The following is a 66,424-nucleotide window of genomic DNA, read 5'->3' as shown; positions in this document are numbered from 1 at the left end:
GATGGGTAAGAATGAGATGAGAAGGACCTAGATGAGGCAGAACTAAGATGAGAGAATTAAGATAGAACTTAGAGGGGACAGTACATAAATATAGAGAGAAATCAGGCAAGAAAGGAACTAGGCTTGGGTACAGAACTGAAGCTGTGTAGACAGGATTTTATCCCAGAGGAATAAAGTAGACAGACAAAGAGCTTGGTGTACTTAGATTCATTTCCTGAAAATTGTTCTCGCTGTTTGTAGTTTCTCTTCTGAGCCCCTGGGAAGTATATTATTAAGGCTGGTCCTTTAATAATATACAAGATCTGGCACCCAACGTGGGGCCCAGTCTCAGAAGAGTAATCAACCAAGCACACTCAAAAAGCAGGGCTGTTGCTTGGCAGAGGCTGTCCAGAAAAGAGGCAGTTTACCCGGGGAGTTGTGAAGGAGACTGCCCCTACTCCCACAAAGTGCCAGCTACCAATGGATCTCACCAAAGGTGCTGCAGACTGGGAGGAATCCCAGGCCCCTTAGTGGTGTGTAGTTCAATACCCCCTTTCCTACTAAGAATCTTTCTTGCACCATGGGTCAGAATGAGTCTAAAGAGAAACAGCTTTTGATAGAAGTAACAGGACACAGGCTTAAAATTTCAGTCAGCTCCAGTCTGTTTACAGGCTTAGAAAAATAAGCAACAGACTATCTTAATCCCATATGACCTCCGAAAAAACATAAGGAAAGATTTAGGGGACCCCTAAAAGCCGCTGACCTTATGGAATGGATTTACCAGCAGACTGTGATAAGTGGCAGAGATTCTAGCCCCTCCCTTCTAGGGAGAAGCCTGTTGTTATTTCATTTGGGGTCTTACAAAGACATAACACAGTATTATCACACTACAAGACCTCCTGAGAGTATAAACCAGAGCTAATGAAGTTCACTATGTTTTCCATAGCAGCAGTGTCCTGCTACAAACAGTTTGTTTTTGTTTTTGTTTTGCTAAGACTAACTGGAATCTAAAGACAAACTTGAGCCATAAGCTTCTAAACTGCCCTGCAGCTAGCTAGGAGTTCTGCTCAAGCAGCCTTCATTTAAATAACAGTGCAAGGCTCGTAGGCCCCCCAGAGACGGTTTAAAAATTAATGGCAACTCACAGCTCTCCTAAAAAAGTGTCTTTCTCTCTCTCTCTTCTTTTTGGGTTGATAATTAAGTTCTTGGAAATTTACAAAAATCTTGGAATTTACAAAAATCTAAGAACTTCAGTTAAACCATTGAAAAAACAGGTCCTGGTTGGGGATGCCCTACTATGACCCTGAAGATGTTTGGGGGTTAGAATCCTAAACATCTGCCTTCTTCTCTCTGAACCTGTCTGTTATCTGCATCTCAAATCACTTTGGCCGATGTCTACCCCTCCCTGAACCTTGCCATTCCCAGCGACTATCTGGCTTGATTACAGACTGGGCTATCTGGCTGCAGCTGCCATCAAAAAAAAAAAAAAAAAAAAAAAAAAAAAAATCCAGCTGGGCAGTGGTGGCGCATGCCTTTAAACCCAGCACTCGGGTGGCAGAGGCAGGCAGATCTTTGTGAGTTCGAGGCCAGCCTGGTCTACAGAGTGAGTTCCAGAACAGGCGCAAAGCTACACAGAGAAACCCTGTCTCGAAAAAAAAAAAAAAAAAAACACCAAAAAAATCTATTAAAGATAGTTAAGAAATATAATTTATTGATTGATTGGCCGACCTAAACTGTAAACTGTTAAGGATAAGTTGTACTTAAGTTATAAGCTATTAAAGATAATAATTGGTATACAAGTGAAAGCTTGATCATCTTAATAATGATCAAGTCCTCTAATATATACAAAATCATATTTACATACATGCCAAATATGCCAAATATAATAAATTCCTTACTTAGTCCCAGGCATTTTAAAAATGTTTAATCTTCCCACTTTAAACTATGCCATGCCTTTTATTGCCAGGGTTTTGTCCAAATTACACTTTGAGATCATTCAGATTATATCCCAATTTACCAGGTCTAAAGATAATTTGTCTTGCTATTCAATTTTGAATAAAAGATAGCTCACCAAACAGATTTCAAATGACCTTTTACTGTTCCTTTATTAAAAGAAATTCATTTTACATTGGCTGTTCTCAATAATCAATCACCTATATCTTCTGATGAATTAAATACAAAAATGCTTTTAGATGTATAGGATATGAAGGATATGAAGGATTAGATATAAAGAATGTGTAAGAATGTTAAGAAATAATTTATTATATGTGTAGTACAAGTCATTGGGATAGAGAAATATAACATATGAGCATCTAGATATGTTATAAATGATACCTGAGTCTCAGTAAATGACCCAGAGATACTGAGAATGTACAACTAAGTTAAATCTATGATAAAGTTTTTACTGAGGCCTAAGATATATAGGCTTTAGGAATGGACTTATGTATGCCTTAATACAGGAGTCTACGGACCTTGCCAGAAGGGACACGGGATAATTATAGGCCATAGCTCCTCTGCTGTACAAGGTATTAATGTTGCCCCAGTGATGTGAGATTCTGACTTTACTGGAGAGATTAAGACCATGGTACAATCCCCTACAAAACAATTCAGATTCATGCAGGGCAGAGCCTAAGGGAGCTGCCAATTTGGATTCTAGGGATATGACTTTCTGGGTTCAGAAATTAAATATTCCAGACCAACTAAATACTTAAAATACAGAGAAAAAAAATAATTGACTTGCTAGACATAAGCATGGATGACCAGGCCGCTGCAGGACAAAGGTAATCTAAAGCTGCCATTCTGATTACCGGCTGTTAATTACTCATAGATCCTTAAATATTGAGCTTTGAATTTGAATAAATTGATGCAATTCCAGATCCTTTTGATGAAATCTGTTCATCTATGGTATCAAAACTTATAGAAATGTCATCAGAAATAGTAATTCTGTTCTAAATGTATTTAATTAATTTTGATCAAAAGATACACGAGGTTTGAGATATATACAAATGAAACATTTCAGATTTCATTCTCTGGTTATCCTGATGTTTTATTGAGGCTCCAAGGATTCATAATTTGGCTCTAACAAAATTCACCACTGTTATATTGCTGATATGCCTAAAGATTTTGTCTTTTTAAGAAGATTCTTACAATTCAGGAGATCAAAATTGGCTAACACTCACAAGCTAAGAAGGACCAGGAGAAACATAAGCTGATTACAGTTTACTTCTCCCATTTACAAATTTTCTTTTTTTTCCCCTGAGGGGGGTGGCGAGTGGGGGGGGTTTCCCTCTCTCCCTGTCCTTATATCCCCTTTTCTCATCTGCCAAAACGATGCATTTGATATTCCAGTTATACCTAAGAGAAAAAGTTTCCTCTTTAAAACACCTCAACTTCATGTTCTACTAGTAATACATATATTTGTTCCCAGCAGAAATTCTAATCTAAAGAGTTACAGGTTGTCATCCTCTGGACTATGGACATGCTGTCTGGCTGCAGGTCTACACTCCACACTCCAGCCCACACGGATGTGCTGTCCAGCTCAGCCCTGCATCCTGCCATCCAGCCCACCAGACAGGAAATCCTGTTACACATGTCTCACAGAGCCTGAAACAACTCTTCCTGGGTTTCCACTGCATTCCAGCCTTCAAGACCCTCAGCTTCGCCCCCATCTCAGCAGGAAGTAATCATGGATGATTTCTACAGCCCCTTTGTCACTTACCTTCTTTCTGAGCCGAACTCTCAAGCCCAGGGGCTAAGCTGCCCTTAAAAAAGTTCTATTATTAATTGTATAATTTCTGCCCGTGATCCTGAAATGTATATACTACCAGATATTCCCCTCATCTACTTTTCACAACTGTTCTGTGTGTAAGTCTTGCTGTGTATACCCTGACACAGATTATTACTGTCCTCTCATAGCTTATGGTTTAATATTGCATTGATTACAAATTTAAATTAGGTAAGCTTCAGCAGCAGCCTTGCTCTCACAGATGCTCATGACTTATGACTTACTCAGGTAATTCTATAAAACAATAACTCTTTAAAATACAGTTGAGCCAAATTTATACCAGTATAGAATATAAGAGCTCCAGGAATGGGTGTTCTCTTTACTATACAGGGAAGAATCCATTCAGTTCTTTTTATAATTTGCAGTCATCTATTTTTTGGATAATTGTTGTTAATATCTCCTAAGAAATTACTATACACTCTCTGCCAATTATCATTAATCACCCATAACTGCACAATTTCAGCACTAATATAGGGTATTACAATCTCAACTAGATCCATTTCTGACAACTGACAAAGTCTTTTTGTCCTTTTATGACTAATTTAGAGACTTTTTTATATAGGTTTTTAACTCTTCATTCTGTTTATGAGCTAAAAATATCCATTCTAAAATATTATCTTTTCTTTGCATAGTAAGTCTAGTAGGGAAATGGGTAGAAGCTATAATTATCAAAATACACCTTTTTGTGAGATCTAATTGATCCACATAGGCATTTTGTACCTTTTGTTCTGCTTGAGCTAATTCCTTTTCAGTCTCAGCTGTTAACTGTCTTGTACTGTTTAAATCTGAGTCAACTTACAAGATTGGAAACAAATTATTTAATTCTTGAGTAGACAATCTGTAACATGAATTCTAAATGGTCTTTTAATAAAAAATCCTGGTGCCAGATATTGGGGTAAATGCTGAAAGATCAGAGAGACAAAGGAACGAGCCATGTCTTACCTCTAGGACTCCTCAGCCTGAAAAAGCCTCAGCTGAAAGATCTCTAGCCAAATGTGTAGATGTATCCAACCATCTTATAAAATAAGAAACACAGAAACAATGTAAAAGAGAAAGCCGAGAGGTCAGAGCTCAGAGCTAAAATCTCACCCTTCCTCCTGCTGTGTCCCAGCTTCTCAAAAGAGAGCTATTTCCTGTGTGTAAGTCGTTTTTCTAGTCATTCTGCCTTCTCATTGGTTGTAAACCCAAACACGTGACTGCCTCGTCACTGTCTGAATGTACAGCCCCCTAGGTCTTAAAGGCATATGTCTCCAATGCTGGCTGTATCCCTGAACACACAGAGATCTATGGGATTAAAGGCGTGTGCCACCACCGCCACACTCTGTCTATGGCTCTAATAGCTCTGACCCCCGGGCAACTTTATTTATTAACATACATTCAAAATCACATTTCAGTGCAATTAGAATACCACCACATTTCCCCTTTTCTATTTTAATAAAAAGAAAAAAAAGCAAAAGGTTATAACTAACAAAAGAAAAACTATATACAAAAGTACAATAACTATATACAATATATACAAGTAATAAATACCTAAACAGGTATTTGACAAGTCAGAGAAAATAATTCCATCATCTATCCTATTTTGGTAAATCCAAGATGTATCTAATGCACTTTCTATCCTAATTAATTTTCAACTATAACTAACTAATCTTCAACCATAACTAACTAATCTTCAACTCCCTCAGAGACCCAAGAAGGGAATAATATTAGCTAACAAAAATAAAAACAGGAAGTGCATGCAAGCAACTTCCAAAAAATTTGTGAGTTGACAGAAACAGCCAGCTGCCTGGACAGTCACCTGAGGTTTCTCCACAGTGTTGGGGCATCATCTTCAGCCTATAGGTTTAGTGTATCTGACAGACTCATTTGTGAAGTAGGATGTACACAAGGTCAACAGTTCAACCTCACATTGGGTGAGAGCAGTTCCTGTACCAGAAACACCTGAATTCTACTAGTGTCCTGTCATGATTCAGGATTTTAAATTCTGGAAATTGTTGACAGTTTTTTAATTCAGCTGTTCATTCTTCTTGGCTGTGTATATATGGCTTCATCTCAGCATCCCCTTCTTCTCCACATCCCTCTATTAAATGCCAGTCTACTATCGAGAGGTGTGAGCTTTCAGCTGCTGTTCCATTGCACAACAGAAGCCATCGGCCCTCTGCCTGTTAAGCTGCCTTCAAAGAAAAGGGCACTGTACCTTTTCCGGATTGCGAAAGCCACTTCAGGGATGGGGCCATATTGTCCTGGCCTCAGAAGATGCCTTTTGATAAAGCCATAACCACACTTGTTTAGGCAAGAATCAGTAGTCCCTTATTTCATGTTCTGTCTGTCCATTTTGTCCTGTTGATTCGAGGATACTTTGTTGTCCAGTGGCTAACTTTTGCCACAATGAAAGTTGACTCCGTATACAGTTTCTTCAATGCCCATATTTTCTCTAAAGTAGATTGGAGCCGACATGTCTCAAAAAAGAAAAATTTTCTAAGTTATTAAAACATTTTAAATGCCATATTCTGTGGATCTCTGAAGGGTTTGAAGATGACCTGTCTAAAACATCTCTGCTCAATTTTTAAAACATATCTAATATGACTACAAGTTCTATTGTAATGTCTGACTACTAACTTTCATTTCTTTATATCCTAATAGTTGGTAATAATAACATTCAAGGATCAGAAATTTGCATTATATTGTTAAATGAATGGTATGAATACAATTAGAAATATACATATAGCATTTTCTAACAATATCAGTTTCAAATTTGTATACAATATAAAATAATCCAATCCAATGTAAAGTATTTAAAACTAGTAATTGTCTTTTTCTTTTCTTTCTTTCTTTTCCTTCCTTTTTTTTAAAACAAGAACCTTAAATCTAATCTCCTTTGCTTAGCCTTTTTCCTAACCCTTGACAACAGCTTGTAACCAACCCCCCTAAATACTGAAAATTATCCCAGACCCAAAACCCATTAAAAAGACCAAAAAACCACCCGCCCCACACCACCTCTTTGGGAATGTGGGCGTTGTATTCTTAAAATTGCTTCCTGCTGGGTATGGGCGAAGTTTTCTTTACCTGAAAGAAAAATTTTAGGTTAATTGTCAAATTCTAGGAAAGGTAACTATATCCTTCATTATCCAGTCTGTGTATAATGCCAAAGTTCAGGGTTTATCTCAAGTCCTTATTCAAGTAGTCTTTGAGATTGGATCATCTCAGCTAGTCATCTCAAAATTGCTTTGAGCACCTTGTAGTTCAAAGCTGATCTGTGGATGATGTTTGTTAGCTTAATGATATTATTATTGTCCACGTGGAATTGTTGTTGTTGTGGGGCCCCATCTTCTTCCTGGAGACATCAGTTGATGTTAGGCCTGGCCGTGATTTCCTGCAGAAAACTGATAAGAGACTCGAACACAAAAACATATATATGCAGCTAGCCTTTTTTCTAGAATTAGTTAGTACTCTATATGACCATTCATATCTTAACAAAGTTTAAAATGTATATATATATATATATATGTTAATATTGTAAATTTTGATATAAAATTTATACTTTAAGAAAAGTTTAAAGAATCAGAATAGAATCAAAGAGTTGAGATTAGTAATAGAATAGTCCCTTAATTAATTTGGCTTTTGTCCTGTACCATAGCAGAAGATGGCTTTTTTATTCTGGCATGATACAGGGAGTTTGCATTTTCCTTTTAACAACATGCTTGAGTTTAAAGAAGGAGAGAGCCATTCTCCAACTCCAAAGTCAGCTTTAAATTTTAATTGAACTGGGACTATTAGAAGACCAATAGTGTTAAATCTTAAGAGAAAAGCAGAAACAAACATTTAGGAAGACATAAAATTTTTTAGATAATATATACCCATACACCGTTTCACTCTGTTTCTTGGGATAGATGATTTGTCCCTTTTCTTCAGTTGTCTCATTTTTCCAGTGTTCTTCAGATTTCTTAACCTTCATTCTCCTAAAAGACAAAAACAAAAACCTTTCCCCAAGACTAATTTTGGGGATGTTTCCTTTTGGCAAGTTATTATCTGATTAAATGAAAAGGCATGTGTTATTGATACAAGTTAGTTTAAATTGGATGTTCATGCTGGTTGATGAACTATCACCTCCTCTAATTAAGAGGTCTCTCTTGTTCAAATCGAACCTTTATCAATTTTGATGGTACCCACAGCTTATCTTCTCCTGTAGAAACAAAAGCAAAACCTCGTCCCCAATGTAATACATACCATGGTTTCCATTCTGAGGTCAGCACATCCTTAAAGTATATAGGCTGATTTAATTCTGTAGTTTTTTCTATTATCCAGTGTCTCTCTGCAGCTGTTGTTCCTTTCTCATTGGCATTCAGAAAATTCAAAGTGAGAAGAGCATTATGCAGTCTATTTCTGTGGGTTTTTGTTACCCATTTCTGTTTATTTAGCATATCCTTTAGAGTTCTGTTTGATCTTTCTATAACTGCTTGACCTGTAGGATTATGTGGTATGCCTGTAATATGCTTTATATTGTAATAAGCAAAAAACTGTTTCAATTTAACAGAGACATATGATGGAGCATTGTCAGTTTTGATTTGTGCAGGTATACCCATGATGGCCATAACTTCTAGCAAATGAGTGATTACAGAATCAGCTTTTTCAGAACTCAAAGCAGTTGCCCATTGAAATCCTGAATAAGTATCGATGGTGTGGTGTGCATATTTCAATTTTCCAAATTCTGCAAAGTGAAACATGTCCATCTGCCAGATTTCATTTCTCTGAGTACCCTTTGGGTTACATCCTGCTGGTAATGGCGTTTGATTGTAGAAGGAACAAGTAGGACATTTCTTTACTATTTCTTTGACTTGTTGCCAGGTTATGGAAAAATCCTTTTTTAAGCCTTTACTATTGACATGATGTTTTTTATGAAATTCTGAGGCCTCCAGCACATTTCCTTTCAATAATTTATCAATCTCATCATTGCCTTGTGCTAGAGGGCCTGGCAGACCAGTATGGGATCGAATGTGAGTTATATATAAAGGATGATTCCTTTTCCTGATTGTATCTTGTAATTCAATAAATAGTGAAGTTAATTCTGAAGCATCAGGGATAAATTCTGCAGTCTCAATATGTAACACCACTCTTTCAGCATACTGAGAGTCAGTTACTATGTTGAGAGGTTCTGAAAAATCCATTAATACCAACAGAATAGCATACAATTCTAATTTTTGAACTGAATTATATGGACTTTGAACCACTTTACTTAAATTTTCTGATTTGTAACCTGCCTTTCCTTCTTTGTTGGCATCTGTATAAAATGTACGAACTCCAGATATGGGTTTTTGCCATACAATTTGAGGCAAGATCCATTCAGCTCTCTTTATAAGATCCACGTGTCCTTCAAGCACTTTCTTTTCTACCAAGGCCAATTCTTTCTCAACTTCAGGTGATAATTCTCTTGGACTATTTAAGTCCTTGTCACCTTCTAAGGTTTTGAACAAATTAGTCAGTTCATCATTTTTTACCCCAACAATAGTTCGTAGATGAGAAATGTCTCCAAATAATCTTTGAAAGTCATTAAGAGTCTGTAGTCTATCTCTCCGAATTTGCACCTTTTGGGGTCTAATTTTTTGTAGCTCTATTTTATATCCTAAATAATGAATAGAATCTCCTCTTTGTATTTTTTCAGGAGCAATTTGTAATCCCCAACAAGGCAAAATTTTCTTTATTTCTTCAAACATTCTTTCTAAAGCATCTGCATTTGAGTCAGCTAGTAAAATATCATCCATATAATGATAAATTATAGATTTAGGAAATTTTTTTTTTTTTTTTTTTGGTTTTTTTCGAGACAGGGTTTCTCTGTGTAGCTTTGCGCCTTTCCTGGAGCTCACTTGGTAGCCCAGGCTGGCCTCGAACTCACAGAGATCCGCCTGCCTCTGCCTCCCGAGTGCTGGGATTAAAGGCAGATTTAGGAAATTTTTTACGTATCACTTCCAATGGCTGTTGTACAAAGTATTGGCACAGAGTTGGGCTATTCAACATTCCCTGTGGGAGGACCCTCCATTGAAATCTTTTAACCGGTTGAGAATTATTATAAGTAGGCACTGTAAAAGCAAATCTTTCTCTGTCTTTTTCTTGTAAGGGTATTGAAAAGAAACAGTCTTTTAAATCAATAACTATGAGAGGCCATCCTTTTGGTAACAGAGTAGGCAAAGGCATCCCAGATTGTAGAGAGCCCATTGGCTGAATTACTTTGTTAATTGCTCTAAGGTCTGTTACCATTCTCCATTTACCAGATTTCTTTTTAATAACAAATACAGGAGAATTCCAAGGGCTGGTTGATTCTTCAATATGCTGAGCATTTAACTGTTCTTCTACCAGCTCTTCTAAAGCCTGGAGTTTCTCTGTTGTTAAAGGCCATTGTTGGACCCATACAGGCTTGTCTATTAACCATTTTAAAGGTAGAGCTGTTGGTGTCTTTGGAAGATCATCAGTTATTGTGCCCTGTTCTTGTATGATATGGATGGCTGGTGACCACTCATTAGAACAATATCTTCTAATATTTCTCTCAGTAACATGTGTTAGTTTATGATTTGTTTCTGAGATTGGAGGGATGTTAATCTGAGTATTCCATTGTTGCAACAAGTCTCGACCCCACAGGTTCATAGTTATGTTAGCCACATATGGTTTTAATTTTCCTCTCTGTCCTTCTGGACCTATACATTCGAGCCATCTTGCACTCTGTTTCACCTGAGATAATGTCCCAATTCCTAACAGTTGAACATTTACCTCCTGAAGAGGCCAAGTTGGATGCCAAAATTCTGGTGCAATTATGGTAACGTCTGCACCTGTGTCTACCAGACCAGACAACAAAACACCATTTATTTTTATTGTTAATTTTGGTCTTTGTTCATTAATAGAAGTTTGCCAAAAAATTTTCTTTATGTTTTTCTCCTGAATTTTCTATTCTCTCTGTTTCATCATCCTGACCAGCATGATTTATTCCAATAGGCATTTGGTTATTTAATCGCTCTGAGCAGGGATTTCCTCTATGGCTGCAGGAAAGGTTTGAACTGGATTTGCAATGGGGGCCTGCACGAGGCCCCTCTGGGAGTTTCCCGAAGACTGAGGCAAAGGATTACCCTGTCTGTCCTTTGTTGATCTACATTCGTTGGTCCAGTGTTTTCCCTTACCACACCTTCTGCATACTCCAGAAGGAAGGGGCATTCTGTTGCCATTGTTCCTTGAAGAAACATTGTTTCTCGGAATGACCTGTCTACAGTCCCTTTTCAAATGTCCTTGCTTTCCACATCCAAAACATCTAACACTCCTCAAACCTTTTGAAATTACTTCTCCTACCCACGTATCATCATGCTCATCAACCTCAACATTAATTGTTTCTCTAATCCAATCTTCATAGGTGCAGATCTTGCCCTTAATGGCCTGATTATTCTTTTGCATGCTGCATTCAAATTCTCAAAGGCCAAAGATTCAATTATTGCCTTGCCAGCTTCTGAATCCGAGACCATTCTCTTTACTGCTGAAGCCAGTCTTTGTAAAAAATCTGTAAAAGACTCTTTTGGACCTTGCATCACCTTTGTAAATGACTCAGATTTTTTTCCTGGCTCCTCAATTCTGTCCCATGCATTCAAGGCTGCCGTTTGACATAAAATTAGGGTTTGGACATCATATAAACATTGTGTTTGTACTGAAGCATATTGGCCTTCTCCAATAAGCTGATCCTGGCAAACTTGTATTCCTTTATCCCTCCATTGTTTTTCTATGTTTCTAGCCTCCTCCTTAAACCAGGTCAGAAATTGAAGTCTCTGGCTGGGTTCCAGAACACCTTGTGCAAGGTCCCGCCAGTCCTGTGGTACAATCCTATTATATGTTGACCAAGAGTTTAACATTTGCTTTACATATGGGGAATGCATGCCATAAGATACTATTGCCTCCTTAAACCTTTTTAAATCCAACATTTCAATTGGAGCCCAAATATTTTGTGTAGCCATTTGATCAGGCATCTGCTGTACGGTTACAGGATAAATTAAGGGTGACTGTGTGAAAACAGGCTTTCTTTCTATAACCTTATGATCCAAACTTGAAACAACTTCATTGTTAATTTTTCTGTCTGAATTTTTACAGGTTTAACAAGGTTTTCTAAAGCTGTTATTCTGGCACTTAAATTGACTATCTTTTTAAATATTAAAATGAGGATTAGCATAGTGAAGAACTGCATAATTCCACCAATACTAATCTTCTCATATAGTTGTTCCATTGTCAGACTGCCTAAAATTTCTAACAAAAACCAATTTTCTTCTAATGTACACATAAAACCCATTTTTTTTAATGTGGAAAAAAATTCTCTTTTAGATAGTTTCCTTTAAAATATCTGATATGTTATGACTTACCAAATCTGCATAGAACAGTAGAAATCCGAGGGGATTTTCAAAACAGCCACTTAGTATCCGAGGTGTAAATCCAGAGAGAGAGAGAGAGAGAGGGAGGAAAGAGAGAGAGAGAGAACGCACAAGAAAGCGTAGCCGGCTAAAGCTTAAATCTAGCCACGTGTTCCCTCTTGTGCCAAGTCAAGTCTTGGTCTGGCTTCCTTAAGCTCCGACCACGTGCGTTGGCTTTACAGGCAGGGCCCTGTTCGGCAGGGCAGGTCTGAGGTGTTTGTAACACCCATAACACCGGCTTTAAGCAAGCAGCTCACAGTTAGTCCAGTCTGAGGTCAAGCAGACCTAGCCCCGGGCTAGGAGGAAGCCACCGCTCGGACTAGGAAGCCGACCGCCCGCCTGCTACCGCCTGCCGCCCTTGCGGGAAAGCGGACCTGTCACGTTGGGCGCCAGATGTTGATGTATCCAACCATCTTATTAAATAAGAAACACAGAAACAATGTAAAAGTGAAAGCCGAGAGGTCAGAGCTCAGAGCTAAAATCTCACCCTTCCTCCTGCTGTGTCCCAGCTTCTCAAAAGAGAGCTATTTCCTGTGTGTAAGTCGTTTTTCTAGTCATTCTGCCTTCTCATTGGTTGTAAACCCAAACACGTGACTGCCTCATCACTGTCTGAATGTACAGCCCCCTAGGTCTTAAAGGCATATGTCTCCAATGCTGGCTGTATTCCTGAACACACAGAGATCTATGGGATGAAAGGCGTGTGCCACCACCGCCACACTCTGTCTATGGCTCTAATAGCTCTGACCCCCGGGCAACTTTATTTATTAACATACATTCAAAATCACATTTCAGTACAATTAGAATACCACCACACAAATGAGCTTCCTTAGCCGAAAAAGTTTAGTTCTTATCTCCTCACACCTTACATACCTTTCTCCACTCAGCCATCAAAGGCGTGAGTGCTTCCCAAATACTGGGATTAAAGGTGTGTGCCACCAGTGTCTGGCTCTGTTTCTCTCCTAGACTGAGTCAATCTCATGTATTCCAGGGTAGCTTTGAACTCACAGAGACCCAGATAGATCTCTGCCTCCTGAGTGATAGGATTAAAGGTATGTGCCACCACTGCCTGACCTCTATGTTTAATCTAGTGGCTTGTTTTGTTCTCTGATCTTCAGGTAAATTTTATTAGGGTACACAATATATCACCACAACAACCCAATGATACGATGCAGTGAACTTATATCCAATAATTTTTTTAAAAATCTTTAAGTGTGTGCAACTGATCTCTCCTAATCTGTACCTTTTGTGGCTGAATTATCTGTTTACTGAATTTATAACCTAAATAACTAAGAGAATCTCCTCTTTGTATTTTTAAAGAAAAATTGTAATCCCCAACAGGGTAAGATTTTCTGTTTAAGCACCTGTAATTTTTCTTTAGGTAAGGGCCATTGCTCTACCCATACAGGCTTTTTAGTTAGCCATTTTAAAGACAGAGCAGCTGGCCTACGGGCAGTGGCCCCTATTCCAAATTTGGATAGCCAATTCCTGACCTATCTTGCTTTTGTACAACCTGCATGGCCTGTGACCTTCCTTTAAAATCCTTCCTGAAGCTCTTTCCAGGAATATATCCCATTTTAACATCAATTTATGAGCTGTTTCTGAAATTGTAGGAATATTGATTTGAGCTCCCCATAGTTGTAACAAATCTCTCTCCAATAAATTTATGGCTATATCAGCCACATAAGGCTTTAATATTCCTACCTATCCTTCAGGCCCTATACATTTAATCCACTCTACACTCTTTTTTACTTGAGATAAGGTTAGATTATTGAGTGGAGCCTTCTTGTAAAGGCTAGTTGTGATAGCAGAATTCTTGTGAAATTATAGATACATCAGCACCAGAATCCAATAATCCTTCAATCTCAATTCCATTTAGTTTTACTTGTAATTAAGGCCATTCATCATTGATAACTGTTTGCCAAAACACCTTTTTTCCAGTGTTTCCAAATTCTTCTGTCCTACACATTGGAGCTGCTTTGTTTTTAGGATATAGAAGCAATAGTAATTGAGCAATTCTATCACCAGCTTCTATTTGCATAGTCTTTTTCACATATGTCATAATTTTAATTTCTCACTGCTAATCTCCATCTATAATTCCTGGGTGTACAATAAACCTTGAGATATTAAACTACTCCTTCCCAAAATTATTCCTACCATCCCTGGGGGAAGAGGACCATACACTCTAGTGGCTGTCTTATAACAAGGAATTTGTGGAGATAACATAAGATTTTTTTTTTGCCTACTGCCAATTCTAAAACAGCTCTCCCTGAAGTAGTATGCATTAAATCTCCAATGCTGAGCCTATGTTTCCCTGATGGCTCTGTAAATGAGCCATTTCACTGCTGTTGTTATAACTCGTGTTGTTTGTTCTTGAGCCCCCAAGCTAGGCCCCTCATCCAGTTTCCCAATTACCTATATTTCTTTTATCTATATCCACTAGTCCAATGTTTACCTTCCCCATATCTCCTAAAAATTCCTGGGGGTTGAGGCTTTCTAGTGTGTTTATCCTCCAATGAGGTATCCTTTTTAGTAACAGAAGGATAACAATCTATCCTTAAATGTGCCAATTTCCCACAATTAAAGCATCTTGTACTCTGAGGTTTTAAGGCCTTTAGCTATAGCTTATTCAACTATATTAGCATTATATTCCGTGGATCCAACATCAGAGTAGCTTTAATCGATTACTCTAAAGGTGCTCCCTGAGCCTTCAAGGGCCTATGGTCTTTTGACATTTAGTATCAGCATTCTCAAAGGCCAATTACTCAATTAAAACTTTTCTTTTTTTTTTTTTTTTTTTGGGGGGGGGGTTTCGAGACAGGGTTTCTCTGTGTAGCTTTGCACCTTTCCTGGAACTCGTAGACCAGGCTGGCCTCGAACTCACAGAGATCCACCTGCCTCTGCCTCCCGAGTGCTGGGACTAAAGGCGTGTGCCACCACTGCCCGGCAACTAAAACTTTTCTAACATCTGGATCAGCTATTGCTTTATGTACTGCTGAAGTTAATCTTTGCAAAAGAATCAGTGTAGACTTCTGCACTTTATGTGATTTTTGTAAATGAGATAGATCTTTCCCCTGGCTCCTCGACCTTATCTCAGGCCCTTAAAGCCATTAGGTCACATTATGCTATAGTAACTTAATCAAATTGTATTTATCTTTGTAAATTAGCATATTGACACTCTCCTAACAATTGGTACCTTATTATATCTGCTCCTCTAGTCCGATTACACTGTTCCATGGCTGCTGCTTCCTCTCTCCACCAGTGAGGCATTGTAATTGAGGACTAGCTTCTAGAATGGCTGCCATGAGGTCCTTCCAGTCTTGTGGAATAATTCTGTTCTGAGTAACCTAATTATTTAAAACCTGTCTTGCATAGGACAAATGTATCCCATATGACACCACTTTTTATTTTAATCTTTTCAGATCTGTCATGTCTGTAGATCTCCAATTAATCTAAACATAACCTTGAGGATATTGATTATTTGCAGGCATTTGCTGCATAGTAACTGGGAACACCTGTGGGTTTTTTTTAAAGTACATTAATTCATTTATTAATCATTTATTTTTATGTGCATTGGTGTCTGTATGAGGGTGTCAGAATCTCTGGAACTGAAGTTACAGACAGTTGTGAGCTGCCATGTAGGTGCTGGGAATTGAACCTGGGTCCTCTGGAAGAGCAGCCAATGCTCTTAACCACTGAGCCATCTCTCCAGCCCTGTGGGGTGTTCTTATACCCTTAGGCAACCATCCTCAACTCCATCATAAGTTCGTACTATAGGTCCATTACTAAATATCCTTTTTCTCTATGGAGACAATTTATTTCTTTCCCCATTTTCTATAGAGAAAATTTTCCTTTTAATTCTTTCTTCTTCCCTTCTTACTACAGGGAAGATTTTCTTTTTTCCCTCCTTTCTTTCCCTTTTCTCTACTGAAAAGTTTTCTTTTTCCTTTTTTTGTTCTTTGTTTCTGGAGCTCTTCTATTTTTAAATGTGAAGTTAACCTTTTAGCCTTTCTTGTTTCTAAATGTTTCATCTGATAGAGAAGTAGAGTCATCTCCAGTGTCTTGGCTTTCCTTACTTTTACTGTCCTCTGAAACAGTATTCCTATTGATCTGCAAAGGAACATTCTCCTCTGCTGACTGACAATTTCTAGCCTGAGTGTCTTTCCTTTATTTTCCTGTTCTACTTCACATACAGCTTTAAGTGACTCCTCATTCTGCAACAGCTTCAGAGCATTTGATATTAAATTACATAAAGACCGAATTTTTTTTGTTTTGTTTTTGTTTTTGTTTTTCGAGACAGGGTTTCTCTGTGTAGCTTTGCGCCTTTCCTGGAGCTCACTTGGTAGCCCTGGCTGGCCTCGAACTCACAGAGATCCACCTGGCTCTGCCTCCCGAGTGCTGGGATTAAAGGCGTGCGCCGCCGCCGCCGCCGCCGCCGCCGCCGCCGCCGCCGCACGGCAAGACTGAATTTTTAATGGTATGGGATCTCCTCAAAGCTCTCATAACTTACTTCCATACTCTCAGTTTAAATTGAACCTGAGGAGTTGCCTGAAACCAATGGCAATGCCATTTAATTAACACAAGCTCTGTAAGCTGTTTTTTTTTCCACTTTCACTCCATTTCCTTTTAATAGGCATTTTAATAACTGCACATACCGTTGCTCCTGAGATAGAAATTTCCCCTGACCCTGCTGTTAGTTATTTAGCGACGCTCTTACCCTGCGAGGAAATGTCACGAAACATGACAAAATCTGCTAACAAGAGTTTTATTAAGATAAAAGGGGGGCTGGAGAGATGGCTCAGAGGTTAAGAGCACTGACTGTTCTTCCAGAGGTCCTGAGTTAAATTCCCAGCAACCACATGGTGGTTCATAACCATCTGCAATGAGATCTGGTGCCCTCTTCTGGCCTGCAGGCATACATGCAGACAGAACATTGTATATCTAATAAATAAATCTTTAAAAAAAAAAAAAGGTAAAAGGGACAGACGAGTGCTCAGGCCTGTGGGAGAGACACGTGTGTGGAGGAGGAGGAGGAGGAAGAGGAGGAGGAGGAAAAGAAGAAGAGAATAGAAGAGAAAGCCAGGAATATGGCATCAGTTTATAAAGGCTGGGCGGAGCATGCGCGTACACAGGTCGACATAACTACTCCACGCATGCGCAGATCACATGGCTGCATTGTGTGCTCTTATGCAACCATGCAAAATCATGGGATCCTGGTCATGTGAGACACCTTGACCCGGAAATGGCTATTTTGACCTGGAACTGGCTAGGCAGAAGTGTCCGGGTCCACTGGGCATGTGCAAACATGCCCAACCGTGGGGGTGTGTTGTGAACCCATCACCTGCCAATCCTGGAGTACTCTTACCCTGAGGGCGATTTCCTCCAGTCCTTGGAGATGTCTGGAAACCTCTGTCCTTCTTTAAGCCCCACATTGGGTGCCAGTCTGTTGTATTCTGGGTGTGGATGTAGGTTCACACAGATCTGTAGAAAGAAGTACAGAGGCACCTCAAGGATGAATTGTAGGGTGGATTTCCTCTACAGACCAAACCACTCAGGCTGAGCAAAGGGTCCTTTTATTGTTATACAATTCACACCTTTAGCAAGTTTATACCAAAGTCTTTGATCTAAGCTCTGCAGAGGGACAATACCAAATGCAAATTCTCAGTAAGAGTATGACAGTGTTTTGAGTTGTTCTTACTAAGTTTGCATAGGCTTTGTTCCCCAGGAAAACGCTCAGATAAGACTTCAAACAAAAGGTACAGAGACAGAGGAAAAAAATCACAAACTGTAGATCCAAGCCAGGTGCTAACACTCCAATGTTGAACTGGCTATAGCTTTGTGGGAATTCTCCCTTCAGGTACTGAAACTGAACCTAGATCTTCTGTAAAAGCAGCCTATGCTGTGAACCATCAAGCCTTCTCCCCAGCCTCTCTGCACCTTTTCTGTGAGGCCTTCTGTGGTCCCTGGATACGAGTCTCAGACGTGCTACTTGCTCCCGCATCTCCACTCACAATGTCAGAGGAGCTCAGAAAGTTGGCCCGCAATGGTGACTGTGTGTGGGGTCCCTGCCGTGAGCACCCGAGTGTGGATGAGCACCTGAGTGTGGTGGAGACCGCTGCTTCTCTCATTTATGGATGAGGCTGGCAGAGGATGTGACCAGATCAAAGTGAGGCTGTTTATGATAGATATGTGGTCTCATATAAGTCTGTAGAATTTGGCTTCAGAGACTAAAAGAAAAACAAAACAAAAACAGTCCTTTGAACAGAAGGAGTTTCTCTTCCTTCAATCCATGACAGTTTGCTCCACCCTTCCTTTATCTCTTCTGCTCTCTAGAGCAACTCAATATAAGGCTAAAGTACAGTATTCCTAGCAAGTTTATCTCAGTGAAGAGGTTGTTTGACTTCTATATCAAGCCCCAGGATATGTTTCTAGGAACCAGCCAACCACCATGAAGATCTGTCCTAGGAGAAAGCGTTGGACTCAAGGTGTCCTGCTTTTGACTATGTTGGCTCTGCTCTTCATCCTGCCCTCCTTCATGAAGGAGCCTAGCACAAAGCCTTCCAGGTAAGAAGGAGCCAATCCTGTGATTCCAGAAAGACTACCCAGTGGGGAGGCCTGGGGAACTCTGAGCTACCTGGGGTCCACATGGGGTGTTAAGGTCAGGAGTCCGATCCAGTACCCCTGGAAGGAAGGCCGGTATCAGAATTCAGAAGAGATGCAGATGGAGGTGGTGGTGACCCGGGTGCCTGGAATCCCAGGAGGCTTGTGCAGGAGTTGGGGACTCATGGACTGAGTCTCCAGAGGGCAGACACGACACAAGGCAAGTTGCCCCCAAGGGCTAGTGAGTAATAGGGCAGCTGAAGAAGGGCTTGCTCTTACATGCCACTCTCCTTGACCTGAAGCAAAGACTTAGCCTGTGTATTTCCTGTGTCTCAGAGACAGTCTCACCCTGAAGAGTGAGTCAGTAGAATTTAAGACCTCCCATTGGTGGGGGTGGGAATGAACGTCAAATCTGCGCCCCAAATGAATCCTCCACAGGAACTTCTAGAACATTTAGCAAGACTTCCACAGTGAGACCCTCTTTCCAGATTCAACGGAAAAGCTTTTTGGTGTTTACAGCTCAACATTTGAAAACAATACATTCATTCTCTCACAGAGACAGGGGAAAAGGTACCCAGAAGCTCAGTATGTGGCTTTGCTGGTGGATTGCTTGCCCAGCATGAGCAAAGCCCCAGGCTGATTCCCTGGATCAAACTAGGATGATGGCAAAACCTAGCACTGGGGAGGCAGAGGCTGGAGGATCAGAAGTTCAAGTTCAGCTACATAGAAAGTTAGTGGTCCAGCCTGAGCTACAGCAGACCCAGTTTTTTGTTTTGTTTTTGTTTCTGTTTTTAAATACAGAGAAATGAATCAGGAAGTGAGGGTCTCCCCGACTCTGTTACTCCCTAGTACTCGGGTGTGTGCCCAGTGCTCACATTATCGGAGCTGACCCTTCTGCAGTGTAGATCTGCGCCAGGCCCTCCTCTAAACGTTTCCAGTTTCTCACTCCTCATTGTGAGGAAGACAGACAGCTAAGGTGAGTCAGCATTACACTGCTCTGCCTGTCACAGAGCTGGCTCAAACCCAGGCATTTCCATCCTGTAACCTGAGTTTGATGCCTGCAGGTTATGTAGCTGGGGATGACTTTGAACTTCCCATCCTCCTGCCTCTACCTCCCAAGTGCTGAGACTGCAGGTGTGATCCACCCTGTTGGTTTAGGAACACATTTTACCTGGATAAGATTTATCCATCTTTCCTTTGTGGTCATTAGATTGTGATTTGGGGGAAGGTTGGTTCAGCACTCCTCCCAAAAATGCAAAACATCTTCTAAGTCTCCTGCAAATGCCTCCATACTTCTGTTCACTTCAAGAGTTCATTTAGAAGAAACTGATTTTTGTTTGCGCTATGAAGATGTGTTTGTATCTGTTTGTTTGAGACAAAGTCTCTCTATGTAGCCCTGACTGTCCTGGAACTTGCGTGTAGACCAGGCTACCCTCAGACTCAAATCTGCCTACCTCTGGCTCCCGAGTGCCGGGATTAGAGGCGTGTGCGGCTATGCCGAGCCCTTTGTGGAGGGGGTTGGAGGACTCCAAGGTTGCTAGAGAGAAGCTTCTAGTAGGAGTGGGCTGCAGGAGAGTCCCTCCAGGCCCCTGCACCCAGCCAAAGGCACAGGCTCCCGCATTAATGGGTATGGTAAACAGACTGGTGCCCATTTCTGGTCTAGAGACCTCTGAAGGCTGAATGTCAGTCAGCTGTCCATTGTGTAGTACACTGGGAAGAGAACAGAACTGCTCTATCCTGTCTAGGATCTCCATGGCCCAGGCAGCTGTGGAGCAAGAGCTTAGCACTTCCTGTGTTAGGGGTCAAGAAATGGAACCCTCACTCCCAAAAAAGTGTCTGTAGACAATGGTGTTGCTGGGAACTGTGGGAGGCAGGAGCCTGGGAAAGACCCTCTGAGGGGTCCTCACAGCTGAGGCACTTTCCCCAGAGAAACCTCAAATATTGACTGTTGAGGCCATGTCAGCAAGAGTTGGGTAGCCAACAAGCTGACTGAACCTCAGGGCAAGCAGGGACATCTCTGTTCCAAGCCAGATAGATAGATGGATGGATGGATAGACGGACAGATGGACGGATGGACAGACAGACAGATAGGTAGCTAGATAGAAAGCTCTAACACAGACATGGTGTCTCACGATATAACCCAAGCTGACCTCAAACTCGTTGATCCTCTTGCCTCAGCCTCCCAAGTGCTGTCATTATAGGCACGTACTACCACTCAAAACTAGAATGAATTTTAAAATCACTTGAGGTGACTCTAACATGAAGCATGTTCAATAAACTGTACATATAATTAAGCACCAAATGATTGACAGAGCGAACAGTTGTCAGGAAGAGAGGTGTCTGTTGAAGGTTTCAAAGACAGTATACAGTTTGCTTGAGAGTTCAAGAAACAGCCTGCAGGTAAGGAGGAGTCTCCAGAGAAAGGGGGTAACCTAGAACAATTTACAGCAAAAGGGGCTAACAATCCACCAGCCTTGCTGAATGGGGAAATAGCATCCTCACTATGGAGGGCTTGTCTGGGAAGCAGGGAGGCCCCAGAGAAGGGTGGGGCCGGAGGACAGTGGCAAAGGACTTTTAGGGCAGAAAGACTGCCTCAATAGTTGATTATGTCAGGAAGTGCAAGGAGGCTTTAGCCACTGAAGCCCAAGGAGTATCCTGGACAAGAAAAAAGTGAAATTCGGTCTGGAGAGATGGCTCAGAGGTTAAGAGCACTGGCTGCTCTTCCAGAGGTCTGGAGTTCAATTCCCAGCAACCAGATGGTAGCTCACAACCATCTGTAATGAGATCTGGTGTCCTCTTTTGGCATGCAGGCAGAACACTGGATATAATAAATAAATAAATCTTAAAAAAAAAAAAAAAAAAAGGAAAGGCCGGGTGGTGGTGGCGCACGCCTTTAATCCCAGCACTGGGGAGGCAGAGCCAGGCGGATCTCTGTGAGTTCGAGGCCAGCCTGGGCTACAGAGTGAGTTCCAGGAAAAGGCGCAAAGCTACACAGAGAAACCCTGTCTCGAAAAACAAAAAAAAAAAAAAAAAAAAACAAAAAAACAAACAAAAACAAAAACAAAAAAAGGAAAGAAGTGAATTTCAAGAGATATTTAAAAGAGTGGTGGGAGGAAGAGGGAGATGCAAAAGTGACCATAAGTCTTACAGCTTGGAGGGGCCATAGAGTTGCAGGGCAGCAGCAAAATTAGAAGGAAAAAAAAAAAACCAAGCCAAACAAAAATAACTAGCAATGGACAACTGGAGGGGAACATGCACTGGAGAGGTTGCACCTGGAGGATCTTAACTTTGAGGCCAGCCATCACCATACAGAACTCTGTCTCAAAAAAGAAAAAAGAAAAAAAAAGGACTGGGGAGATGGCTGGGTCAGTTAAGCACTTGGCACACAAGAGTGAGTGAGCATTTGAGTTTGGTTCCCAGCACTCATGTAAGATCTAGGTATGTGTGGACACTGGGAATCTTAGGGCTGGGGATGTGGAGACAGGTGGATTCCTGGGGATCAATGGCTAGCCAGCCAAGCCTTCATAGCAAGCTCTCAGCCAATGAGAGACTCTGTCTCAAATAGCAAGTAGAAGGTTTCTAAGGAAGAAACCAGAGGCTCACCTCATGTATCCACATACACTGCGCATACATGTGCGCATGCATCAACACACACAAAAGTAATTTACTAAAGTTCAAAATAAAGAGAGGGTCATTGTGAAGGTGGCAATACCCTCTTTTATGATACATCAATTCAGAACTGTAATCATTTATCAGTCAAGCCCCAGGGGCCTATGTGTGTGACTTTGGTCTTTGCAACTGTACAAGACTGACGTTTGTTTATGTTTTCAAAGATAGTAGATATGAGGTCCATAAAGTTCAAGGCTGGTCCTCCCAACCTAGAGGTTACAAAACAAATATTGCACATAGGGGATTTTGGCCCTGGATGCCATTCTTACTCCGCCTCTTTCTGATGAGCTCTCAAGAGATATAAAGTCTAACAGAAGAGAGCAAGGCATGAATCTGAAAGTGTTAAGTATTTATGTGGTGTTGTTATTAGTACTGAAGTCAAGACGGACAGTGGTTACAAAAGAAAGTGGGATAGTTCCAGCAAGTATGGAGAATACCAGAGCATCATGGAAACAAGAGGGTTTGTGTGATGCCCAGAGGCCACTTCAGCAAGTGGGGACATTGCAACCTAAGGATGCAACAAGTCAGTGGCCATTAAGGAACATAACACTAATGGAGACTGAATGAACCTGAACCCAAGATCTATGGGACTTTTTAGTTTTATTCTGTTTGAATAAAATATGTGCATGGCGCTGGAGAGATGGCTCAGTGGTTAAGAGCACTGGTTGCTCTTCCAAAGGACCTGGGTTCAATTCCCAGCACCTACATAGTGGCTCACAACCACCTGTAATTCCATGGGCTTCTAGAGAAGCCAGTATCCTCTTCTGGCTTTCCCAGATACCAGACACACACATGGTGCACATACATTCAGGAAAAACACCCCTACACATAAAATAAAATAATAAAATTAAAAAAAAAGAAACATGCCTAATTTCTTAAAGATTTATTTTTATTATTTCTAATTTTGTGTATGTTTGTGTGTCTGTGTATTCATATGAGTGAAGGTGCCAATGGAGGAGTGAGATCCCCTGGAGCTAAGGTAATAGGTGTTTGTGTTAATCCCACTGGTCGAGAATAAGACCACTACCACAATTTAAAGTCAAATTTGAAGCAAGTTTTAATTAAATACTGGCCAGGTGGATGGACTCTGGTCAGGTCCATCTCTGGGTTTTCAGAAAATGGTCCCAAGTCCTGATTTACAGTGGCTTAAGTATTTCCCATCAGGTCCAATCAGGAGCTAGCATACATCCTGACGTATTTCCTGCCTTGTTCCTCTAGCCTACGTGTGATCAGGAACATCTGACACAGATGGGTTGAAAACACTTGTTTAAGGGAGTGAAAAATTGTGACTTGTTGTCTCTCATAAACAATAGCCTCCAACATTTCAGGAACTATCTTGGACAAGAGGCTTGCAGATCAGAGACATTTTTGGTCATGGATCTCTTAGGCATAGTAATTAAAACTTAAAATATAACTTTGGCTCTCACAGTTGTGAGCCACCTACTGTGGGTTTGGGGAAAATCAAACTTGGGTCCTCTGGAAGAGCAGTACATACTCTTACCTGATGAGCAGTCTCTCCAGCCAAGAAATATGCTGGTTTTCTCTAACCCTCTGGTTTCAGAGCTTGGACCCCTGATCCAGCAAGCTACAGCATTTAATCCCAGAGGGCCTCACTTCTATACTCCTTCCCGGGATGCCATCAAGGGCTCCAGGACAGCTGATGTAATGCCATGGAAAGGGATGGACAGCTGATTTTTAAGCCACTGATTGAGCTGCTGTAGACTGCTATTATGCCTGTCGCATGGATTTTTCAGATCCACCTAGCTTAAGTAGGAGATCTAACACTGTCTGTGGGCCTGTCTTCCTCTGCTCAGCACATAGCCATTTCCTCCCAGCATCTTTTAGGCACACAGAGCATTGCAGTGCTGTATGGAATCACAGATCTCTCTCTTCTCTCTCCTCCAGGGAGAGGATATGGTAAGAGGAGGTAATGAAGTTCCCCTCTCTTTAACTGCTCTGTAAAAAATATTTATAGCTGAAGATGACCTTTAGCTTCTGATCTTCCTTCTTGTATCTCCTAAGTGCTGGAATCACAAATGTCTGCCACCACACCCCGTTTTATGTGGTCCTGGAATAGAACCCAGGAGTTCATGCAAAGAAGGAGGAGAAGGGTCAGGGAGGTGGCTTACTAGGTGAAGTACTTGCTGTGAAAGCCTGAGGATCTGTGTTTGAACCCCCAGCATCCTAATAAATTCTGGACATGTGTGGTGACCTACCTGTGATCTCAGCATATTAGAGGCTGGGGATCCCCAGAGCAAGCTAGCTAGACTTAAAATATAAGGTGGAGAGCAACTGAAGAAGATACCCTATGTTAACCTTGGCTTCCACATACATATACACATGTGCACATGTACACATGTTGTGGTGCTCAGATCCACTGAGAAAGACCAGAGACTTAGACTCAATTCAAATTTAGATTAAATGAATTTATTCTTACTGCTGGCAGAAGAGCGGCAGCCTTAGAGCCAAACAGCATACTAGACGGGGGCTAAAGGAAGGGTTTGGAAAGGTGGATATCAAAGGTGTACATTACAATTATCTAGGAAGTCCACAGCTGGGCAGGAAAATTGTTTTACTCCCCTGAGCTGTTTCTCTTTCCCTATCTACAGTTATAAAAAGATCCTTTCATCCCAATCCCATGGAGATAAATGAGTTTATAAAAGCAGAAAGCAGGAACATCATTACCTAGTTCTTATCTCACCTGAAGGCTACTAGGATCTCATAGACATGCCAGGGGAAAGGTTAATGGCCCTTAAGAGATGCCTGATACCATCTTAAGGTTCTTTACCCATCACAAAGGAGTTTGAGTTTGTGTGTTAATTATTACACAGGTCTGAACATTCTGAGGGAAGTGTCACAAACTGACTGGGATAGAGCCAGCAGTAACACAGTGCTATCAGGTTAGAGCTGGCTGTCACATCCACACACACATACATGCAGACAACACAAACAAAAGACAAATAAATTAATTAGCTGAATGCCTTCTATTCACTGCTTTGTAAAGTCCTTGTCACAGTGTTATAAGGCAATTTTCTTTTATATTAATTTATTTTGTGTGGGCTCAAGTGTGCTGTGGTGCACATGTGGAGGTCAGAGGTCAACTTGCAGGATTTGGATCTCACCTACCATATGGGTCCTAGGGATCAAAATTAGGTTATCAGGCTTATACCAGCTTGTCAGCCCAAATTAGTATCTTAAGGTGGAATGGAATCGATATTGTCTGTTTAAAATGGGATCTGAACATAGCCTAAGATGGCCTGAAACTCATTATGTAGACCAGGCTGGCTTTGAACTCTTGATCTTCCTGACTTATCTTCCTAAGTGCTGAGGTCTGGAATGGGAAAGATGAGCATTAACATGCTGAAGAAGCCAGATGGTGGTGTCACACACCTTTAATTCCAGCACTTGGGAGGCAGAGGCAGGCAGATCTCTGAGTTCAAGGCCAGCCTGGGCTACAGGGTGAGTTCAAGGACACCCAGGGCTGTTACACAGAGAAAACCTGTCTCAAAAAACATGCTGAAAAAAAATGGGGCTTCAAATGGTTGTGACTGGCACAACACCTGGTTAGAGGTAGGCCTTTCTCTTCTGACAGGACACCTGATGGCAGCTACAAAATGGAAGAATGTTGTCTTAGTTACTGCTCTATTGCTATGAAAAGACACCATGACCAAGGCAACTTATAGAAGAAAACATTTAATTGGGGCTTGCTTACAGCTTCAGAGGCTTAGTCCATCATCATCATCATGGCAGGGAGCATGGCGGCAGGCAGGCAGGTGTGGTGAGAGCTCTCGGCAGACAGAGAGAGACACTGGGCCTGGTTTGGCTCTTGAAACTTCTAATCCCACCCCCAGTGACACACCTGCTCCAACAAGGCCACACCTCCTAGTCCTTCCCAAACAGTTCCACTAACTGGGAACCCAGCATTCAAACATAAGAGCATATGGGGGCCATTCTCACTCACACCATCACAGGTGGCTTTCAACAGACTTACATAAAAGTAGAAAAACAGGGCGAGGCAGTGGTGGTGCATGCCTTTGATACCAGCCCTTGGGAGGCAGAGACAGGTGGATCTCTGTGAGTTTGAGGCTAGCCTGGTCTACAAAGGGAGTTCCAGGACAGCTGGGACTATGACACAGAGAAACCCTGTCTCAGGAAAACGAACAAACAGGTGCTGGGGAGATGTCTCCACTGGTAAAGTGGTTCCCACACAAGCGTGAGAAATCAGAAATTTTGAGGCCCAGCATCTTTAATTTCCTTCCCAGGGGCCCAGAAGAGATGCTACTAATGGCAGGAAATGAATCTAAATACACAGAGCTCTTTTATCCAACTGGTTTATTAATCTGCCACCATAATTCTGCCCAGTTCTCCTGGGAACCAGTCTATATCTCTCCAAAAACAGCAACAACTTTCACGATTACAATACAGTACAAGAATTGCAAGGTCCTCACCAGAAGCTTCATGCAACCCAAAGGGGGAGTGAGTAAAGGTGGAGTTAGATAAGATCTGGAATAAATCAGAAAAGGAATTTATGTGCTAGAAATATATCTTCATAAGTGGTTAGGTCAAAATATTACAAGTCTATTATAAATGTGCTCAAACTACAATCTTACAGGTGATAGGGTAAAGAAATCTATAAGTCACTAAAATAAAACTGCCTCTATTTTCCTATGCTGCAGTTTTTCTGACAGAGTGGGAGGGGGAATACTCACAGCCAGTCAATCTGCATCACAGCTTGAAGCACCTGGTGAGAAGAAAACCCTTTGTTCAAAAAATTGCTCTAGGGCTGTAAGAGGAGGGAGATTTGCACAAGAAGCAAAGCTATGCTGTGGTGGTATTGTGTTCCCCAAAATATCGTGTACCTTAATAAACTTATCTGGGGTCAGAGAACAGAAAAGCCACTAGTTAGGCAGTGATAGCACACACCTTTAATCCTAGCATTCCAGAAATAGAAATCCCTCTGGATCTCTGTGAGTTCAAGGCCACATTGGAAACAGCCAAGCATGGTGACTCACGCCTTTAATCCCAGAAATCGAACCTTTAATCCCAGAGAGTGGTGGTAGAAAGCAGAAAGATATATAAGGCGTGAGGATCAGAAACTAGGCGCGTTTGGCTGGTTCAGCATTTGGCTGGTTAAGCATGTGGCTGGTTAAGCTTCAGGCTTTCGAGCAGCACAGTTCAGCTGAGATTCATTCTGGATGAGGACACAGAAGCTTCCAGTCTGAGGAGACAAGACCAGCTGAGGATCCGGCGAGGTGAGATAGCTGTGGCTTGTTCTGTCTCTCTGACCTGCCAGTTCACCCCAATAACTGGCCTCGGGTTTGATTTTATTAATAAGAACTTTTAAGATTCCTGCTACACTATGCACCTAGGAGATGGTTCAGCAGTTAAGAGCACTGCGTAAGGGTGCTTACTGTGTGAACAAGAGTACCCGAGTTTGCATCCTCAGCACCCACATTAAAAAAAAAATTCAGCATGAATCTGATGCTCACTAATTCAACTAAATTGCATGGCTAACCCAACCCTAGCAGTCCTCTGGGGTTACAGGCTGGTGCCTATGGGTGCTGAGATCTGAACTCAGGTCCTTGCCCGCCCGTGATGGTTCACGCTCACACCGTAAGCACACCAGTGATGGCTCATGCTCACACCGTAAGCACCCTTACGCACTGAGCTGCCCCCTTACCTGCCAGTGATGGTTCTGGCCTGTTTATATAATATCCAACCTTCAACAAGAGTTATCTGTGCTCAGGTGTCAGTGTACCGAGAAGAATAAAGAAAATCCTCAGGAGATGCTACAAAAAGCCATACCCCACAGACCCATCATGGAGCTGCCACCGAGAGTTCAAGACAAGGAGAAGACCTCTGTCAGGACAGAATTGCTGGGCCTGCAGAATCAGGACAGTGAGGCAGCCAGAGCAGACAGAGAGGAGAAGACGTCTGTCAGGACAGAGGAGCTGGGCCTGCAGAATCAGGACAGTGAGGCAGCCAGAGCAGACAGGGAGGAGAAGATGTCTGTCAGGACAGAGGAGCTGAGCCTGCAGAATCAGGACAGTGAGGCAGCCAGAGCAGACAGGGAGGAGAAGATGTCTGTCAGGACAGAGGAGCTGAGCCTGCAGAATCAGGACAGTGAGGCAGCCAGAGCAGACAGGGAGGAGAAGAGGAAGGAAACAACCACACGGACAGCACTGGGGAAACGTCAGAGCGTGACAGAGCCTGCCACAAAGACACTTGTTCCAGAAAGTCGGGGTAAAATGTTGACAGCCACAGGAGCTGTTCCTGCCAAGGACAAGGAGGCCCCGGCCAACCCATCCCCTGCCTCTTCCCCCCACCGCACCACACAAAGAGGCCAAAGGCTGAAGGCCTCCAACTTCAAGTCTGAGCCTCGGTGGGATTTTGAGGAAGAATACAGCTTGGATGTGGGGGGCCTGCAGACGGTGAGTTGGGACCTCCCCACTTCCTCAACTTCCACCCCCACCCCCACCCTCACCCCCAGCAGCCCCTTCCTCCAGGCCTTGACACCACCACCACCACCACCACCACCACCACCACCACCCACCCCCCTATGCTCCGCCCAGTGCTGCTGTTGGCCCCTCCTTCCTTCCTATGACAGCCAAGATCAGGGAGCAGAAGGCAGGTCCAGAATCAAGGTCTGGACAGCTCAGGAAGGTGTGGGTGGGAAGGGGTTTGCCTGGACACCCTTGAAGAAATCCTGGGGCAGACCAGCAATCTGCGGGGGACAGAGTGTGGCCAGTTCTGGGGTGTGGAGCATAAATCCTTATTCTATGGTTGTGGGACTGATGGACAAGAGGATGTCCATGCCCAGCTGCTGCCCTCCCAGGATCACTGCCACCCCTGGAAAGCCTAGTCTAGAACCTTTGCTCTCTTCCGGGCTCAAGAAAAACTGCACGTGTTCAACCCCATGCCACCTCCCTGATCTTTCCCACCCCTGCCCAGGAGGCTAATATTGAACACCTGTTGGTGTGTATATACACAGAACAGGATCATAGTCCCAATGGTACCGTGGACGTACCATGTGTGGCCTTCGGACTTGCAAAGGTGTAACTAACTGCCTAGGAGCTGAGGGGGGCCTGTTCTCTGGGACTAAGGTGGGCCCAGACATGAAGAGTTGGGCAGCCAGACATGGGGTCCAGCGTGAAAGAGGGAGCAGGGACAGGAGCTTTCAAACTGCAACCCCCAGCCCAGCCCTGGCTAGTGGCCTTCCTGGACCACTCCCCTGCCTGACATGGCCTCCCGCACATAGACCTGCCCCGACTCTTTGAAGATCAGGGCCTCCAAGTCACCGAGGCTACAGAATATCTTTCTGCCCAACCTCACTCTCTTCCTGGACTCTGGACACTTCACCCAGAGCGAGTGGGACCGTCTAGAGCACTTTGCACCGCCCTTTGGCTTCATGGAGCTCAACCAGTCCTGTGAGTCCTTACTTCAGGGCGGAGGGCAGCCGGCTTCCTGTCTGGGGTCTGCCTCCTTCCAGGCCTCTGAACGGAGCCCTGCTGTGTTCCAGTGGTACAGAAGGTGGTGACCCGCTTCCCTCCGGTACCTCAGCAGCAGCTGCTCCTTGCCAGCCTCCCCTCAGGGAACTCTAGCTGCATCACCTGTGCTGTGGTGGGCAATGGGGGCATCCTGAATGACTCACACGTGGGCCGGGAGATAGACAGCCATGACTACGTTTTCCGGTATGTTCTCCATCTCCAGCCCCTTGTCTGCAGATAGGGACTATTATGGGGACCTGACAAGTGTCCCCAATGTCTTTACTAGAAAATGGAGTGTGTCGACAACTCCTGCCTTCCCTGTCGATCCTTGCTCTCCCACCTCCACAAATTTCTCTCCTCCATTCAGACCCTCTAGCTTGATCTTCCTCTATAGGTTGAGTGGAGCTGTTATTAAAGGATATGAACAGGATGTGGGGACACGGACATCCTTCTACGGCTTCACTGCCTTCTCCCTGGTCCAGTCAATCCTCATACTGGGTCGTCGAGGTTTCCAGCATGTGCCTCTGGGGAAGGTGAGAAGACAGGAATGGGCATGGGCACACAGCCTCAGGACAAGGGAGTCACAGAGGAGAGAGATGAGTCTGGGTCATCACAAGCTCCGTTCCTATGAGGGCAAGAGCAGTAAGAACAGCCACTCGGGCCATGGGAGAGCCAGTGTACAGTCTGGAATCAGAGTCGGGCACTCCCCCTCCCCCTGTCCTCCCTCCTTCCCCCCCCACCCCCCCGTCCTCAGGACAGTACTCCTGAACCACTTACTGTCCTTGGTCTTCAGGATATACGGTATCTACACTTTCTGGAAGGCACCCGGGATTATGAATGGCTAGAAGCGATGTTTTTGAATCAGACCCTGGCAAAAACCAAACTTTCCTGGTTCAGGTACCACTTCCCTTCCTGCCCCCAAAGTTCAGGCCAGACTGAGAAGTGAGTGGCTGATTTCAAAAGCATGAGAAGGGGGAAAGCCTCTGTGCCACCTGGAGATGGGATAGTGGTCACACCATGACCCTGGCTTGGCCTCCAACAGGCTGGGTAAGAGAACAGGTCCCGAGTGATCCATCCCTGACTACAGGCACAGGCCCCAGGACGCTTTCCAGGATGCCTTGGACATGGACAGATACTTGTTGCTCCATCCAGACTTTATCCGTTACATGAAGAACAGGTGAGGGCAGAAAGCCCAGGGAGGAGCTGTGGTCTCTCTCATCCTTGCTGTCTCCTGACAGCTGGGGATCTGGATATTCTCAACAGGTTTCTGAGGTCAAAGACCCTGGACACTGCCCGCTGGAGAATATACCGTCCCACCACGGGAGCCCTCCTGCTCCTTACAGCCCTTCATCTCTGTGACAAGGTAAGGTTGCAGAGCATGGCCCAGGGTTGGCTGCATACTTCTGATGGGAACAGGGAGTGGGCATAAGCATGCACGAGCACCCAAGGAACCTGCATCCAGACCCCTAGGGACAGAGCTAAGATAGAGGAATGAGGGAGGCCCCAGGAGACTGCCAGTGCAGTCTCAGCCCTCCCAACCTTTCTGCAGGTCAGCGCCTATGGCTTCATCACCCAGGGCCACGAGCGTTTTTCTGATCATTACTATGATAAATCGTGGAAACGGCTGGTCTTTTACATAAACCATGACTTCAAGTTAGAGAGAGCGGTCTGGAAGCTGCTGCATGATGAAGGCATCATCCGCCTCTACCAGCGTCCAGAAAATCCAAAAGAAAAGAACTGACCAGCTAGGCTTCAGGAATCTCCTGGATCACCAGCGGCACAGGGTGTAAGGATTCCACAGATGTTCCCACGCATCTCCCAGGACTCAAACCTGCTCCAAGCCCTTCGAGAGTCCCAAGGAACAGCCGTGCAGAGACCGAGGGTTTGGAGTCCTCTGGAAAGTCACTGCCGGCTCTGGTAGTTCCTTGCTCAAACCTCACACTTAGAATTTGAGCCAAACCCTGAACAATTCATTTGATGTTACGTTACTTTTCAAACTCTGTCTTCGGGATTTTGGACTCTTGAACCTAAAACAACTCTAATGAACAGATTGAGGCCCTGAGTAGTGGTTGGAAGACACAAAACAAAACAAAACAAAAAACACCAACAACAAAACCTTCATTTAGACTTACTGCCCAGTTGAGTACCAAAGGGCCTGGATTTGCTCAAATAGTGCAGTAGCGGCTCCAGCCGACAGGGGGCGGCAGCTGAGCGTCCGAGAGCGGATTGCCTCTCCTTGCAGTGGGAAGAGGAGTCACAAGACAAGTGTGAGTCTGGTGAAATTTGGGATGGACAGAGCCGATTGGCCCTGTTCTGGAGTGCTTTTCCGGGGCTGCGCTCTGCCCGGGCAGCGCTCCGGAAGAGTGGAGCCAGCCCAGCACTCCAAAGCACAATCAGGTGCAGGGCTGAGCAGGATGAAGTTGTGGAGGGCAATGCAAGCCCGAGGTGCAGCTGGGCAGGACGCGCAGGATTGCCCAGAGGTGGCCTCAGGAGAGGCGTGCTGAAGGGTGCGTCTGCGGGGTCGCCCCTTTCCCGGCGCCCTGTTCTGGACAGCTCTGGGACTAGCACGTGGTGCTGGGCGAGGGTGCTGCGGCCACCACCACAGCCACTTCTCTGGTCTGGAGAGTGACAGCTGTCCCTGCTGCCCTATCACCACAGCTGTGGCCACCACCTGCAGTCAGAGCAAACAACAGGGATGCAGGGAGGGCCTTTGCCCAAGTCCGTCCCCACCCAAGTTGGCCCCAAGTCAACTCAGCCTCGCTTAGCCTCTTTTTGTGGCTTCCCTCTGCCTACATCATACAATATACAGTTAACCCACTCTGGAGGGAGCAGGAAAGAGGATTGGAAAAGAGAGGCTTGGAGGTGCAAGCTCGCCTAGGAGGCACAACTCCTGTGTCCCAATCCAACACCAAAAGGAAACAAAGTTACATCTACATCCTCCTCCTCCTCCTCCTCCTCCTCCTCCTCCTCAGGGTTAAGAGCACACACTGCTCTTCCAGAAGACCTGAGTTTGGATCCCAGTACCCATGTTAGGCAGCCACACCTGCCTATCACTCCAGTCCCAGGGGATCCATTGCCTTCTTCTGCACTGGCTGCTCTTCCAAAAGTCCTGAGTTCAGTTCCCAGCAACTGCATAGTGGCTCACAACCATCTGTAATGAGATCTGGTGCCCTCTTCTGGTGTGCAGACATACATGCAGGCAGAACACCATATACATAATAAATAAATAAATCTTTAAAAAATGAAAATAAGCCTTATGTAATAAATGGACCTGTGAGCAGCATAAGAACCACAAGGCCTCGAAGCAGCATGCATAGGTGGTGTGGTGGAGCATGCTACTACACATTATAGGTCTAGTAAAGGTCATCAGAGAAGAGGGAACATCAACTGAGAAAACACTAAGATTGGGCTGCAAGCAAGCCTGTAGGGCACTTTCTTAACTAGTGACTGATGGGGGAGGGCCCAGTCCATGGTAGGTGGTGCTATCCCTGGGCTGGTGGTCCTGGTTTCTAAGAAAGCAGGCTGAACAAGCCATGGGGAGCAAGCCAGTAAACAGCACCCTCCATGGCCTCTGCATCAGCTCCTGCCTCCTGGCTCCTGTCCTGCTTGAGTCCTGTCCTGACTTCTTCAATGAACAGCGATGTGGAAGCATGAGCCAAATAAACCCTTTCCTCCCTAGGTTGCTTCTGGTCATGGTGTTTTATCACAGCAGTAATAACCCTAAGACTGGTGATATCCAGGGGCTGGAGAGATGGCCCAGTGGTTAAGCGCACTGGCTGCTCTTCTAGAAGACCTGGGTTTGACTCTCAGTACACACATGGCAGTTTACAGACATCTGTTTCTTTAGTTTGAGGGGATGTGATGCCTACTTCCAGCCTCCAATCAAGTAAAGGACTGTCTTTTGTTCTTGGAAAAGATGACTCAATACAGTAAACATGTCAGTTCTCCTCACACTAAGTTATACACAGAGTGCAATTCCGATACAAACGGCAAAATGATTTTTTCTAGATTAAAAATTTTCACTAAACTGACCATAGATGAATAAACAGGTCAGAACAGCAATGAATCTGAAACAGAAAATCATCAGATAGGTCTAATTCTACCCACTACCAAGACATACTGTGGTGGCTTTATGATTAAAACAGTGTGGTCCTGAGCCATGAGCTGAGAGAAGAGCAGAGGACTAGAAGGCCACAGAGACCCAGGGAGCTAGGGAAATCACCCTACTTACTTGGTACTGAGGCAGAAGCAGGCTGTAAATTTGAGGCCAGCCTGGTCTGTATAGCAAGTTATAGGTCAGCCAGAGCTACATAGTGAGACCCTGTCTCAAACAACTAAAGTTAAACATAGATGATGTGAACGTAAGGAATGAAGTTGCAAGTCTGTAATCCCAACAGTCGGGAGGCTGAGACAGGAGTCTGTGAGTTTGAGGCCAGCCTGAGCTACAGAGCAAAACTATTTATCAAGGTAAATCAATCAATCTGTAAATAAACAAACTCATGCAATGAAGCGCTGTACAGCTGGAATCTTCAAGACTTAATATACTACATACGCCCAAGCACTCAGGAGGCAGAGGCAGGAGGATTCCTGTGAGTTTGAGGCCAGCATGAATTACAGAGCGAGTTCCATGGCAGCCAGGGCTACACGGAGAAACCCTGTCTTGAGAAAACAAAACAAACACACTTAAGGTGTCAGAAAGATGGTTCATCAGTTAAGAGCACTTGCTGCTCTAGGTTTGGGTCCCAGCACCCATGTTGGGTGTCTCACAACTGCCTATAACTCCAGTTTCAGGGGATCCAATGCCCTCTTTTGCGTTTTGAGGGAACTGCACACACATGGTGCACATACAAACAGGCACATGCAAACATACACATAAATAAAAGTAAAAGTAAGCACTTTTTAATTTAAAAACTATCCATTTAAAAATAAATTTAAAATACTATATAAAAGGGAAAAGGTGGCAATAACAGGGATTAAATTCTAGCAAATGAAATGGTCCTCCAGTTTCCTTCTGAATCTGGTTTTAAATTCTCTTGTTTGTTTGCTTGAGACAGGGTCTCACTGTGTAGCCCTGGCTGTCTTGGAACTCAATTTGTAGACCAGGCTGTCCTGGAACTCCATAGACAAGGCTGGCCTTGAACTCAGAGATTCCCCCTACCTCTGCTTCCCGAGTGCTAGGATTAAAGGTGCGCGCCACCATGACCAGCTGTTTTTAAGTTCTTTTATCTATGAGACTAATCACCTGCAAAAAGGACCTTGTATTCCCTGGTAAACTAGGGAATTGAGTGGAGATATCAACTCCACTCTATTGTGAATTGTGGTTTCAGTAGAAGACAGAGAGCTATATGTGATTTTTTAAGACAGGGTTTCTCTGTTTTACCCTCACTGTCCTGGAACCCTGTCTCAAAAAACAACAACAAAAAGAATTATATATGTGTCTATATTCATATGTGTATGTATATTCATGCAAATATATGTTGATGTGCATGTATATTCATGTGTGTATATTCATGCATGTGTGTATTCTTGTGTGTATATATTCATGTGTGTATGTATTAATATGTATTCTACATATTCATTTGTGTGTATTAATATGTGTGTATGTACTCATGTCTGTGTATGTATTCATGTATGTGTATATTCATGTGCGTGTGTATATGAATGTTCTGTGTGATTCCATCTATCTAGATCTGTCACCTTGAAGCAGGAAAGGTAGGGAAGGGAACTGGGCAGAGTAAGGAGAGACAGGAGACCCCTCACGTGGAATCCTCCTGAGGCAGAGAGGGGGATTCTAGCACGATTAGCAATCCCTTACTCCTCCAGCACCGGCTTCCTATCCATAAACCAACAGCTTTCCGGGAGTCTCACCAGAACTCCGTTTACAGGAAAGTATGTACATTAAGCCTGTTGTATAACCCCAGCGGCTTCTGGTGTCAGTTTATCAGATTGGAAATTCATCCAAGGCATCTCAGGGTCAGCCATGATCTCTGCTCCCAGGGAAGGAAACAGGGGCAGAAGAGTGGGGTCCCCAGAGACCGCTGAGCAATGGAACTTCCAAAGCCTTCAGAATCTTGGCGTGGATCCTGCTTGAGAGGACCCTCCCTCCCTCCCACTCTCAGGGCGTCTCTCTCAACCCTCCTGCGCAAACTACATTGAAACACATCTTAATATATTTAGTTTTAATTATGTGGTGGGCCTGAGGAGGCCACAAGAGGGCATCTGATGCCCAGGAGCTGGAGGAATGGGTGGTTGTGAGCCACCTGGTGTGTGGGCTGAGAACCCAACTCAGGCCTTCTGCAAGAGCAGCTGAGCCGTCTCTCCAGCCCCGGAATTAGCTTTAACAAGGCTCTCAACTCTGCTTCGATCTACCAGCCAGCCCTGAAACTCTTTCCGGTGTCGAAGCCAAGAGTCCCAGTTTGTCCTGAGTCCCTACAATCTAAGACGGTGGTTCTCAACCGTCCTAATGCTGCGACCCTTTAACAGAGTTCCTCATGCTGTGGTGACCCCCCCCACCATGAAATTATTTTTGCTGTTACTGCACTACTGTGATTTTGCTACTGTTATGAATGTAAGGTAGATATGCTAGAGAGGGTTGTCAAAGGGTCGTGACCCACAGGTTGAGAACCACGGTCTAAGAGCCCTCAGGCTGCTGAGCGTGGCTGAGTGGAGCCCTCTCTGTCCATTCACCACAGACAAACTCGCGGTATCTGGAAGTGATTTAAAGCATCCAAGTATTTATTTAGTGCACCCGAGACCGTGCGCGGCACCAGAGCTCACCTGGAACCTGGGGCGGAAAGCTGGTGAGGTTCTTTAGCGGCCTGGAGTGAGTTCTGAACTGTTTCTGAGGTAGTCAGGCAAGTGTGTTCCAGTCTAGCAGGATGTGAAGAAGGAACCAACAATGGCAGACTCAAAGTCCTACTGGGTCTGTTTCCGTCTTCCCATTTTGTTCTCCGAAGATTAAATTCCTTATGTCTGAGCTGTCTGAATAGATACTTTAAACTGATGTCTAAATAGCAATTTGTCAGTAAAAATTAATCCTTTAAAAAACTGGTGGGTTTTAAAAATGTGTTTCATGTCCCCATCCCAGTTTAGTGTGTGTGTGTGTGTGTGTGTGTGTGTGTGTGAGAGAGAGAGAGAGAGAGAGAGAGAGAGAGAGAGAGAGAGAGAGAGCGAGCCTGTGTGGCGGTCAGAGGAAAACCTGAGGGAGTCAGCTCTGTCCGTCTACAATATAAGTCTGAGGGAGGTGAGTGCCTCAGTCCTCTGAACCATGTCAATGGCAATCCAGTCCTTTTAAAATCAAAAAGTGAGGAGGAGGAGGAGGGAGGAGGGGGAGGAGGGGGAGGAGAATGAGGAGGAGGAGAGAGAACAGAGGAGGAGGAGGGAGGAGAGGGGAGGAGGAAGAAGAAGGAGGAGAAAGAGAAGGGAAGAGGGAGGAGGAGGGGGAGGGAGGAGGGAGGAGAGGGAGGAGGAGGGGGAGAGAGGAGAGGGAGGAGGGGAGGAGAGAAGGGGAGGAGGAGGGAGGAGGGGGAGGAGGGGGAGGAGGAGAGAGAATGGAGGAGGAAGGAGGAGGAGAGAGAGGAGGGGGAGGAGGAGGGAGGAGGGGAAGGACGAGAGAGAACAGAAGAGGTGAGAGAGGAGGAGGGGGAGGAGGAGAGAGAAGGGAGGAGGGAGGAGGGGGCGGGAAAACGGCAGCGGCAATCCAGGAGTCACTCTGAAGTCTTCCACCAAAATCAAAATGGTCTGGGAATACACGGTGTCGGGTGATTTCAACACAATCAAGCAGGAATGGATGCTGACGGAAACACAGAGAGAACTACCACAGATGACTGGGGGAGGGGGGGCTAGAGACGGGGAGTGACAGTTTCACACCTATCCCGCCCTCCACGTCCACACATCGCCAGGTAGAAACGCTTACTGCGTAATCTCCATCTCCGGAAAATGCTTTGGATGCCTGTGGACTCGGGGGGAAAGCAAGCCTGGAGCCCGGGGAGAGAGCTCAGTGGTTAACAGTGGGCTGCCCTTCCAGAGGGTCCAGGTTCAGCTCCCGGCACCACATGGTGGCTCCAGGCGGCCCGGCTGGGCTCCAGGAGGCCCGGCGGTTAATATTCTGATCCCGCCCCTTGGCACCACCCGACACCCTGCTCTCCCTCTTTCCCTCCCTCTTCTCTTCCCCCAGCACAGAAAACTCCTCACTGAGCACGTAAATCGCAGCACCGACGCCCTCTTCCGGCTGCTGCGGGAACCTACACTCACTCGACTCATTTGTCATACACTCACACAGACGTGCACACATACACATAAGTAAAAGTAATCAAAATACATGTTAAGAAGAAAGAAAAGCTGAATTTCCAAGAAGGGTCCCGAGTGGCTAACTGGGCCTGAGTTCAGATGCAGCCTGGTGGCCATTCGCTGCCTGGTGGGGTCATGTCTCTGCTCCGTATTCCTGGAATAACCACAAGCTGAACCCTTGCAGCCCTTGCCTGGGTGTGTGCCAAGATAAACAGGCTCTGGAAAGTTCTGTTTTGTCATCAGAACCTGACCCGTTTTGACCTGCAGTCAGCCAATCAGGACTGAGTATTTGATATTCGTTGACACCCCTCATTTGCATAGCCGACCCAGAGGACTCCTGGGCCAGGACTTCCTCTGTAGAAGCCAGCCCCTCTTCCTGTAGACCACTCTTGTTTTCTCTGGGAGACAGCTCTCCCTGGATTTGCAAACTACTTCTTAAAGCCCCACGCCTCCTTCCTTTTGCTTGTTTGGTGACTGTGTGTGTGTGTGTGTGTGTGTGTGTGTGTGTGTGTGTGTACGTATGCATGTTCATGTGTTTATGTGCGTCAGGCACACATGATGCTTACAATCATCCAGAACTCCAGTGCTGGTGGATCTGGTCTCTGAGGGCACCATGCACTCATGCAGGGCACATACATACAAGATGGCAACTACTCACATATATAGCATAAAAATAAGTAAATCTTTTTTTTTTTTTTTTAAAGTGTCTGGGCATTAAACACAAAAGCTTAAAGTGACCATTTTAAAACAACTAAGATGGATGAGTCCTGAAGGATGACATCCAAGGTTTAACACACACACACACACACACACACACACACACACACACAGAGTTAAATTTTAGAAGGGAAAAAACAAAAACAGGATTGAAACCTATGTACAAGAGCAGCACATTCTAACCTTTTGTTGTTGTTGTTTTTAAGACTGGTTTTGCAGCTGGAGAGATGACTCTTGTCGTTAAGAGCACCAGCTGCTCTCCCAGAGGACCTGAGTTCAATTCCCAGGACAGATATGGTAACTCACAATCATCTATAACTCCAATCTCAGGAGAGCAGGTATGGCTTCCATGGGCACCAGACATGCATGTGGTGCATGTGGTGCACAGACTTACATTTTTCTTTAGATTTATTCATTTTATTTTGTATTCGTGGGTTTTTTTTTTTTTTTCCCGTATGCATGTCTGTGCACCATGAGCATTCCTGGTATCTGTAGGAGGCCAGAAGAGGGTAGAGGTCCCCTGATACTGGAATTACAGATGGTTGTGAGTCGCCATGTGGGTGCTGGGAACTGAACCCAGGTCCTCTCCAAGAGCAGCCTGTAACAAGTGTTTCTCTGTCCCACCAGTCAGCTCTCAAATAATGACATGGAGACTTGTTATTGTTCTGGTGGAAGATCCACCTCCACTCCCCTCCCCCATCTCTTTCCCTAAACCCGCCCCTTCAAAGCCCACCAAACACAGCTCCTCCCCCAGAGAGGCTCAAGACCACTCCCACAGGGGATATAAGCGGCATCCCAGAAAACAGACACGTGGTTCTTCCCGTCTTTCGTGGAACGCTTTACCCATTAAACCGGGCCTTTTCCTAATGTGGTCTGATTTGGATTGCTGCATAAGCAGAGAGGCCTATCAGGGTGCAAAAAACTTATCAGTTATTAATTATGAAAGCTTGGCTTTTAGCTTAGACTTGTTTTTAACTGGCTCTTATAACTCAAATTAACCCATGTTTTCATTAATCTACATTGTATCACGTGGCTTTTACCTCTATGCCATTGTGTGTGTCCAACTTGATCCTCGTCTGGCTGATGTCTCTCTTGGGTCTAGATTCATCTTGAGTTTCCTCTCTCTGCCCGGAAGTCCCGCCTATTCTCTCCTGCCTAGATATTGGCCATTCAGCTCTTTATGAAACCAATCAGGAGGCACCTTAGGCCGAGACACATCTTCACAGTGTAAACAAATATTCCGCAAGATCAGCTAGTGCTCTTAACCCCTGAGTCATCTCTCCAGCTCACAGATGCTAACTTCTACACACTAGCTTGCTTCTTCTACAGGTGTGTCATACCTACAGCCCACAGGCCACATGGCATCCAAGGATAGCTATGAATGAGACCCAACACATCTGTAGAACACAATGTCATGTGCCCTTGTGATAGGCTGGTCACCCTGAGAGACCAGGACAAAGCCTTTTCCTGAGGATCCTTAAGCCCCATCCAACTGGGAGACCAAGTCCTGTTAAAACCAGAATCACAAAGACCAGAGAAGCAGAAATGGGAAAGGCCCTGGTGGAGAGCTCTCTCTCTCTCTCTCTCTCTCTCTCTCTCTCTCTCTCTCTCTCTCTCTCTCTCTCTCTCTCACACACACACACACACACACACACACACACACACACAGACTCATACTGCACTCCACCTCACAGGTATCAAGCCAGGATTTGTGTGGGAATGGGAATGAGAAGGGCAATGCCAAAGGATGACTTCTTCTCTGATCTGCCCTGGGAATCATGGTTGCCTGGCTGGACTTCTCTCTCCCTAACACCCAGCCAGTCTTTCAAGACAAAGATCTCTCAATTTCTAAGGCCCTGCGTCAGGCTCCTGCCTGGGGGTGTGGAGAGCACCCTCTCCTGGCCACTGGCAGACTGCCCAGAGAAACTCCACCGGGCAAATCTGTAGGACAGAATATCTAGCTTGGGAGTGGAGAAAGCATTTTCCCATTACCTGGAGAGACAGACAGGCCTCTGCCTTCTTCCCAGCAGGAGGGCGTCCCTCAGATCTTTGTAGTCAAGGCTGAGATAGGGAACGTGAGGACAGGCTAGCGTCCCTCTGGGTACGGGCTATGGCTTGTGTGCTCACTTCTGTTTGTCTAAAAGTAGGCACAGATTTGCAAAGTTACCCTGCCAATCCTCTGCCAGGGAGAACGACGCTAGGGCTGATGACAGCTTTGGACTTCGGGCCTGAAGTCACTTACCTCGGAGTGATGTGAGCAAACTGAACCCTCCAGCCTTTACGTCCGGTGTTTGCCAACCCGAGAGGCCTTTCCCCTCTTGGCACACCTCTAACAAGGCCACTCTTCAGTGTGGACTCCAAAGACCAGGTGAAAGTATGTATTCTCGAGTGTCTGCCATGCACATATGAAATATATATGGTGATAAACTTTACTGATTTGAGATAAGGTCTCAGGTTCCCCAGACTGGCCTTGAACTCCCTATGTAACCAAGGATGACCTTGAATTTTTTATTTTCTTGTTTCCACCTCCCCCCCCCACAAAAAAGGGAACAATTAGCCCCCTGCCCAGGGGGGGGAAAACAAAATTCAAGTGCTGCAGAGGCCACTCAATAGTAAAGAGCATTGGCTATGCTCTTCCAAGGGACCCAGATTTGATTCCCAGCACACCTGTGGCAGTTCTCAACCATTTGTAACTCCATTTCCAGGGAATCTGATGCCCTCTTCCTCTGTGGCTCTGAACGCATATAATCCACAGTCATAGACATGGGCAAAGCATTTGTACACATAAAATAAAAACCAGTCAGTCAAACAAAACCCCACAGCCAGCTTCAGACAAAAAAGGGGGGGGGAAGCTTACTTTTCCTGGTTTGGTCTGACAGAATAATTGAATGCTTTTGTACAAAAATCAGAGCCTTAAAAACAAGGATTTGGTAAGATTGTAAAATAGTGTGCCACTTTGGCAAAACAGTTTGGTGGTTGGTCAAAATGCAAAACATTGTTACTCTGTTACTCAACAATTCTATCCTTAGGAATATATCCTCAAACTACTGAAAATGTGCACCTATGAAACATGTACATGAAGGTTTACAGCAGTGTGTTGCTAATAGTAAAAAAGTTAAAACAACTCAAATAGCTATCAAATACTGGAGAGAAATAAAATGTGGCTTATTCATACAATAGAATATTATTAAGACATAAAAATGAATGAGAAACTGACAGATTAAATGACTTTGGTGAACCTTCATAATTTCATTTGTAGATCTTTCCATTTCTAATTTATAAATACATTTGGGGTTATAAATTATAAAAAAAACACTCTGATAAATATAAAGCAAATGAAACAAAAAAATTTCTCTCCTAAAACTGGAGGTTGTTTTTCTGGGGAATTCACTTTCCAGCTATTTTGTGCTGGGGACAAAGCAGCTATTACTTAGGTAAATGTGTCTTTTGTTGCTAAAAATTAGTTATGTGGCCATTTATCAATTGTAAATCTATAATCATGCTCTGTGGACCCGTGATCAGATGGAGACAATAGAGCCTATAAAGAATTTCTGAAACCTGACAATTTTAGGACATTAGCTTTGAGTCTTATGAGTAATTTTAGGGGTAATATGTCCCAGCCAGCGGGATCTTCAGCAGAGACCCTAGAAGGGGGAATGGTGAATGAAAGGGACAAGAGACACAGAGAATTGACAGCAAGACAGTATTCTGATCAAGCTGCAAAATTTTATTTCTCTCAGGTGGGTTTTTTTTTTTTTTTTTTTTGGTTTTTTTTGAGACAGGGTTTCTCTGTGTAGCTTTGCGCCTTTCCTGGAGCTCACTTGGTAGCCCAGGCTGGCCTAGAACTCACAGAGATCCACCTGGCTCTGCCTCCCGAGTGCTGGGATTAAAGGCGTGCGCCACCACGCCCGGCTCTCAGGTGGGTTTTATAGTAAGCAGACCAGGAAACTTTCTTTAGGAAAAGATCAGGGGACTGTTGAGTTGCCAAGCAACCTAACCACAAAACATTGTTACTAATGGTCACTGTAGCAGAAAGATAAGGAAATGTTAAGCTATTTTCTAATAACTCAGGACTTGTCCATGCATGTCAAAAGTTTCTGGTTAGTGGCTCAATACTGGACAACAGAAACTTAACTCAGGCAAGCAATATGGCACGGCTTTTAAAATTGTCCTGGCAGTAATAGAAAGTTAACATTTTCCCCTGAATTCTGTGAATCAACTGGTTTCCATGTTTGCCTAAGCAGTTGACTTGGTACTTTATGACTTACAGCTCAAAGACATCTGGCTTCTTTTGTCTCTAACCCAACTCCTGCCCTATCCCTGAGAGTTTGATAGAGACACAACATCTACATTCATTTTGTGTTCAGAAGATGTTTAGGCTACTATGTGATAAAGAGAAAGAGGAAATGAGCATGAATTTAGAAAGCTAGAGGGACAGAAGTCTTTACTGTCACCAAAAAGTGAATGTTTGGAATACCTAGGTAAAGGAGTGGTTTTGAATTTGTGCCATAAATGTTTACATTGATTAAAAAAAAACAGGGGAAGGCCCAATAACTCGATGACATACACCAAATCAAGTGTCCATATGATTTGCTTCACGATTATTGTAATTATGTCTTCCTTTGGCTAGTAGGTATTTCCTCAGTATTTCTTATTATATAAATATTTATAAATATCCTTAGTATTTCCTTATATAAACAGATTAATTTTGCAGTTTCACCCCCCCATGACTTTTATAATATAATATGCTTTAGGTGGGAAAAATGTCTTTGGAATCTGTAACATAAACAGGTAATGGGATTGTGTTTATCTTTTATGTAATTAAATTAACAAATTTCTTTATTTATAAAAAAAAAGGGGGGGAGAATTAAACTTAAACAAAATCCCTACACACTACAGGCCAGTTCAATTCATATTATTTGTGTGCACACAAGGGCAGAGGCCAGGCGACCTCTTCAGACGTCACCACTCCTTTTTGAGGCAGGATCTCTCACAGGCTTATAACTCACTGATCAAACCAGGCTAGCTGGCCAGAGAACGCCGGGATCCACCCGTTTCTGCCTGCCCAGCACTGGGATTACGAGCCATGGCCGCCACATCCAGTGTTAATCCAGACAGTGTTGATGACTGAGCTCAGGTTTGCCTTCACATGCTTTCGTGACTGGGCCATCTGTCCAGCCCCGCCACCTGGTTCTTCTGTCACCTGTGTGCGCAGGTGCCGAGGCTTGTTTTGTGTACGGTGAGATACCCGAAAGCGAGGAAATTGTAGCTGTGATTGATTTTCTTTCTTTTATTTGTTCTTTTTTTGGTTTTGCTCTTTATAACTTGTTGGGACCAGGACTTGACAGCCACTAACCTGCCCTGTGGTAGTGCAGGAACCAGGAGATGCCACAACCACCTCAGACACATAAGAACCATCCACAGGTCTCAACAGGTCCCTGTCCGATTCTTCTCAACAGAGCTATGGCAAGGAGAGAGCACCCAGCCCCTCAGGAACTGTAGAAGACTCCTTATATACAAATTATAAGTAAAATTATATATAAAATTGCCCTCATTGTATATACACCATTTTTAGACCACAGCTCTCCATATTTATATTTCATTCTTGTGTTCTGCTTTTCTTTTTACCTAATTGTTAGTTGAGATAATTTCATATATAAACCAGTCATTTTGTATAGGTTGTTAGATTTAGTGCATTAATAATGTAAACACCATTTTTAGCTCTACTGATTTCTGCCCGAGGGCTGGAGAGATAATGGACAAAGGCATTTGCCACCAAACCTGAAGACCTGAGTTTAATCTCAGCGACCCACATGGTAGAGGAGAGAAAGGGTTATCGAAAGTTATGTCCTGACTTCCACACACACATCATGACATGTACACACACACACACACACACACATACACACACACACCAAAGGAGGATTGAGGCACATGCTTTGAAAAGATCAATGTCCTAAGCATGAAAGGGCAGTGTCTGTCCTCTTCAGCGTTTCTGATTCTGTCATCACAGAGACTCTTGATTTACAGTCTAGTTCCAGCACTCAGGAAGCAGAGGCAGGAGGATCACTGCATGTTTGTGGCCAGCCTGGTCTGCCTAGGGAGTTCTGGGCCAGCCAGGGCTCCACAGCAAGACTCTGTTCAAAGTGGGAAGAGGCCTAACCAACCAACTGAATAAATAAATAAATAATGTAAATAATGTAAACCACAGTGCTCTGCTGCTATCTGGGCTGTCTCCTGGCTGGGCACAAACTCAGGGGTTGTGCTGAGAGCTGGGAACCGGGAGCAAAGGCCAGGCCTTTGCATCCAGCCTCTGCATTCATCTTAGCTACCTCAAGGTCTCCACACAACAGCACACCCATGATGCATGGCTCTGAGTTCCACCATTTGCTGAGTTGGCCGACAGGAAGGAGCATGTGTGCACATGCCCTGTTTTGGGCAGGCAGCATGCCTTCAGAGGCGTGGGAGTAGATGAAAGACAGCCCAGGTCAGGTCAGCAGTTGGGAGCTCCCCTCCCACGGGAGCAGCGGGTCGATATCTGCAGAGAACTGCAGCTGGGACTTGAGGGCTGACTAATCAGAGCGCATCAAGTGGGACAGTCCAGGTCCAAGAGCAAGGCTTGGAGAGAAGAGCTGGACAGGTGGAGTGTGCTTCTAATTTTGACAGTTTAAACCCCTCAGTGGAATCATCGCTCAGAGTGCTAGGCTGGGAGTAGAGACACACATGACCTCTGCCCTGGGGATTTACACAGTTGTAAACACACCCTCATGGCTCAAACGGCAACATTTCCTTGGAACTTCGGAGCACTGGCTTCATTGTACTCTTTGCTTTAAAGTACATTTCTATCCTTTTGGTTTTATTCCGTAGAGACTCTGTTTAACGGTTGTAAGCCTTTGATATGTTTGACAAACTTGCCAAAATCAACTTCTAAAATTAATTCCTTTTGATCTAGGATTTACTTGCAGATCTCCTGAGGAGCCTACAGTGTTCCTCTGTGTCCTGTAAAGACACGCACCAGACATGTTTACATGGCTGAGTGTATCAGTTACTTGGTTCGTTGCTCTGACGATATAACTGACACACGCAACTGAAGAGAAAAAGTTCTGGGGCTGGAGAACCAGCTCAGCGCTGAAGAGCACACACCCCTCTTCCCAGAGGAGCTGAGCGAGCTCCCAGCAACCACGTCAGGCCGCTCCCAGTGGCCTGTAACTCCAGCTCCAGGGAGCCAGTGTCTCCTCTGGCCTCTGAGGGCACCACATACATACCCATACAATAAAACTTTTAAAAAGAACGGTGCAGGGCCCCGGAGATGGCTTGGTGGGTAAAGGGGCATTTGCCACCCAGCCTGACAACCTGAGTTCAGTTTCTGGGTTCCACACAGTAGAATAGAACTGTGGCACACACCTTTAATCCCAGCACTAGGGAGGCAGAGGCAGGAGGATCTCTGTGAGTCGGAGGCCAGCCTGGGCTACAGAGCGAGATCCGGGACAGCCAGAGCTGTTACACAAAGAAACCCTGTCTTGAAAAACAAAAACAAAACAAGAGAGAGAGAGAGAGAGAGAACCGAACAGACTCAAATTGTTCTTTGACGTCCACACACGCACTATGGTGGGCATCCATACATGCCATGCACATGCACACACACACACACACACACACACACACACACGCACGCACGCACGCACGCACGCACGCACGCACGCACATGCACACACAGGAGCGAGCCTGTGTGCATGCACACCCATACACACAATACAACATCTTGAGGCATCTGTCAAAGCACCTCAAAGATGATCCACTTCCCCTGGACCCAGGCAGCAGCTCCGTACAGACAGTGCTGGAGAATGACAGCCCAGCCATCTGTCAAGCTGCCCAAAAGGCTTTCCAAACCCTTAAGACATGAAAAGATGACAATGAATCTGTTCATATCTTTATAGGTCGTCAGTTTAGGCTAGATCAGGTCCTCCTGCTGTGACTTGGGCATCTATTGCAACTAACAGGCTTTCAGTGGCTAGATAGAACCTGCGTGATCTGTGGTCTCAGCTCAGGCTAGCTCCCAGCTGGCCTTCACCTCTCTCAGTCTCCATCAGGCTAGACAGATCCTTGACAGGGTGACAGAGGGTCCTAAGAATGTAAAAACACAGTCTGAAGGGCCACTTGTGGCCACGTCTCAAAAGGTGTAAGACCTCATTCCTGCCACTTTCTATTAGCCAAGAAAATCACAAGGCCAGTCCAGAGTCAAGAATGGGTCAGGGAATGCAACTCCTTGTAGGGAGGGAAAATGAAGTCATGTGACAGAGAAGTAACTGTTCTGGGACAGGGGGACTGCGGCCATCTTTGTCACCAACCCATTACATCTGGAGACACTGGGTGTGCATGCAGGGCCCTTTCCAGTGCCTGGCGATGTTGACAGAAACGGTCCCTTACCACAAAGAGCCCAGTCTTTCCCCAGATCCCGTGCCTGACCCAGCGCTCTTCCTGTGTTTCTAGAACCATTACGGGCATGTTTACATGTGCTGATCTTCATTACATCGGTGATGATCTTTTTGGTGTTCTCGACAATTCACCGGGAATAAAATTAACTCAGCCCAGCTCGTATTACCCGAGATAGTACTGTGCAGCAGAGCTGAGAACTGGGTTTTGAAATGTCCTCTTCTGCATGTGCACACAGGTGTACATGAGTGTGGGCGCATGTGGAGGACAGAAGCTCAACCTTAGGTGTTGCTCCCTAGGAGACCATCCATCTTGTTTTGGAGACAGGGCCTCCCATTGGCCTGAGGCTCAGCACTTCAGCTAAGTGATGAGTGAGCCCCATGGATCTGCCTGCTCTGGGATTCAGACTCAAGCTTGCTCTGCAAACACTCTGACTAAACCATCTCTCCCCACCACCAGAATCCACCCTGGGAAACACTCTCCTTCCCTTGTGGGTCTGTGTCAACTGTGTAGGGTGTGCCTCGGTCCTTTGTAATCCAAGGATGCCAAATTAAGGCATCCCAGGGTGATGGCAGCGGCAGTGGCGGAGGCCGAGGAGGAGGAGGAGGAGGAGGAGGAGGAGGAGGAGGAGGAGCAGCAAAGGGTGAAGCAGCATCTCCGGCCAGCACAGCTGAGATCCAGGTTCTGCATCTGGTACAGACTTGTCTGGGTGCCGCCAGGAAGGAGCAAAAGAGAGGAGAGCTTGCCCTGTTTTGTGCTCTGGGAGAGCGTTCAGCATAAGTGGGTTCCCCAAGAGGACTCAAAGGAGACCAGAGGGTTGGAGAAGTCATGTGACTTTAACCTTTAAAGCTGCAGGTTTCAGATCAGCACTTCCTGAACTACACGCTGTCTACATGCAGACTCTGGATTCAGCTATGTTCTCTTTGTGTGAGTTCAGCTCCCAGACAGTGTTCTTCCAAGGGACAACGTTCAATACAGGGGGTCCTATGACTACACCTTGTCACTACAGTGGTCGGAAATGACACCTTGATTCACCACCACCAAGAATCTACGACCCCGCAGGCTCCATTCAATCACTGCACCCATTACATATTTTAAAGATTTATTTATTTATTTATTTATTTATTATGTATACAGTGTTCTGCCTGCATGTATGCCTGCACAGCACCAGATCTCATCATAGATGGTTGTGAGCCACCATGTGGTTGCTGGGAATTGAACTCAGGTCCTCCGGAAGAGCTGCCAGGGCTCTTAACCTCTGAGCCACCTCTCCAGCCCCCGTTACGTATTTTTTAAAATCTCATTTATTACAGCAATTCCACATCAGTCACTCAAGCCCCTGCTGGAGCGCCGCTGGGTGTGAATTTTCTTGTGTTTTCTCAGTATTACAGGAGTGTGAGGGACTCAAAGCTTCGTCACCGAGAGGCACTCCCCAGCCGTGGGTGGCGATTCTCGGAAACACATCCCTGAAGTGCCTTGCACAGCTCTAACCCCACTGAAGAGTCTCTCCTCCCAGCAAGTGTTGACTGGTTTTTAAGATGCCAAGGCCACATCTGGGACTCAGGTCTTTCCTTCCACAGCAGGGTCCAGGGCTGGACTCCGGCTTGTCAAGTCAGCACTGCAGACTGAGCCGTCCTGCCAGCGCCTGAGTCTTTCATCTGCTGTTTCCCTCTCTGGAATCTTGTGGACTCATTTCTGGTCGCTGATCCTTGTCCTATGGATACATGACCTGAGTCTAGAAAAATGTGTAGAATTATTTCTTTTCTGAGGGCGCCAATACGTGCCTCAAAGGTGCAGACTGGATCCTCTGGCAGCGAGGTGCTCTAAGGCAAGGCGAGGTCCTCACTTCCAGCTCACCATGTGATCTCTCCCACAAACCTCACCGCCTCTGTGATGACCTCTGCCTGGAGGACCTTACCAGGGCTGCACATGTCATCACCAGGCCTTAACCTCCACAATACCCTGGAGGTCACAGAAGTTAACTCTCCACCTCACCCCCCATCCCCTCACCACCACCACCCCCCCCTCACCCCCCTACCCTTTCACCATCACCACACACCTTTGACCCCAGATCTGGCCAGTAGGGCTACAGAGAGAGTTCCAGGACAGCCAGGGCTGCACAGAGAAAAACTCTGTCTCTAAAAAACAAAAATTAACTAGCTCCAGGTGTGTGTTTGTTTTTGAGACAGAGTATTGTGTAGCTCAAACTGGCCTCCATGTCTAACACATGTACACATGGGCTTAACCTGGCTCCCAAACTTAACACACACACACACACACACAGAGAGAGAGAGAGAGAGAGAGAGAGAGAGAGAGAGAGAGAGAGAGAGAGAGAGCGCAAACAAACAAATTTGAAACCACTAGGTATGGGGACTGGAAGCCAGGTATTGGGGTGTACAACTGTAGTTCCAACACTTGGGAGTGTGGAGGCAGGAAGATCAGGAGTTCAAAATCCTTCTTAGCAACATAGCGAGTTCAAGACCAGCCAGGGATACATGAGACATTGTCTCAAAAACACAAAACAAAACCTGAGCAAACAAAATCTCTATGGATAATCTATGGACAATTTTAATATACCTGTGACAGTTAATCTCCACTATCAACTTGATAGACTTTATCATCATGAGCAAATCTCTGGGCATATCTGTGAGGATCATGTAGGTCGCCACAGCTTCCCCACCAGGATGTACTATTGTTAGTTAAATGGCACGCTGCTCATGGGTGTGGAGGAGAGTGCTGATCGGAAAAATCACAGGCCATGGTTACCTTTTTAGAGCTTTATTGGGGGGGGAGAGAGAGGGAGAGAGGGAGAGAGAGGACAGACGGAAGGAAGGAGCAGAAAGGAAAGAGAGGGATGCACAGAGGGCCCACCTTTTTAGGCTGGGATGCTGTCACAGGCTGATGACATAATTAAGGACAGAATCCTTACATCTATACCCTCAAACTGCGTCAAAACAAGCATTTCCTTTTCCTTCTCTTCTGCTCCCCTCCTCCAGCTTGCTTACTCTCTCCCTTGACAGGGTTTCTCTGTGTAGCCTGGCTATTGCTCTGTAGACCAGACTGGCCTTGAACTCAGAGATCCAACTGCCTCTGCTTGGGATCAAAGGCGTGTGCCACCACTGCCTGGCAACTGTTTCCTCCTGAAGATGATTTGCCAGTATTTCATCCCAGCAACAAGACAAGAACTAACATATTCCTATAAACAGAAAAAGGACAAATCACTGATTTATTCTTGAAATAGTTATAACACAAGCAATATTTTGGCAGCAGGATTGAGATCAATTATGGAACAGTCTTAAACCCAGGATTTTGATGATTTTTGCTCCCTGCTGTCACCAGTTGGAACTGGGCAAAATGTTGTCCATTGCTCTGTGGTACAAGTGGGCAGATTAGTGATGGTCAAAATCAGTTCTCAATTTCTGACAAAATAGTGTATTTTCAAGAAGGTGAAAGAAGTGTTCCCATTAATGTGTCTATAAAATAAATACCAAGAAGATAGCTTTTCCAATTCTGAAAGGCATTAGGCTCTGATTGTGTGGGTCACAAGTGCTGATCCATTTTGGGGCTGATCAGAACATCCTGCTCGCGCTCCGAGCCCAGCCGTTAACTGTGCTGTCCTCCGGCAGACTGAGTTCCACTCGGCAGAAAGTCTGGCATAATTTACCTTTTCAGATACCGCTGACATACTGCCAGTACAATCTCCATCTTTTCTTTCTTCCCCACAAACTCATTAATCATCTGAAAGGGACTTTGATGGAAATGACAAGATCAGGCTCTGCTGTGCAATTAGAAATCTAATGGCTTTGATTGGGAACTTGGTTGAGATTCAGACCCCATCAGACACTGAGAAGAAGAAGAAAAAATGCTTTTTGTGAAAATGTGGCTTTGCAGGCTGCTTACACAGTATTGTTCCAGAGCGAGAGTTTGAACTTATGATCTCTCCACTTATTTTAAATTTACAAACTTTAGTTCTGAAAATCTTGCAAGTGAGAACATCATGCACCAAATTTAACCAGCCCTAAAGTCTATACACCTTAGTGAACTAATATGCAGTTAGCATTTGCAAAATAAAGTAAATATTTTATTAAGACAGGGTCTCACTCTGCAGTCCTGGCTGACTTGAAACTCTGTGTAGACCAGGCTGACTTTGAACTCACAGAGATCATCCTGCCTCTGCCTCCTGAGTATTGGGGATCTCATGGTTTATAAAGCCATGAATGCATAACTCATCTCAAGTGAAACATATATTTATAGACATGATCTGTTTAATTAACTGTCAGACAATGTCTCAAACTCACTATGTAGCCAAAGATGACAAAGATCTCACTATGTAGCCCTGGAAGGCCTGGAACTCACCATGTAGACCAGGCTGGCCTTGAACTCATAGAGATCCATTTGCTTTAGCATCAGAAATGCTGGAATCAAAGCCAAATGCCACCACACCAAGCTTTGGCCTTGAACTTCTGATCCCTACCTTTGCCACCCACGTGCCAGGGTCACAGACTCATGCGTGTGCTCCAGCAATGCCCACTTATGCTACATTGCAGGTGGAACCCATGGCTTCCTCCATGACAACTGAGCCACATCCTTAGCCCTACATACACACTTTTAAATATTTTAATCTCAAGTTGGTTACTTTTTATTCCTAACAATATCTAGTGAGGTTCTTTCAGACCCAGACTAATAGGTTTTCTGTCTCCCAAGAAGAGGTTTCTCTGCCTACAAGTAAGCCAGATCAAGACAAATTGAAAAAGTAGAACAGATTTATTTTAGCAAAGCAACTCCAGGGTGAGTTCTCCATTCCCAGAGAGCAAGGCTGGAGAAGCCACAAGCCCGAACTAAAGCAGGAAGATTATATAGGTTGTAGGTAAGGGGTGATAATGTGTCTGCCACAAGCTGGGTTTGTGCCCAAGTTTGGTCAAAAGCTGAACTCTTTAGGCAGGGACTCCTTCAAGGGAGGAACTGCTGTAGCTCCCGTGTATTCGGAACTGGGCTTTTTGGTGCCTCCCCTTTGTTCGCAGATTCTCTGAGTGGGTGGAGTTTGGAGAGACAGGAATGGAGTTTTCTGGATCAAGCAGGGGTGAGCTGGAGGTTCCAACCCAACACAAGCAAAAGAAAAACTTCAGCTTGTTTATGTTCAGTGGGCCTTAAGAATATATTTCAGAGATTCAGCTGTATACAATAAACTATGTCTCGACCAACCAAGGAGTCCTTCAAGAGAAAGCCATTTATCAAGGAATATTTGCTGTTATTCAGCTTTTACTATACATCAGCTGTCTTCTGCTATGAAATTCTTGTGCACTCATATAATACTAGGCCATATGGCAAACAGAATAAGCTTCTGAGACCTGCTGCTGATCCACTAGGTAACACCCCTGCAGGGCCTAGGAGACAGGCAGCTGTAGATGCATAGCTTTGTTTCTTATGCAAATGAAGCTCAGACCATCCCTTTCCTTCAGGCCTAGTAGCCCTGCAGAGCTGTTGACCCATGACAATTGGGCTTTTTCATAACCAGGTGCAGTAAAGACTGGAGCAGAATTCCTGGAGCAGGCAGAGCAGTGTGGCCCAAGAGAAGGGAAGAGAACAAGGCAGAGTTCCTGTACTGGTTCAGGCTGAGGAGTGAGGAGCAAGGAAGAGGTTTTTGTAGATTGTAGGTGAATCAGGTCAGGAGAGGAGAAGAGGGAGGAAAGATGGAGGATGAAGGAATAGGGGATGAAGATGAGATCGAAAGCATAAGGGTTTAGTTATTACTAGGGCTATGAGGGGACAGAAGAAGGGACACAGAGGAACAGTGTCAGGAAGGAACTGAAGCTGTGTAGACAGAATTTTGTCTTCGAGAAATAAAGTAACACATAAAAGAACATGGTGTACATACGTTCTTTTCTCTCAGATACCCCACACCGGAGCAGCGTCTTCCCCAGGCCCCTGGGAGGGATTTTCTCAGGGCAGGCCCCTGGGAAAATTCCAGTATTGATGGAAAGCTTCAAATACACAAAAGCAGAGAGACATGAACAGGGGGTCCTATCAGCCATTATACAGGTCTAACAATGATCAACTGATGGTCCACTGCTTCATCTTTATCCGCCACTTAGCCATCACTAATAGACAAGACCACTTATCAATATATCATATTATTCCATCTGTAAATACTTCAGTGTGTTTCAGTAATACATCCTCTTACCCATAGTGCACCTGAGCATAATAACCCACTTCTGTAACCACAGCACTTGGGAGGCTGAGGCAGGAGGATTGCTGTGAATTTGAGGCTAACTTAGATTACCTAGTAAGTTTCTGGCCATCCAGGGCTAGACTGTGAAACTCTTAGTAATAAATGAAAAAAAAAGAAAGAAAGGCTGGGACTATAGTTCTCTTGGTAGAGTGCTTGCCCAGCATGTCTGAAGCCCTGGGTTCCATCCACAGTGCCACATAAAACATGGTGCCACACCCCCAAGCACCTGAGAAGGCAGGAGGGTCGAGAGTTTGAGAGCAGTTCATACACATGAGATCCCTTCTCAAAACCAATCAACAAAACAGCAAAACCCCACAACAGTATTATCATCCTTAAAACAAGTCAACAATTCCTCAGGGTCGTGGCTGTGCTTTGGATGTGGGTCAAAGGCCCGTGGTAAAGGTTTGCCTCCAGCCTACTATCATCAGGAGGTGAATGACCCTTTAAGAGGTAGAGCCTGACGGAGGTCTTCCAGTCATGAAGGGTGGGGTGCCTTTAACGGGAAGATTGAGACCTCAGTTCTTATTTATGTATATGGGTGTTTTGCCTGCATGTACATATGTGCCCCACGCACGTGTTCCCCACATGTGTGCATAGAGCCTGGGAAGACCAGAAGAGGGCATCCCACAAAGGACATTGGATTTTCTGGGACTGGAGTTACAGATGATTGTGAGCTATCATGTGGATGCTGGGAATTGAATCTGGGTCCTCTGGAAGAGCAGCCAGTGCTCTTAACTACTGAGCCATCTCTCCAGCCCTCTATAAATGAGATTTTTGTTTGTTTGTTTTAAAAAAGAAACAGCCAGGTGATGGTGGTGCACGCCTTTAATCCCAGTACTCTGGAGGCAGAGACAGGTGGATCTCTGTGAGTTGAGACTAGCCTGGTCTACAGAGTTCCAGAACAACCAGAACTACACAGAGAAATCATGTCTCTAAAACAAACAAACAACAAAAAAGAACCATTAAAACATCTAGGCATGGTGGCACATACCAGTAATCCCAGCACTCAGGAGTGCAGAAGAGGAGGTCAGGATTTCAACTCCAGCCTTGGCTACACAGTGAGTCCAAGGCCAACCCGGACTACAAGAGACTCCAAAACATAAAAGCCCAGAAGGAACTCCACAGACCCAGCTATTAGAGAAACATAAAAGAAAACCATTTGAGGGAAGGCTATCCAGGAAAGCAATACCAGCTCATAGAAGTCTACTAACACTCACTGGGGCTTGGATCTGAGCCCATTAGCCCTGAACCGATGCCTCCCTTCCTGTCCCCACTTCAGTGAGGCAAAAACCTGCTGCTGAGACAGCTGAGGATGAGTGTGGCCAACAGTGATGGATTCCCTCTGCCTTTCACGGGGTATCACTGAGAGTCCTGGGCTTCATCGGACAAGAGGTCCATGCCACAGAAGCCTAGCTGAGTATGTCTGGCTCAGAGAGAAGCGTGTCAATGACCTCTGCTCTGGCTCCACAACCTAGCTCAGAAATGGTACCTGGGGAAAGCAGAAAGCTTTGATAGTGATAAATTCTAATCTCTTCCTGGAGAAGATGGCACTCTTGGAGGAGTAGAGTAACAGAGTGGAATTAAACCCATGGTATCAAAGACAGCCTTGCCATTAAAAGCAATTAGGAGCCTGATCAAGTCAATGAAGACACACGACACCATGAACACTCTGTGCAACCCTGCAGATCATCTAGTCCCCAGGAAGTGCTGGGCCGAAGGTCCAGAGGCAGTGTTTCCTCAAGAGGAGAGCCTTGAGGCCTGGCCCCTCAGCTCTGGGCAGCTGTCCCAGCTGTCCTGCTGGAGGACAGACACGCACCAGGGACAAGAGGCTTCTTCTCAGCTGGCAGCTGGCCCATTGAGCACACTGCTCTGGAAACTAAGATCTGGGGCCAGTGTCCATGTCATGGATCCTAGCAGGTAGGCAGCCTCCGCAGGCCTCTGCCCAGGAGCCAAGAACACCAGGTCCCCAGGCTCAGTCCAAGAGAAGTGGGAACAAAGGGTGCCATGTCCTCTCAGCACCTTCCCGGATGTCAGGCCTGAGTTCAGCTCTTTTGATCCATGTCTAAGTGCTGGCCTGAACCTCTTCTCTACCTTCTCAATGTCTCGTGCCTGAGAAACCTATGCCACTGGTCAGGCATGGTGGTGCATGCCTGTAATTCACGAGGCAGGAGGATCTCTGTGAGTTTGAGGCCAGCCTGGACTATATAGCAAATTCCAGGACAATTAGGGCTTCATAGGGAGACTTTGTCTCAAACAAAATCAAAAAAATGAAAGAAAAAACAAAACAAACAAAAAAAAGTAGGTTAACTTTTCTTTCCTGCCCACCAATTCCCAAATAACCGACATGGAGACTTAATATTAATTATAAATGCTTGGCCAATAGCTTAGGCTTATTACCAACTAGCTCTTACAACTTAAATTAACCCATTTCTATTAATCTACATTCTGCCGTGTGGCATTACCTCTCTTTCGCCTTGCACCTCCTCTTTCCTCTCTGTGTCTGGCAACTCCTCTCACTCCACCCTTCTTCCCAGTGTCCTTAGTCTGATTCTCCCACCTAACCTTACCTTGTTCAGCTATTGGCCAAGCAGCTTCTTTATTAAACCAATCACAGTGACATTTATTCATACAGTGCAAAGGAACATTCCACAGAAAAACAAAAGAAACCTGTAGGCTAGGCAGTGGGTACACGCCTTTAATCCCAGCACTTGGGAGGCAGAGGCAGGTGGATCTCTGTGAGTTCGAGGCCAGTCTGGTTTACAGAGTAAGTTCTAGGACAGCCAGGGCTACAGAGAGAAACCCTGTCTTAAAACAAAACAAAACAAAAAACCAAAAAGGTGGGGGAGAAAGAAACCTGTATCACTGTTGTGACCAAGGTGACAAATCCTGTCTCATGGCTCTCAGGACATGTTGTCCACCCTCCATAAAGCAACTTTAGAGGGGTCTTTATGGGAAGTCAGAAACAGTGGGCCGGGTCCAGTCCTGTGTCCAGCCCCATCTGGATGCCCCGACCCCGCCCTGTGAATTAACAATCGGGCTCTCTGCTGTTGCTATTGCATGGAGGACAGGTTCTATGTCACAATAGGAATGGACTCTTGGGGCACTGCCTCAGACACCCGGGGTGGACATTAGCCCCCTTGTCCGACCCCTTCCCAGCCTCACCAAGCCCTGATTCAACCATGTGGCCATGCTTTCCACACAGCAGTCAGCCTACCTTCGTTAAGAGTTTAGGGTGAAAAGGGACAAGGGAAAACGCCCTGCCTCTGATGTGACCCCAGGACAGGGCTTGAAATCCCACCAATCCCCGAGCTTGCCCCAGAATCAGGCTACAAAAGTCCACCAATCTCAAGCCACCCTGGAAAGCCCCTCCCCCCAATATTAAAAAATAAAAACAACTTATATAAGATCTGTGTCCTGTTCTGTTTGCTGCTGCTTCTCACCCTAGAGGCAGCCACCCTCCTGGATTTTTCCATTTGAATACATCTCTTGAGTAAGGTTTGTTGTGCAGTGTGGTATTTTTACAGAGCTGTAACACTTCCCTGGGTGTGAGCAGAGCATAAAAACTTTGCTGGGAGACACTCCCCTGAGGGGCAGAGTTGTTACATTGGGGAAGCCTTTCCCTGGCACAGGGCTGTACACTGCGAGCTTAGGGTGACTTTGTGGTACTCCTTGGCTCCTGACTGCCAGACGCCTTTCCATCTGAGCTGCAATGCTTACAGCACAACCTTTCCCATCTACTTATCAGGAGCAGAAAAAAAAAAAGTAGGCAGGAAAGAGCTAGACTGGACAGCAACAGGCATGACAAAGGAGCCCCAGCCCACTCCTGACGTGTACATAAGACCCAGTTCAAAATGGATCATACATGAAATGGGTTTAAATATGAAACACAACGTTATGCCCTCCCCCAAAAGGGGAAGAGCTGGCAGGATGGCTAAGCGGGTAAAGGCACTCCAATAACCTGAGTTTGTCTGGGGGACCTCTATGGGAGAAAGAGATTTCTCAGTTCTGCAATTTGTTCTCTGATCTCTGAATACACACTGTGGCGTGTGCATGCACCTCCATTCACACACACACACAAAATGTAATTTTAAAGTTTAAAGAAGCCGGTGGTGGATTAATCCAAGCACCCAGGAGGCAGAGGCAGGTGGATCTCTGTGAGTTTGAGGCCAGCCTGGTCTACAGAGCAGTTCCAGGACAGCCAGAGCTACATAATGAGACACTGTCTAGGAAATAATAATAATAATAATAATAATAATAATAATAATAATAATAATATAAAAAACCCCACTAAACCCAAAAAACAAAACAAAACAAACAAAAAACCCAGAACTCTCAAAACTTAAGAAATCCAGTTAGAAAAGTCACGAACAAAGTGTTCACCAAAGAGGAGAAAGAGACAGGAAGTTAATGCAGGGAAAGGTACTCGATATCATTAGCCACTCACAGAGAGTCACGGAAAGTGAAAAAGCCACAGCAGGGCTAACAATGGTGCTCAGCCAGAGGAGGGCTGCAGAGCATGCAGGAAGTGCTGGGTTCAGCCAGAGGAGGGCTGCAGAGCATGCAGGAAGTGCTGGGTTCAGCCCCCGCGCCACAGGAAACAGGTGTGGTAGAGCTCGCTTGTATTTCCAGCACTTGGGAGGAGGAGGCAGGAGGATCAGAAGTTCAACGTCATCCTTGAATGCACAGCAAGTTTGAGGTCGCCCTGTCCCCTAACAGGATCCTTTGTTCCTAACCCTCAAATAAAAATAACAAAGAAAAGATAATACTCCCCAATAAATGAACGTGCTATGAACGCATACAACTTAGCCAAGTCTGCACAGAATCAATCATATGGGGTGGAAGGGTCACAAATATGGAACGAGGGGACAGTGAGACGCCTCAGCAGGTAAAGGCACCTGGTGCCAACCCTGACAACCTGGGTTCCATCCTCGGAACTCACTTGGTGGAAGGAGAGAACAGACTCTTGCCAAGCTGTCCTCTGATCTCCACAAACAAAATAGGTAAATAATGTGAGTTTTAGGTTTGTTTTTTTTTAAAGATCTATTTATTTATTATGTATACAGTGTTCTGTCTGCACATATCCCTTCAAGCCAGAAGAGGGCACCAGATCTCATTACAGATGGTTGTGAGCCACCATGTGGTTGCTGGGAATTGAACTCAGAACCCTCGGAAGAAAAAGCAGTGCTCTTAACCTCTGAGCCATCTCTCCAGCCCCGAGTTTCAGGTTTTTAAAAACAATTGAACAGATGCATTCTTGCAATGACAAAATTACAGAAATAAAGATTATTGGTAGACTGTGGTGAGGGGTGGAGTTGGGAGGTGGGGACAGCAGGAAGGAGGACATGGCTATAAAAGAGCAACATGAGGGGATCCTGGTGGCCGTGGAAACGGTCGTTATCTCACCTCATCCACATCCTGCTTTTGAGTATACTATGTGATTTCTCACGATGTTATCATAGGGAAAACTGCGTAGAGGCTAACCACACTTACTGTAGTAAGCAGTGTTTCTCACTGGTGCGTGTGGCCCTGCAGCTGTCCCCAAAGGGATAACAGGGTTTGTCTGGAGACAAATATGACTGACATTTACAAAGTCTGTTTCAACACAGAAGCGGTGTCACGAGGTTTTTATGGCACAGAACAAAGCGAGGGACAAATCAAGGTATTTGTGAAATGCATCGATGGATCATCAGTGGACCGCAGGAGCAAAGCCAGAGAAGCTTGCTTACAGGCCTCAGGCTGTCTGGCTGGATTCTTAGCTTTCTGGCTGAATGGGAAATAAGTGTTTTGTTTGTACATACTGGATGATTTACTTATCTGTCACAAAGATGTTATGAAAGCCAGGCTGGTCTACATGAATTCCAGTACAGCCAGAGCTACATAGTAAGACGAGGTGGGGGTAGGGAGAGAAATGGTCCAAGATAACCTGGCTGTAGCCCTGCAACACTCCAACTCGCTGTAATCACGATATCACGATGTCCTTTGCTTGCTTGCTTGCTCTCTCTTTCTTTCTTTCTCCCCCCCCCCCAGCTGAGGACCGAACCCAGGGCCTTGTGCTTGCTAATCAAGCGCTCCACCACTGAGCTAAATCCCCAACCCCACGATGTCCTTTTCAGTTCATTAGACCTGCAGGAGGTTTGTTGGAAGCTGCAGCTTCTCTCTACGAACTTTAGTGAACAGAGGTTTAATTTAGATGCTTCCAGAGGTGAAGGGGCTCAGTCCGAGCACTTGCTGCTCCTGCAGAGGACTAAGTTCAGCTCCCAGCACCCACACAGTGGCTCACAACCACCTGCGACTCCAGTTCCAGGCAGTCTGACCCTCTTCTGATCACCACCAGCACCAGGCATGCACGTTGGTGCATAGCTGTACATGCAGGCAAAATGCTTACATACATAAAACAACAAATATTTAAAAAATCAAAACACCATAAGGCAAACCCTTAGCATTTACATTCAATGTCTTGATTCTAAATTGGTTGATATGTGATACTTGAGGCCAACAGCCCCAAAGCATGGCAGACATTCTCTTCCTCTTTCACACAACACATTTTTGATGTTTTTTTTTTTAAATCTTTGTTTTACGTGTATTTATGTTTTGTCTGCATGTACAGCTCTGCACCACATGCATACAGAACATCTGCTTGCCGGTGACTGTGTTAGAGGAGCAGCAGGTGGCAACTGAAGTTCAAGGTGTCAGCCCACCAGGAGGCAACTCCCTGATGGGTGAATCTCAGATAGAGGCAAGGCCCCGAGACCACAGACCCTGGAATGTCTCTTGCTTCTGCTGTGCCTTTACATGTTTGCCCCCTGCCATCTTCCTCTGGTATCTGGCATGGTGTGAATGGGTATGGGGAGATCCCCACTGCCTGTAATGTAGTGTGTTTATCTCGTGGATACATCCCACTCTACTGGGCATTTTTTAAAGAGATTTATTTTTATTTATTTATTTATTTATTTATTTATTTATTTATTTATTTATTATGTATATAATGTTCTGCCTGCACGTATATCTACAGGCCAGAAGAGGGCATCAGATCTCATTACAGATGGTTGTGAGCCACCATGTGGTTGCTGGGAATTGAACTCAGGACCTCTGGAAGAGCAGCCAGTGCTCTTAACCGCTGAGCCATCTCTCTAGCCCTCTACTGGGCATTTTTACCTGTGGATTATTATGGAGATGATTCCTCCCTAAGCTGTACTGTCTAATTGATAATAATAATAATGTTAGCTTATACAGAGTTTTGATGAATAAAAATAAATACAAGAAAATGTCACACAGCTAGGGCCTATGAGCTTCACCTAAGGAGCTGCATTAGATCACAGCTCAGATTAATGATTAAGAAAAACAATCGAGTCCCAGTCAGCCTAGATAGCTTAAATTCTTTTAACTTTAATGTTGGGAGATGTGTTCAGGTTTTGGAGTGCATCACAGCGGAAACAAAGCTTTGAAAATAACTTAAAGTTAGACTAAAATGCTTTTGTCAAATGGCTTTGAGGTGCCGGGCGTTGGTGGCACACGCCTTTAATCCCAGCACTCGGGAGGCAGAGGCAGGCAGATCTCTGTGAGTTCGGGGCCAGCCTGGGCTACCAAGTGAGCTCCAGGAAAGGCGCAAAGCTACATGAGAAATCCTGTCTCGAAAAAACCAAAAAAAAAAAAAAAAAAAAAAAAAAAAAAGAAAAGAAAAACAAATGGCTTTGAGGTGAAAAACTCAAGGAGATAATCTAAAGTTTTAGAAAGGCACATAGTTGAGTGAGGAACTCCTTCAGATCAGGGAACAAGAACAAAGCAGTCCAATTATTATTAGCTGACGCACTTTTCTTTAGGATTAGTTGATGACCAAAGGTGTTATTAATTCCTTACACCCATTTCTGCCCTCAATCTCCTGATATAACAATCTATTGATGAATGGACATGTACCCCAAAGATTTAAAGTACAGTTGATTCTTTTTCACATATAAAAGTTTAGGTTTGTGATTCCTTTAAGATTCCTTATAAAATTACCTTTCAAGATAAGTAATAAAGTAATTGGCCCTTTCTTTGTAACTGCAAAATGCAGCCTGCCAGTGAAAGACCTGACTAAGAAGAATACCTTGCTTGCCTACATGGTTAATCTATAACAAGTTGCTTGGGTATGAATGTATGTGGGTTCTTGGGATAATTTGTTTTTCACCTGTAATACATAAATATTTCATCATGTAAGGGATATGGAAAACATGCTGTTTTCTACTCTTTGTTTTGTATCCATCGTAATCATTCACTTGAGAAGCAGAAAGTAACCACAGTAATTTTTATATTGCCTGAAAGATTTTGCTGGGGTATATGAGCTGTAAGAAAAAGAATAAAGATAGAATTAAAGAGAGTTAAAATGGACTAGAAGGAAAACATCAAGAATGAGAGAGGTAATCTGCTCAAGGGGCCCCCTGGCAGTAAGATCAGGATTCATCTCTGGTGTGTGAGCTGGCTTTTTGGAGCCCACTACCTATGGTATTGCCCATACAATCACTCAGACATATGCAACATATACATAAATAAAATACATATTATTAATATATTGTTTTTATTTATATTTTATGAATATGTATTTTATTTATTTATTTATAAATATGCGTTTATAAATGTGCATATGTATATATACTATATGTATATACTATTTATAAATATAAATATATTTACACATATGTATTTGCATATATATATATATATATATATATATATATATGACAACTGCTACAACATGGATGACACTGTGTTAAGTTAAATAAGCCAGTCACAAAGAGCTCAACACTGTAAAATACACTTATGTGAGATTCATAGTGTGGCATTAGGGTCTGAGTGACTGTATGGGCATAGCATTCATGCAGTGTCCTTTGGGACTAAAAGTGTGCATTTGATCCTGTGGAACTGGAGCTACAGTAGATTGTGAGTTGCCCAATATGGATTTGCTGTGGCCGTGTCGAGAGATCGTCCCCTCCTCCTGAGCAAGTCTACCACAGAGCCGATATCCGATATCCAATGCAAAACACAAAGGGGTTTATCAATAACAAGCAAGCCCTGATTTGGTCCCTGTCCAACAGCCAACACAGTGGGGACTGAAGGCATGTGCCGTCGCCACCCAGCGATGCAGGATGTCTTATTTTCATTCCTTTGCTATGGTAAAGTACCCTGCCAAAAGCAACACTAAGGAAGAAGTGTTTATTCTCCTTGCTTATAATCTCAGGTTACAGTCCATCACTGTAGGGACATAAAGGAATCGGAAGTGCTAGTTACAGCCACAATGAAGTGTATGAGCCCATGCATGCCTCATGAAAGTCAAACTGGTCTACATAGCAAGTTCCAGGCATGCCAGGGCTGTATGGGGAGCCCTTGCCTTGAAAAATAAGAAAAAAGAAAGAAAAGGAAAGGAAAAGCAAACCTGATCTAGACAGTCTCCCCTTTGGACTCTTCCCACGTATGAAGTAACCATCACAAACTGGGCATGGTAATTCCATGTAATTCGGAAGGCAGAGACAGGCCAGCCTGAGTTCAAGGCCAGCCTGGTCTACAGAGAGTTCCAGGACAGCCAAGGCTACACAGAGAAACCCTGCCCCTCCCCCCAAACAACAACAAAAGTAACCATCACAGGGAGTCTTATGTAACCCAGACTGGTCTTGAACTCTCTAAGTAGGAAAGGGTGACCTTGAACTTCTAATTCTCTTGCCTTCAACTGCCGAGAATATAGATGTATAACTGACTTATGTGGTGCTGGGGAATTTGAACTAGACAAGGGTTCATGAATGCTAAGCAAGCACACGTCCAACTGAGCTACATCTCCCCCTGAAGCTCATGCTTGATGATCTCTCTTTTCTCCAAAGAATGACAGAGACAAGAGAAGGCTTGATGTGATGTTCTAGAGACCCTGGAAAGCAGGGTAGGTGCTGAAGCCAAGCAAGGGTTAGGCAATGGCTGGCAAGGAGAGGTCAGCTGAGGCTGTGTTCTTGGTTCCATCCTGCTTTGGCATGAGTGGGCAACCTGGGGGAGGAAGACCACAGGGCAGATCCTAACATGAATCTGTGTTGGCGCCAGAGCCAAACCCACAAGTGGATTTGTGCTACTGACTGATGAGACAGTAGCTCAGACCCAGGCCAGATGGGAACGTGAGCTCTGGAGAGACTGGAGGGCCTGAGACACTCTGGGGAATGGACAGGACCTTTGGCCTGGGGAAGTGTTGCCATGGGACAGTGAAAATGGTGGGCCTGAATCATTAACACAGATGGGCATCAGCTCCCACAGAGGAGTAGAGCATCCCCTGGGAAGGGAGGGCCTGTACCACTGTGGGTGGGAAGCTGAAGAATAACTAGTTACTGATTCCCTTTCTCTCCATGAAGCAGGTGCTAACAGGAAGAGGGGGTTTTTAGAGGTGCAGAGAGGGACTGAGGTCTCATTAACCACAGAGAAGGTCAGGATAGGGTAACAGCTTCAGGAGTTTTGACAAGGGACAAAGCACAAAGACTGACATGAAAAACCTGAAGTCAGGGCCAGCGAGGCGGCTCAGCCGAGAAAGGCGCTTGCCTCCAAGCCCAATGACCTGAGTTCCACTTCTGGGACAGACCTGGTGCAGGAGCAAACCGACCTTCAACAATTGCCCGCTGGCCTCCAGCCGTGCGCTGGCACACCCACATACATGTAAAGTAAAAGAGAACTCGAAACCACAAATCCTTAGCTGTGGCCATCAGCGGGGAGCATTCTCAGCAGCTTCAGGACAAAGGACAGGATTGGCTCGTTGGCTACACCCCAGGAACCCTGTCCCGGTCCACACCTGACTAGGTGGAAGCCTGTGAAGAGGCCACTCTTGACTACAGACAGACTCAGGGCCCAGAACGCCTGACACTGGGCAGATACCAATACCTGCACCCGAATGTCCTCAGCTATCAGCAGATTAAAGCAGTTTGAGTCGCCGAGGCACACCCTTCCATACCCTGTAGTTTGGAGTCTGGGATATTTCACAGGATTCTGGGGTCCAAGACACCGCACACTGGAGAACACACCATCTCACCGACAGTCCCAGACAGGAAGGGAATCTGCTTTAGAAGAGCACCACCCAGTTTCCCCAGTGTCTCCTGGTGATGCTCCATCTCTCCCACTCAGCCTCTCAGGCCAGGTTGGCCTCCATTTGTAAAAACAGCAGTGAGCGGAGAGGGCTGACTTTTCTGCCTCATCGCCAAATAAAGCAATAACAACCACCACCGCGGGCTCCCTACATGACGCCCTCCATCTCAATGGGTAGTCACCAAATAAAGGGATGACAACCTCAGCCCCACAGTGCACCCCACTGCGGCAGGCTCCCTACCTGGACCCTCCACCTCCAACCCCAAATCTGGGCTAAGGGGTTTCCTTCCATCCTTTGGTGAAGGACCCTCTTTTGCTCTTACGCACGGTACCAGGGCCTAACCCACCTCACGGTCCTAGTGAGAGGAGCCAGCCAGGTCGTTTCACAGCTACCACCCACCCTCTTCTTAAGTCCATAAATCTGGGGTGGGTCCCTAAGCTCACAGTGCTCGGCCAGCGCACTTCCAGCTGGCCCTGGACGGTGTGAACCAACATCCCTGCCCAACTCTACGCTAGGTGTGCCTGGGGTGTGGCTTTGGCGGGAAAGCAGCGTCCCGGGTGGTGACCGCCATCGAAGCCCCCGCGGGGCAGCCCCGGATTGGCGGCCGCGGTTCTGTCCTTTTGGGGAGCGGCCCTAGAGACGCTCAGTCTTTGGAGCTGCGGCGACCTCCAGCCTGGCGGAGATACAGGGCTGCAGGACCCGGAGGCGCCGCGGCAGCCCGCGGTGGGCTGGGCGGGGCAGAGCAGGGCTACCGCCCCCGCGCGTCCCTCCAGGTCTGGCCACTCCGCCCAGGAGCTCAGGGCGCAGGGGCGGCAGACGGGGCGCACCCCGGCCGGACTCGCATGGACTTCCCGCGCCGCTGGCTCTTCCGGATGCTGCTGCTCTTCGCGGCCGGCTCCGGGATCCTCCTCACGCTTTACTGCTCGGTGCGGCAGCGGCAGCGGTTCCTAGAGCCCCAGGCCCAGGCCAGGTAAGCGCGGCGGGGCGCTGAGCCCAGGGCGCGGGGAGAGGGCGCTCTCTAGATGCTCGCAGACACCCTGGGCTGACTCGCAGCGGCGACACGCCTTTTGAAACCGCCTTATAATCTCGTGCTGCCACCTGGACCCGCGGCCTCTGCCCGCCCCGAACACACTGGTGACCCTGACGTCTTTGGTTAATTTCGTCCAGGCCTAATTAAAAGCTCCCTGATGTCGCTTTCTTCCTGGATCCACTTTTAGGGTAGAGACCCAATTCCTCTACTTTCCAACTTTCTCCTGCTCTTCAGTTAGGAGGTAGCCAGTCTTGCTCCGCTCACTTTGGGCTCCGAGCTCAGACCTGCCTGCATGTGGCTCCCTTTTGTCTGGGCCTATTTGTTTAAGTGGTAACTTTGATAAGCACCATCTGGGCATGGCCCAGAGAAAAGGCGAACTCCACCTGGGATAACACAGAGGCCTAGTCTGGACGCATCTGAAGCTTCCACCAAGTTCCTCCTGCTTTCCAGAAACCTGAGAATGTCTTTGGTAGGCTACAGTTCCAGTTTACTGAAGGAGCCTCAAGAGTCTTTAGCTTTATGTCTGGGAGGTACACCAAGGCATAGCTAGAATGTGGGCTTGGAGGCAGAAGAGCCCACGCAGCGTCACGCAGAGACCTCAGCAACCACCTTCCTCCTCCCAGCCCTTTGCTTCTGCACAGTTCTCAGCAAAGCTTGCTGAGATGAAAACAAAATAAGTATCTAGCGTTTGGCTAAAG

General features: G+C 45.2%; 2 protein-coding genes across 4 annotated transcripts in view; both read left to right on the top strand.

Moving 5' to 3' along the window:
• The first annotated feature begins 27,901 nt into the window (after nt 1-27,901).
• On the top strand, nt 27,902-32,909 carry LOC114707078 (alpha-N-acetylgalactosaminide alpha-2,6-sialyltransferase 1-like). The gene is made up of 8 exons (XM_028889706.2): nt 27,902-28,889; nt 29,717-29,885; nt 29,978-30,149; nt 30,340-30,478; nt 30,739-30,842; nt 31,033-31,122; nt 31,209-31,308; nt 31,495-32,909. The coding sequence occupies exons 1-8, from the start codon at nt 28,245-28,247 to the stop codon at nt 31,684-31,686; spliced, it is 1,611 nt and encodes a 536-aa protein (XP_028745539.2). The 5' UTR covers nt 27,902-28,244; the 3' UTR covers nt 31,687-32,909.
• A 32,543-nt stretch (nt 32,910-65,452) lies between these two features.
• St6galnac2 (ST6 N-acetylgalactosaminide alpha-2,6-sialyltransferase 2) overlaps nt 65,453-66,424 on the top strand; it is an 18,089-nt gene continuing 17,117 nt past the window's right edge. For 2 of the 3 annotated variants that reach the window (XR_005090319.1, XM_028889716.2), the window contains exon 1: nt 65,455-65,666. Coding sequence is in view for 2 of the 3 variants with exons in the window: in XM_028889716.2 (XP_028745549.1) it covers nt 65,539-65,666 (128 nt within the window). In the remaining variant the exon portion in view is untranslated. Of the gene's footprint in view, nt 65,667-66,424 lie in introns of all 3 variants that reach the window. The other variant, XM_037200747.1, reaches the window with a different exon arrangement.

The sequence above is a fragment of the Peromyscus leucopus genome, chromosome 8b (assembly GCF_004664715.2).
Source record: "Peromyscus leucopus breed LL Stock chromosome 8b, UCI_PerLeu_2.1, whole genome shotgun sequence".
NCBI lineage: Eukaryota > Metazoa > Chordata > Mammalia > Rodentia > Cricetidae > Peromyscus > Peromyscus leucopus.
Note: the sequence above shows the minus strand (reverse complement) of the source record. Positions and strands in the feature narration are given on the sequence as shown.

Bases quoted from the DNA above. Each gene is read 5' to 3' on its own strand.
- LOC114707078 (XM_028889706.2), top strand. From the start codon at position 28,245: ATGCTACAAAAAGCCATACCCCACAGACCCATCATGGAGCTGCCACCG. The intron at 30,150-30,339 runs GTATGTTCTCCA...CTTCCTCTATAG, and splicing joins AGCCATGACTACGTTTTCCG to GTTGAGTGGAGCTGTTATTA. The intron at 30,479-30,738 runs GTGAGAAGACAG...CTTGGTCTTCAG, and splicing joins AGCATGTGCCTCTGGGGAAG to GATATACGGTATCTACACTT.